The sequence below is a fragment of the Cricetulus griseus genome, chromosome X (genome assembly GCF_003668045.3).
Source record: "Cricetulus griseus strain 17A/GY chromosome X, alternate assembly CriGri-PICRH-1.0, whole genome shotgun sequence".
In the NCBI taxonomy this organism is placed as follows: Eukaryota; Metazoa; Chordata; class Mammalia; order Rodentia; family Cricetidae; genus Cricetulus; species Cricetulus griseus.
The window spans coordinates 76,204,850-76,276,938 of record NC_048604.1 but is presented as its reverse complement, the minus strand read 5'-3'; the positions used below and the strand labels follow the sequence as shown (position 1 = coordinate 76,276,938).

Sequence of the window (72,089 nt, the reverse complement as noted above, 5' to 3'; positions counted from 1 at the left end):
CTGACTGAGTGGCTACCTTAATCTAGTTGTACAAAGTTTTTCTTTGTGAGTTCCCTACAAGAAAGTGATTTTTATCTTAAAATATAGTACAGGGTTTGCTTCTTACACACTGACCACCTGAGTAGAGTGAAACCTGTAGCTTGAGGTGTTTTCTGCTTCTAGAAGGGCAGGTAGACTAGGAAGAAAAGGGCCTCTCTTGAAATGACCCAATAGTTGCTAGGGGTTTTACATCACTGGAGTTCTCTTTTACTCAAAGATTTTTAACAATTATGTGTGTGTGTGAATGTCTCTGTGGAGAGGGTAGTATATTTATGTCAATGTTTGTGCTTGTGGAGGCCAGAGGCATTGGATCTCCCTGTCCAGTATGGGTGATGGCAACTGAACTCGTGTCCTCTGCAAGTGTAGCAGTGTGTCCTCTTAACCACGGAGCCATCTTTCTAGTCCCTAGAGTTCTCTTAAGCATAGGTACTATACTGTCAAGTGATACCATCCTGACTTGCGTGGCCAGGTTTTTGTTTTGGTTTGGCTTTTGGAGATAGGATTTCTCTGCGTAGTCCTGACTATCCTGGAACTCATTCTTAGACCAGACTGGATTAAAACTCAGAGATCTGCCTGCCTCTACCTCCGAGTGATGGAACTAAAGGCATGTGCTACCACACTGGCTTAAATTAACAGGTTCTTAATGGTCAACTTAAGTAACACTTGGTTGCAGTATCCATTTTTCTTCTTTAAATAGGCTAGCACTTTGTTTATTTGAGGAGTAATAAAAACAGTGTCTCTTTATGTTAGCAGTGCACATTCTAATTCATGGAGGGTGATAATGTATCCATTTGATCCTCCTAAATTCTATGAAGAAGACAGGGCTAGTTTTTTGTTTGCTGTTTCTTGTTTTCGAGACAGGGTTTCTCTGTGTAGTCCTGCTGTCTGGGAACTCGATCTGTAGACCAGGCTGACCTCGAACTCAAGAGATCCTCCTGCCTCTGCATCCCAAGTGCTGGGTATTTTTAGTACATGTTATGAAGTACTATTTCTCAAATTATGGTCCCTGTACTTGTGGCATTAGAATTACCTAGAAGCTCATTAAAAATGCAAATGCAGGCCCCATCTCAAACCTACAAAATTTGGTTTCGGATCTGTCATGGGACTAATAATTTTCATTTCTAAAACATTCCCTAGCAGTGATTCTGATGTTATCACTACTGGTCTCGGACCACACTTGGATAAAAACCATGGTTAGAAACAAAAGGCAAAGATTCAGAAGCACAAGACTTGTCTTAAGTGGATTCTTCCTTAGTTCCTTTTCTGCTATACTTGCTGCATCTCTGCTCCCCACCCTACATTCTTCAAAAGTCAGCTCCATTGCTTATGAACTTTGAGACCCTAAGCAATTACTCTAAGTTGCAATTTCCTTACTTATAAAATGGAGATAATAATAGGATCTGCTTTGTGTTCTTATGAAGATTAAGGAAGATCTAAGTGAAGTACTTGGCACTGCACCTGTGCTTAATAAATACTAGTGATTTTATGTCTTACTAATATTAGACATGGCCTTTCACTAGAACAAATACCTTTGCAAGTTCTTTCCTTTGAACATGTGTTTTCAGAATGCCCCTCTTAAAGGGATGTTCTAGGACAATGTAAACACTAAGCCACATCATTCTGTGGTTTTTCTCAGATTGTCATAGGCACTTGGATGAGAGCAGTGTGCTTAGGAAAAGGGACTTGGAACTGATAAAATCAGAGTATAGGTCCTAACTATAGGGATAACTGTACTGAAGAACAAATGACAGCGAGACTGGCTGAGGGAGGAAGAGAAGGCAGTTAGACTTGAGAGGCAGACTGTCAAAGACTGACCTACCTCCTTCAAAGTTCCTATTGTAGCAGCCCCAGGGATAGACTCCAGGGTTACAATGGGCCTTAGGCATCTGCCAGAATTCCTGTTTTATGTAGTTCAGAAGGTGAACACTCAGATACGTCAGTGAATTCCCTGAGATGCTCTCAGAGGCAGCTGGCAATTGGCCCAGTGGTTTGGGGCTTTAAAGTGGCTCTGTCTTCAGAGTGACTCCTATTTAGTAAATATTCTGACTACAATTGCATTATACACTCATGCCAAGGACATGGTTCTCTATAGCTATGCTTTTTCGCCAGGCGTCTGGGGCACCTCAGGAAACAGCTTTATCTTATCTAGGAAGTGCAGGGACTCCTTACCAGGCGCGGACAGAGACCTTCCTTCACAAGTGAATTAAATACAAAAAACAAAAGCAGCAAGTTCAGGCCCCGTGGGTACAGCAGGCCAGCCAATGGGCCCCGGCCTCTCCCAGGTGGAGTGGTACTATGATGACAGTAACCAACCAGAGCGCTCCATGCAAATGAGGATACTGTATCCGTACCAGAAGCTCCAGCGCTGTCTGGTTGTTATAGTGATAAACTGAGGCCCTGCCTCTGGGCTTCTCCGAGAAAGAAAGGGGTGGTGTGTGTGTGTGTCTGTGTGTGTGTGTGTGTGTGGGGTAACCTTTTTACTTCCCCCCAGGGAAGACAAAAAGAAGGGAAGAAGAAGGGGGATGGGTAGGGAAGAGAAAAATACGTGACAAAGAAAACATTCTCTGCCTGGGAGGAGACTCCCAGAGGGTGTAGAGCTGGAGGGAGCATTCACTGGCCATGCCAGTACTTACCACTGATGCTGAGTCAGAAACAGGTATCCCAAAATCCCTTTCCAATGAGCCTCCCTCAGAAACCATGGAGGAAATAGAGCACACATGCCCACAGCCTCGACTGGTAAGTAAAGACAAAGGATGGAAATGTATGCGTGGCTATGGCACAAAAGAGTTCCTTCTGTGCCCGCAGCCGGCGAGAAAAAAAAAAAAAACAAAAAAAAAAAACAAAAAAAAACGATGCTTTCAGGATTTTCATGTAAATGAGAATGGAGCGGCAGCCTAATCCTTCTCAGCTGTTTATACTTAGCTCCTATACCGGACACAGTTCTCAGCTTACAAAGCATTATTGTATTGGCTGGGTAGGAAACGGGCTTCTTGGGATATGGAGTGTTTTTGTGCTTTGGGAGGAGAAAGAATGATCTTTTACCCCCTTTTAGATGCATTGTCATCTAGAGGTAAAAATGCTACAGTACAGTTTTTAAAATGGTTTTCTTCTTCACAAACCTTGGACTGCTTCCCTGGCGAAGTTCTAAATTCTAGCTCCGGAATGATCTGTCCTCAACCGTCTTTCTTTCTTTCTTTCTTTCTTTCTTTCTTTCTTTCTTTCTTTCTTTCTTTCTTTCTTTCCTTTTTATATCTAACGCCTGTTTTGGACAAAACGAAAAGGCCATGAAAGCAAAACTCCCTCATTCCTTTGATATTTTCAAAATAAATAAATAAAAAGTCCTTCGAGGATGCATATAGAAATAATGTACATTTAAAATGAAGCATGAACCTTTCCGGAGGGTACTGGAAGTTTCTAATCAGGCAATGGCAATCTGGAGACACTACATATTATTTAGAATGGGGATGCATGCCTTTAAGAATGAAAGGATAGAAACAGGGTACTGGAGCTTCCTTCTCAGTGACCGCAGCTCCATTGATCAGCTTCTCTGCCATAGGTTCTGATCTCTCAGATAAATGGGGAAGTTTCTTCTCAAACACTTCAGCAAAGTAGCCTCAAGGAATTAAAAGCATGTCAAATGGATTATGGGTTGACTGTGGTTTGGAGTCCTATAGAACTTGGGGAAACTGCTCTTTGAACCCCCAAATTCAGGACACACACTGGAGTTATCCTTTCTTGGGTGATTCTCCCAAGTTAAAATGTAAAGTGTTGTGATTGGCTGTGGAGTTCGACACTAGAGAGATGGTTTTTTAAAAGGATTTTTTGTTGTTGTTGTTGTTGTAGAATTTTCTGTGAGCTCCCACATAATCTGGATTTACAGATTTCAATGTTAGTCGATTATGGAAGTGTTATTTCTTAATAAGGGTTTGAAGGCAGGCTTGGATCAACTTTCTGAAATCAGAAAAGGAGGGGAAGTTATATTAGAGCAGTTTCTATATTAAAGCATGTTTTTAGGGTAGTTTAATATTAACTCTTCTTACCCCTTTATCCAGTGACTGAATGACAAACTTCATGCAGCATCTGTGCACTTATGTTATGTCAATTGTTCTGATAAGCTGGTTACTAAAGGATTCCTCCCAACCACTAAACAATTCACACTTAGCTGTGGGAACAAATTAATCACTAAAGGTGTGTTACAAAATTATACATACATATATATATACACATATATATATTATAATACAATATAATACACAAACTTGAAACCATATATGTTTGGATAAAGAGAGGGCAGCAGAGAGAAAGGTCAGTATCCAGCCCCAGTTTTAGTTTTATTACCTCTTTTCTTTCCCTTTAATCTTTTAGCCACTATGCTCCTTGGTCTGTTGGCCTGAGAGAGGTGTGCACAGATAATCAAGTTCAGTTTGCTATTTTTGCTTTCAGTTTTGACAGCTTCTCTCAGGTGCCACACTTTCACCTTCAGAGAAAATAAGTAACTTCCCTTTGACACAATGAAGGGTCATGGCTAGGCACTAAGTCCAGAACAATATACCTGAAAAGTACAAGCTCATTCCTGTAGAACATACTCTTCAAGGGAGATATAGTCTCTTCTATCTTTTTGGAGGGGATGGTGATGCAAGCACAGTAGAGGTATGAGAGGTATGTACCAAAAGTGAACTGTTGAAATAACTGTTTTGATCTACTTTGATAAAAAGTTTCCATAGGCTGCTGAAATTGGCTGTTTAAATACTAGCTTAAACTAAATTTTATGAAGATTCTTTTTTTAGGAGCAAACTTGGATCGTTGTAGAGTTGGTTATGTTCTAAATTTTGATTTAATTATCACAGCTAACTTTCCTTTGCCTGGGATTTTACTACAGTAACTAATGCACATATTAGCTACTTAATGAAGTTGGGGGGTTTTTGATGAAGAGAAGGAGTGGCACAGAAAACGTGAAATTATCATTCGGTGTTTTTCAGTTCTTTCTGTTGATCATGAAACATTGTTAATAATTCTATCATTCAAATGCTATAAAGTCTGTGTTTCTCTATTTACCCAAGCTAATCACCCCTAGTCATATGTGGGTCACTCATGATATCCATCAACAGTGCATGGATATCGAGTTGCATAAATAACTTTGGAAAGTGCGTGAAGGATTTGAGAGAGGCCTGCTTAGGAATAAAACTCCATACTCAAATTCCTCTTCAGATATAAGATCTTTTCTCCCAGTCATTGAAAGGAAGACAGAAGTTGACATTTCCTGAATAAACAAGGCTTTAAATCATCTATATTTTAGGTGTAAATCTATAATGATATTGATGCTATTGAATCATATTTCAAGGTGATTTTTATAGTCTTCCCAGTTGTTTTATTCTACATTGCATAAAATTTCAAAAGGAGGGTACTAAATAGAATAAACTAGCACTTCTGAAGAAATTAAAAAAGTAATCAGCAAAAATATTTCATTTTATGGTTGTTTATATTTTAGGAGTATACCTTTGTTGCCTTTATTACTATGCTATCCATTTGGAGAAGTTTCTGGGAACTTTTCATCATTATGATACTGACTCTTGACTAGTTTTCTGTTCCATAATATTTCCTGCTTAAATATAATGCAAGGTGACTCAGAAGCTTGAATGTGAAGAAGAAAAAGTGAGTGGCCTTTTGTGATATGATGTAACAACCCTCCTTGGAAACCTAACTCCTGAGGGAGGAGCACTCCTTTCAGGCATGAATGTCCTCAAATCTCCCCAGCCCTCTGACTATGCCTAGACAAATCCTCTGGGACCAGCAGGGGCTCTATAAACCCTTCCTAACAAGGACCAGCTGTCCTAAAAGCTGTCTGCTTGAGGATTTAGTTAATGACCTTGGTCAAGTTCTTCTAAGGGTACATTCTGTTGTCAGAAGGAAGCTGTAACTCTATCCTACAATAGTCACTTCCATGAAGATGGATGTGGCGCTGATCAACTTAGAAAGCCTTGGAAATAAGAAAAAAGGGCAGGTTCAATATGCCACCTTAGCAGGAGTTCATTTGGGGTTTTACTTCAAAGTGGAGTAGTGCCAAGAGACTGCTGTCTTGCAGAAGGTGCATTATGCCAGTCGGGATGTAGATACTTAGCCACTGGTACTCAAAAAGAGGACTGGATTTCCAGCCATCAGTCCATTTATTTTACTAGTACCATCATCTATTTAGCCACTTAGAGCAGCATGCATTTTAAAAGCAAGATGCTTTTAATGTTCTGTATTGGTGCAAATAAATGAACATAAGCTTCCTTGGTTATTTACTGTGGCCAATTGGAATTCTGCCCAAGGTTATTGTTAGACATCTTCCTGCTGATCCCTGTCCAAATGCAACATCCATTTCTTACAGATTGATAATAGTCAGGTGTATTGCCCATGGAATCAATGAATTTATTCCTCTTACTATTCTTCCAAGCACCCATTTGCCTAATGGTAAACTCCTTATGGGAAAAAAGCTTAAGTCAAATAAAAGATCAGTAATTTGCTTTATTTTGGTGTTTGGGCATATAGAAATCACAAGGATGCATAGGTCATCATTCAGACAGTTCGGATGATTTAAACATGCAAATGATACAGGACTTTAGAAAGTGATCGAAAACTCAGACTGGTACCAAGTAGATACACAGCCAGCCAAGGGGTGACAACTTCTAAATACACCAATATACCAGGTGATGTTGAGAGAAATAAAAGAAGAGACTCCACATTCCCCACCTTTAAAGATCATTTCCACTTAACAGAAGACAGTAGTCTGGTATGTGGATGTGTGCCAGGATTCGGAAATCCCTTAAGAGAACCTTTTTGTAAGTGTGACTTTCATATATTGGGCTTTCTTAAAAGCCGTATTTTATCCATTGAACAGAAGTACTTTCCAGCAGGGAAGACTCTGTTAACCTTATCCCCAAATTAAGAAAAGTCCCACCATTTGAAGGAAAGATTCTATTTTCTGACTCCATTTTCTAAGCCTTAACTATATTTTGGGACAAGAAAAGCATCAGTCTGGAGCTAAGGAAATGATTCCGTTGGTAAAGAGCTTGTCTTGCAAACATGAAGACCTGAGTTTGATATCTAGCACCCAAGTAAAAGCTGGGCATGGTAGCACACACCCATAATCCCAGCACTGAGAAGGTGGAGGCAGGAGGATCCCCCAGACTTGCTGGATAACCAATCTAGCTGAATTGGTGATATTCAGATTCAGTGAGACTTTGTTTCAAAATATAATGTGGAGGGCAATTGGGAAGGACACCCAATGCCAGTCTTTGGCCTCCAAACCTATACATGTGTACCCTCACATGTGCAAACAGACACATAAATACACACACACACACACACACACACACACACACAGAGAGAGAGAGAGAGAGAGAGAGAGAGAGAGAGAGAGAGAGAGAGGATCAGTCTATTTTTAGGGTCTCTTAAAGACCTGTTATGAGTGACACATTCTAGCCTTTAGAGCAGTGCTCTCCAATGGAAATACAATTCAAGCCATATATGTAATTTGAAGTTATCTAGGAGCCACAGTTTAAAAAGTAAAAAAATTTTAATAATGTATCTTATTATTTAATGTCATATGACAATTATGCCAATATGCCATCCATATAAAATTAGTATTTTTATATATTTGTGTGCATATGATATGTGTGTACATGATTGTTTGTGAGGGTGAGATAAGATGGCACATGGGATTACATGGCCATCAGGCTCGGGTGACAAGTCCTCTTACCCAATGAACCATTTTCTACTGTTTTATTCATACAAAGTCTAAAATCCAGTACATAGAAGTTACACTTAAAATACATCTCAATTCAGAATAGACTTTCAAGTGCTCAGTGGCCATATATGGCTTTAGAGGAAACTCAGACACATTTATGCCTAGTCCAGTTCATGATGAGCTCTGAGGATTCACAATAATAAGTACTTTTTATAGTGTACAGTTCATGTAGGTTTGAGACTGTAACTCACTGATAGACCATTTGCCTAGCATCCATGAAGACCTAGGTCCAACCCCCAGTACTGCCAAAAAAGTGGAAGCTTCAGTGTTTGATGCACACATACTTACATGCAGTCATAAGAAAGTTGAACACCACCTCCCATTTTGTACTTTTGTATGTTCTATGTAAATCTATTCTGTTTCAGTTAGTAGGCTATTGTACTAGTCTAGATGAGAGTTAATGAATTTGAGGTTATGGGGTAAGTGGGGAGAGAGAACTGGACAGAATTGGGAGATATTAAAGAGAAAAATGCATGAGGACTTGATAATTTAGTCTGAGAGTAGGGCAAGGGCAAGGAAGACTAGTTTTCCTAGCTCCAGCAAGTGGGCACCATCACTGCAAGTGATCATCAGGAAGGAAGAGTATTTGGGTGATTCGGAAGACACCATGGGGATTTCCATTTCTATTATCTATTAGTGTTTGTGGAACTCAGGGGAGACTTTTAAACTCAAGTTAGAGATTGTAGAACAGCATAGAAGAGATGGACATCAAATTGATGACAGTGAAAGTGGGTCACCTTCTGGATACAGAAGGAAGTGAAATGACATAATTATCAGGAAAGATGCCTCAGGATAATACTAATGGAGGGTGACTCACTCCTGTAATACCAGCACTTGGAGGCTAAGGTGGTGTCCTGGCTAGATTTATGACAACCTGACACAAGCTAGAGTTATTTGGGGAGAGGGACTCTCAGTTGAGAAATGCCTCCAAAAGATTTGCCTTGGACTGGGCTTGGTGGTTCATGCTTTTAAACCCCAGCACTTGGAAGGCAGAGGAAGGTAGATATGTTTTTGAGGCCAGCCTGGTCTACATTAGCAAGTTATAGGACAGCCAGGGTTATAGAGAGACCGTGTCTCAAAACAAAACAAAAACAAACAACAAAAACTCCAAAGATTTGCCTATAAGCAAGTCGGTCTATAATGCATTTTATCATTTGATGATTGATATGGAAGGGATGTGGCTCATAGTGTGTGGTGATATCACTGGGCTGGAAGTTCTGGGTTGTCTAAGAAAGCAGGCTAAGCAAGCCAATAAGTAGCATTCCTCCATGGCCTCTGCATCAGCTCCTGCTCATGGCGTTTTATCACAGCAATAGTAACCCTAATTATGAGATGGGAATATAAACAAGTATGAATCTAGTCTGTACGATGTAGCAAGACTTTATTTCAAAAACTCACATAAAATAAACAAAATCAGCCGGGTGTTGGTGGCGCACGCCTTTAATCCCAGCACTCAGGAGGCAGAGGCAGGAGGATCTCTGTGAGTTCGAGACCAGCCTGGTATACAAGAGCTAGTTACAGGACAGCCTCCAAAGCTACAGAGAAACCCTGCCTCAAAAAAACAAAAAGAAAACAAAATCAGCTAGGCATGGTGGTGCACACCTTTAATCCCAGCACTTTGGAGGCAGAGGCAGTCAGATCTCTGTGAGTTCAAGGCCAGACTGGTATAGAGTAAGTTCCAGTACAGCTAGGGCTGTTACACAGAGAACCCTGTCTTGGAAAAAAACAACAAAAACCAACCAAAAAAATAAAAAAAATCCTCTGGGCACTAGTGGCACACGCCTTTAATCCCAGCACTCAGGAGGCAGAGGCAGGCAGATCTCTGTGAGTTCGAGGCCAGCTTGGTCTCCAGAGCGAGTGCCAGGATAGGCTCCAAAGCTACACAGAGAAACCCTGTCTCGACCCCCCCCCCGAAAATTAAAAGAATCCAACCCAAATCAATCATAGGTCACCCCAGACAACCCTGGGACAAGCCTAACTCTAGGAATCTGTCTTAGTCAGGGCTACTATTGATGTGATGAAACCCCCTGACCACAGGCAAGTTGGGGAGGAAAGGGTTGATTTGGCTTACATATCCCAAGTCACAGTCTGTTGAGGGAAGCCAAAGCAGGACCCCAGAGGCAGGAGCTGATGCAGAGGCCATGGAAGAATGCTCCTTATTCGCTTGCTTCCTTATAGAACCCAGGACCACCAGCCTAGGAGTGTCCCAACCCACAATGGGATGAACCTCCCTGTTGTTGGATTTTCTTCCTGCCAGGTCCCTCTGCCCTTGAGCCCCAAATAAACACATGGACACTTTATTAATTATAAAACGGTTGGCCGATGGCTAGGGCTTCTTACTGGCTATTATTAACCCATTTCTTCTAATCTAAGTATTTCCACATGGTCTTGAGTTACTGGAGAATTCCCGGGCCTGTTTCTCCTTTGGCAGCTACATGGTGTTCTTTTTTCAGCACTTCTCTTCCTACCCTTCCCAGAATTCTCCTTGTCTCTTCATCCTGTCTATCTTCCTGTCTCTACTGGCTATTGACCAAACTGTGTTTTATTCATCAACCAATAAGAGAAACACATATACAGAAGGGCATCCCCCATTACCTCCCCCAATCAATCACTAATTAAGAAAACAAACTAGGCCCCTCCACATCAATCAAGAAAATAACCCACAGACTTGCCCACAGCCTAGTCTTCTGGAAGTATTTTCTCAATTAAGGTTTCCGCCTCTCAGATGACTCAAAAGTCAGGGCTCTGGCACTCCTCGTATCTGTTTCATTTTATCCATTTGGGGCCAAGTTGGGTTGAATGATCCTATGGTAAGACACACTGGATAAATATGTGTAAGAAATGTTCACAAGGTACTTTGAAATTTTACATTAATCTTGTACAAACCACTTCTGACTTCTGCTTTTTGTCTCAGATACCACCTCAAAAGATTGAATGTATTCCAAATTGTATTTGTTATATTCTATTCATTGTTTAAAGAAAGCTATATTGAATCTTCTCTTCATGTGAACAATACCCTCCTAATTCACCTGTTTCATAATACTGAAGTTTCAAACATTGGCTTTCTTCGAGGCTTGGCAGTATCACATTGAATTAGAAGAGTTTTCTTAACAGAGGCTGTCCATCTAAGTTCAGTGTTTGGGGTTAAAACCCAGCAATGGGAAAAGCAATAGTCTTGAAGCTCCTGTCTTTAGCTAATGCCTGAGCAAAGCTTCTCAGTGACTTTTAGGGAAATAAACATAGAAAAAGAATTATTTCATGGGATCATAGGGGGCATGATGGAAAGGAGAAAAGAAGGAAGGTAGGAATGAACTAAGGCATTGCAAGCCAGGCCTATTTTCTTCCAATAATCTCCCAGGTAACAGCGTCTACCTTGCTAGGGTCTGATTACCCGTTGCTGGCCTCAGACCATAGTATTATTGTTTTAACATTCCTACCTTCCTCTTTATCCCAGCATGAACTGGGTTATAAGGGAGGCTGGAGAAGCTGACCCTGCTTGGGGAAAGACAGTTTACCACTCAATGATCTTGAAGGCAGACTTGAAAACACAGTGATTAGAAAATAAAGCATCGAGCCCTGGTAGTGTAAGCCTATGTAATAATGTGCAGAGCCACACAGGGCTAGCCTATTGAGCAGGATTCATTTTCATATAATCTCCTCCCTCCAGCCAAAGTCTTTGACTTGGTGTTTTTGTTTTCCACTCCGTAATTCATGCATGCTGAACCTGACATCAGTGTAAAAGGACGCTGAGGGTTATTTAAATGGGCATTTAAGAAAAATAACAACAGCAATAATAGGTTAATAGAAACATCATGAATGATGTGTAGAGCTTATTGCCAAATGAATGATGTTGAAAGACCATTCCTAGGACACACAGGTTTCTATGCTTCATCTCTAGTATGCCTAATAGTGACTGTAGGCACAGTCACATAATAATAAATTGTATTGTAGCTCCAAATTGTTTAGTTATAAGGTAATTGTTCTATACTGGTTCCAGGCTGGAGGTCTTACTCATTTTTCTCTGTAGGTGATGGAGAAATGGTACAGTCATTCATAGTCACACTGTATTGGGCACTGTGTTGAATGCCCTATATATGTTAAACACATTTAAACAGGCCACAGACTCATGAAATAAGAACTGCCATTCCCCACATTATAAGAAAATAAAAAAATCCAAACACTAGATACTAACCAATTAAGCAGAGATTTCAAATTAGACCTATCTAACTTCTAAACTAAATACATGTCTCAAACCAGTGAGCCACGAGTTACCTGCTCAAGCCCCCAGGGAATTCAGAAACCATATGTGTGTGGATGTAGTTTGAAGAATGCTGTATTTAGCCCTCCCATGGAACATTTGTAATTTTCAGGACTGGAGCTGGAAAACGAAATTGATATCTAGACTTTTGTAGTAAAATTAGAAATTCAAGTAAGTACTATTTTTTGCAGTGTTGGGGAATGAACTCTGACCTTTTCATGTTAGGTGTAGGTCTATCACTGAGCTACATCCCAGTCTCAAAGCAAAGACTTTTGACCCAGTAATTCCTCTCCAAAGAAACTTGTACGTATGACCCCCCCCCCCGACACACACACAAACTGCCTAGTATGTTTTATCCAGATGCTCAGGATAAGAGAACTGGGTAAATAAGTTCTGGTATATCTATATGGCAATGAGAATGAAGAACAAACAACCACCACCAAGAATGTAGCTAAATCTCACAAGCCAGACATGAATATGTACCACATAGTCCCCTTTCCATAAAATACAAAATAAGATAGACATAGCTCACCAATGATGTTAGAAGTTGGCATAGTGGGAGGTGCATGGGATGGATGATAGCAAAGTCTATGACTTGATCTGGACACCCTGGATACCCAGGTTATTAGAGTGGAAAACAAAAGAGCTGTTGTTAAGGCTATCTAATCCCCACTTCATATCTACCTATCTCCACAAGAATTCTGGTTAAATTAGTCTTCTTCACCCCCCAAATCTCCCAGGACAGAACTCTGGGAGGAACATTTTGAGGGCTAGTGGAAGAAGATTCCAATAAGGAAGACAGAATGATATTCCTCAAATAGGTGGGAGGTCAGGAGTCCAAGGACAACACCATCACCTCATTGATAATTCCATTGTTTCCCCATCAAATAATAAATTAATTTTGGCCAAAGAAGTCATATATTTTGCAGAGTATATCTTCTTTGGAGCATGTTTGTCCACTGCTTAGAAAAACATTTTTATTATTAAAATCCAATCTTGCATGTACTTCAAGCTGAGACTTGTTAGAAATAGCTGTACTCAATCTGACTGCATAGCAAACCTCCCACACTACATAATTTGTTCTAATGCTTGTTTCTTTCAATCCTCAGCAATGTTTTCTATATGTCTTCTAAACATATTTTCTGACAAAAGAATGCATTTTAGTTTGACATCGGGATTTTTTTCCCTCCTACATGTTAGAGTTACTTGTTTCACTGTGGCAAGAAGAGATTTTTTTCTCATTTAAGCTACAAGAAACTAAAAAAATACTTCTAAATATTTATCATCACACATCACAGTATTTTTAAAGGTTAGGTGAGTATCCCATGACTTGAAAAATGAAACTTAAAAGAATCATTTGTCTTCATGTTCTGAATGCTTCATTTTAGAGTATTGTGATAATTACAATAGCTTTATATTGCCTCCATTAGCAGATATCTTGAGGTATGATATATGCTCAAACTGGAATGTCTTGGCATTTCTAATAGTCTCCTGTATAATAATTTTCATTGCAGCTGTCTTCTTGTTAGATGAGATTAAGTCGTCATTGGTTGTGCCTGATCATGTGGCTGATGCAGAACTCGTACAGGGCACAAAAGAGTCAATTCTGTCATTCTTCCATTTCTTCTTCCTCTTCCATGGCTCATTATTTATTGTTTATTTTGTTTTGTTTCATTTTGTTTTGTTTTAAGACAGGGTCCAAAACTGACTTCCAACTTGCTATATAGCCAAGGATGACCTTGGACTTCGGACCCTCCTGCCTGTACCTACCCAATCTGGAGATTATAGGCATGTGACACCAAGCCTGGTTTTGTGTGGTTCTGGGGATCAAATTCATGGCTTTGTATATGCTAGGCAAATACTCTGCCAACTGTGCTACATACCCAATCCAAGGTCTGCGTTTTTGTTGTTTACCTGTGCTATTATCCTTACTTCCCTATTTTGTTGTAAGAAATGTTTTTTGAAAAACTCATTATTTTTTAATTATGTGTATGTGTATATTCTGGGAGTATAGACACATGAGTGTGGATGCCTTCAGAGGTCAGAGGCATGGGATCTTCCTGGAGCTGGAGATATAGGCAGTTGTGAGCTACCTGGATGTGGGTGCTAGGAAACAAATTCAAGTCCTCTGCAAGAGCAGTATAAAATCTTAACCACAGAGCCCTTCTTATGGGCTCTTAACCATGAGCCATCTCTCCAGCCCTTCAATGCAGGAAATGTTTTAAGCCGCTAGATGCTCTTGTGAGTATCTGTCTAGTTAAAATTAGATAACACAGTCTACAAAAGCATTGATCAAAGCCTAGGTGAACTATAAGTCAGTCCACCCAATTTGGACTCTCCTTTTAGGACACTAACTTAGTTAGGGTTTCTATTACTGTGAAAAGACACCACGACCATGGTGGCAAATCTTATAAAGGAAAACATTTAATTGAAGGGGCTGCTTACAGTTCAGAGGCTTTAGTCCATTGTCATCATGGCAGGAAGCAAGGCAGCATGCAGGTAGACTGGAAGCTAAGAGTTCTTACATATTGGCCTGCAGGCAACAGGAAACAGTGTCACACTGAGCAAAGCTTGAGCAGAGGAGACCTCAAAGCCCACCCCCACAGTGACACACTTCCTCCAACAAGTACACACCTACTTCAACAAAGCCACAACTTCTAATAACACCACCCCCAGTGAGCTTACGGGGCCCAGTGACATACAAACTACCACAGACACCATGTATACTTTACCATGACAGGGATGGAGTGTCAGTGTAAAGCCATATGTTAGAATTAGGTATAAGTAATGCTGCCTTTCTTGAATACTGAGATGAAAAGTAAGTATAAATATAAGTGCAAGAGTCACTGTCCACTGCATTGTGTTCTTTTTGCATAAGTAACCAATAATCTACACATTCCAATTCTTGCCCTTGGGTGCTATTATAATGGGGGGGGGGATCTGCATTTGTAGACTGTGTGTTTTGTCCCTTATAGAAATGCTCTTCCCAGATTTTTTTTTTTGTGTGTGTGTGTGTAGGGGGGCAGGTTCTGGGGCTCTTCCTTGCATGGAGAGTGCTATGGAGGCAAACCTTCAAAACAAAACTGTCTTCATCTAGGGGCTATTATTGAACTTGTAGGGACTATGATGACATCATGCAATATATCTTTTTTTTTTGGTTAGGTTTTTTTTGAGACAGGGTTTCTCTTTGTAGCTTTGGAGCCTGTCCTGGAACTCACTTTGTAGAGCAGGCTGGACTTGAACCACAGAAATCCGCCTGCCTCTGCCTCCTGAGTTCTGGGATTAAGGGTGTGCGCCACCAGCACCTGGTTGCAACATATGTTTTAAGGTAGTACAATGCAGGAGATTTCTTCCAGAACTTGCCACCAGAAATTCTGGGCTTTTCTCAATGGCTTTTTTCCCCTTAAACATAACCAACAATGATGCTACCTGGTACCTTTATTCTCCTCGTTGCTGGACTGCTTATAGTTAAAGCCATCCTTTGTAGTCCACCTCTGTAAAATGCTGACAACGACAGCTCGCATGCCTGCATGCCCTCTTGATCTTATCTTCTGATGTTTAGAGCTAGTACCCGCAGACTAGCACATGCCAGGTAAGCATTCTATCACTGAGCTTCGCTTCCGGCCCTTACCCAGAATCTATTAAAAACTTATCTATTTATCTTTCCTTATTTTCCCAAATAAAGCAAGTTTTAAACTGCCAATTTTTACTCTTTTTAAGCCACTTGAAGATTTTGAGGGGAGGAAGTGGGATAAGAATACAATATGTGAGTGATGCTCATCATAGCTCCTTAAAGCTCAACTGCCTAAGAAAGCATAACTTAGAATAAGGAATTTCTTGCCTTCAGGTAAAGATTCTTTTCTTAGTACCAGTGTCTATTAATGGCAGGAATTGGAGGTTTGTTAACTGTGAGCTGCACTTCCATTTCAGAGCTGTCACATGTGAAACAACAGGCAACACTGATTATAAGGCAAGATTTATTGGGAGACACCTCCTAATCTTGAACCCATTAAAATGTGAGGGAAGGAAATGGACATTTTATAATCAGTGAAATGTGATTTCAGGTTTAGTTCCAGGCTTCTTCATGCTATTTGAAAGTCACTGTTGTGTGTTCCAAAGGGAGCCACATGGGAGGGCCTTGCAGTTTATGGGTGGCCATTGTCTTTAGAAGGCCCACATCCCAGGGCATAGTACAGCTTCTCCAGAGGCCAGTGATTAATAGTCCAACTCAGATGCAGGTGCTTAGATACTCTTTTTTGTTTTGTTTTTAATTTGTGTTTATGTTTTGTTTTGGGGATGAGGTCTTACTCTGTATCCTTGACTATCCTGGAACTCTCTATGTAACCCAGGATGGCCTCAGAATCACAGATGGACACCTGCTTCTGCCTCTCAAGCTGGGATTAAAGTCATGCGCCATCACACACAACTGGCCTAATTTTATGTTTTTATAAACTATCAAACCCACCCCCATTAGCCATTCCCTCTTCTCCAATGCCTCCCATATCCCCTTCAGTATGTTTCCCTCTGAACTTCATGTGCTTTTTTTATTTTTAAGCCCACCGAGTCCAGTTAGTACTGCCTGTATGGACACAGGTGTGGAATCATTTGCTGGAGCATGAATAGGCTCTCAGGTGCTGCATCCCTGAAGAAAACTGATTCCCCATCTCCCAGCAGCCATTAACTGTCAATAGCTCCTCAGATAGTGGAGGTACTTTGGGACTCCCTCCCTGATCCAGTTCATGCTTGGACTTTATCTGGCTTGATTTTGTTCAGCTCTGTGCACGAACATACAGTCATTGCATGTTCAGAACTACAGCAGCCCTCACACGCCCAGATGACTGCAATGAAGTAGTTGTGTGGGCTTTTTACCTTAATGGAGTTCTTACAAGGCAAATCTAAATAAAGTTGCAAATGCATTTTAAAAAGATATTTCAGGTAACTTTTAACTGTGCTACATTGTTTTGCTTTTAAACAGCTTCAACCTACTTATTCCCCACAACAGAAAAGTGGGCAAAGGACAGGGTATTCTCAGAAGAAAATACAAATGGCTAATAAACATTTGAAAATGTTCAATCTTTCTTGTAATCAAAATAATGCAAATTGAAACAGCATGATGCCATTTTTGGTCTATAAAATTGACAAAGATAACGCTTAATGCCAGTGAGATGGCATTTTCATACACTGTAATGTGAGTGTAAATGATTCAGCTTTTGTAGAAGGCAATTTACCAATATATGTTAAAACATTCTTCAAATGTTTACCTTTAAAATGTTTACACCCCTGATCTAAGTAATTTAGCTCCTAGGCATCTATCCAAAGAAAATAATCAGAGATTCACAATTATGTTTAGAATGTTACTTAAATTAAGAAAACATTTTAAAATTAACCCTCAACAATAGGGAACCATTTATGACTTTCCTTTTGCAAAGGTTTATTTGATTTTTAATTATGTGTATATATGTGTGTGTGTGTTTATGGATATGTGCATGTGTGTGCTCAGGTGTCCATAGAATCCAGAAGAGGATGTCCAATTCCCTGCAGCTGGAGCTACAGGCTGTGTGTATTGCCTGGTGTGGGTGCTAGCAACTGAACTTGGGTCCTCTGCAAGAGCAATATGCAGTTTTAAACACCGAGCCATCTCTTTGGCTCTATTTATGATTTTCCTATTCAGTGTGATATTTTATTGCCTTCCAAATTATGAGATTGAAAACTATCTAAATGATATGATAAAATAGTCATGATGTGTGGGGTGATTAAAAGGCCTTATACAGTGAAATTCTTAAGTTATTACTATGCATACATGCAAACCAGAAAGGCCGGAACTAAACCTCAAAAGTATTAGCTATGGTTGACTCAGAAAAACAGAATTGTTGGAGATTTGCTTGCTCCTCTTAACTTTCCCTAGTTTTCTAAAATATATACTGTGATGATAAGACATGTATAGCATACTGTTACTATGTGCACTTTGTTCCTGAGTTTAATGCCTATTTCTGTCTTTATCAGTAATCACCTTTTCCAGTAACTGTTCAACAAGTATTTCTTTTATTTCTTTTTACGTAATTCTTTATTGATTCTTTGAGAATTTCACATCATACATCCAAATCCCTCTTACCTTCCAGTCCCTCCATATCCGCCTCTCACCCTTGCAGCATGTGTCCCCAAACAAACCACCCCACTCCTCCATCTTGCCAGGACCTCTTCATCCATCCTAGTGGCATCGGGAGCTGTGATGTGTCACACAGTATAATACACTTTAGTCCAATCAGCCCCACCTGTAAAATGTTCATTGCAGTGAGTCATTGTTCTAGTTCAAGGCCTCTGGCAAACCATCATCACTGGACCCTCACCGAAACTCCTCTTGTATATCCTGCAGGACCAGTCCCTTCATGAGCTCCAGCAGTCACAGATGGGGTAGATGCTGGGGTGGGCAAACCCAAGGCCCAGGATGTGAATCTGGGTAGCAGCTCAGCTGGTCAGTCTGGGCCACTGGGACTGTCCCCTCAGGTAAGGGGTAGAACCAGCTCTCCTAGGCCCATGCCATCAGGGCCAACTCTCCCATGCCTGTGGTGAGGGGCCGGGCCATCTCTCCTGAGTGCCTGCTGCAGTGTCTAGTAAGGGGCAGGGCCAGCTATCCCGGGGACAATGGGGTGGGGGTGCAGCTCAGCACAGCCCTTGAATTTCAACACACATGTCAACAAGTATTTCTCAAGGACCTGCTCTATGTCAGGTACTGCACGAAAGTAGAGCTAAGCAACAAAGATGGCAGACCAAGTCCTTGCTTTCTTGGAGTTTCCATATTGGTGGGAAAAGACTGGCTACAAATTTAGTGTCTCCTCATTTGCCAACTTGGACCCCTCTTCTGCCTGCATTCATGCTTTTAAATGTTATGATGTAAATGTATTGCAATTGCTTTAAATGTCACTTATATTCATTCATCTTCCAGACTCCTATTGCCAACTTAGTTCTCTCTCCCAAACTTCAGACTTGTACATACAGGCTTGACCTTCCTACTTGGAGATGTAACACGAATGTTAGAGTGAGGAAGAATAGAACCCCAAATCATCACGTCCGTCCTACCACAGATTTCCTCTTCTAGTACCTTTGCCATCCAGAGAATGGTAACCCAGGTGGTCCAGCTCTTCTGACCAGCTACTTTGCAATTATCCTAGCTCCATACTCTTTCATACTTTGTATCCAATTAATTCCAAATTTTATTTATCCAAAGTCTATGTAAAATCTGATTTCTTATTATGTCTACTGCAGTGGTTTTGTTTCTAACTTACATTTCTTTCTTTCTTTCTTTCTTTCTTTCTTTCTTTCTTTCTTTCTTTTTCTTTCTTTCTTTTTTTTTGTTTTTTCAAGACAGGGTTTCTCTGTGGCTTTGGAGCCTATCCTGGAACTAGCTCTTGTAGACCAGGCTGGTATCGAACTCACAGAGATTCACCTGCCTCTGCCTCCCGAGTGCTGGGATTAAAGGCATGCGCCACCAACGCCCGGCTTCTACCTTACATTTCTTAGCATGTTTTCTCAACATATCCACTAAGGTTCTGTTAAAGCACACTCAAAGTCAGGTGTGGTGCTGCATGCCTGTAATCCCAGCACAGGAGAAGCTAAGGAAAGAGAATCAAGAATTCAGTCACCAGATAAATCGTGAGTTCAAGACTAGTCTGAGGTACATAAGACCTTGTCTCAAAAGGAGAACCAAAACCAAAAACTAGACAAATGACTCATTGAGAAAGAGTGCTTGCTGCACAAGCATGAGAACTTGAGTTTTGATTCCAGCACCCATGTTAAAAACAAAAAGATGTAGTCACATGCATGCATATAGCCCAGTGTCGCAGTGAGGAAAAATAGGAGGATTACTAGGGCTTAGTAACTGCCAGCTTGGCTTCAGTTTCAGCGAGAGACCCTGTCTAAAAGAAAAAAACGCAAAGTGCTACAGGACACCTGACATCTTCCTTTGGCCTCCAGACACACACACACACACACACACACACACACACACACACACACACACACAAAGATCAGATCATACTTGTTTGCTTGCTTCCCACTTCTTTCTCCTCCTTTTCTACTGGCAAGCTTGAATCTAAGCTCTTGCCCATTCTAGGCATACACTACCATTGAGGTATATCCCAAGCCTCTTCTTACTTTTGTTTGGAGACAAGGTTCCACTAAATGGCCCAGGGTAGCCTTGAAGTCACTCTGTAGCCCAGGCAGGTCTTGAACTTCAGTCTCCTGAGTAGATGAAATTACAGACCTTTCCATTTTCTATCTCGTTTACTTTTGCGATTTCCTTAATTTTTACATAGCATGTAAATCACTATGTCATACACTACATATTTTACATTCTTTTTGTTGCTCATTGTTACCATTTAGTGTTATGAGGACAGAACATTTTTTGTCTGTTATGAACTCCAATGTGACCTCGGAATCTACAACAGTACCTAGCACACACTAAGTAAGTACTACTCAAGTGGAATAAAATGTTGGACAAATGGAGAATGGGTAGATATTTTGACAGTGATTTAAATCCTTACAAAGCACAAATTAGTTCTAAAACTTCCCCATACAGATGAGTTACATCAGCTAGTTTATAGATAATAGATGAATAGCTCCTCTTTCCTTTAAGACCTGCCATCCATATTAAGGATAACTGACCGTTATTTAAATTTTCGGCAACTCTGAAATCACAGAAGATAAAATAAATTTATTTTTACACTTTGTAAATTACATGAGTATGTTCTCATCATAAGAACAAAGCATATCTTCTCTCTAAAGAGGCAGTTAAGTGTATGATTTTTATTTTTCTAGGCTAAGTAGTACTTTCTATGATGACAAGAATGTTCTCCATCTACACTGTCCAATAAACCTATTGACCATATGTGGTTATTGAATACTTCAATGTGTCTAGCATGACTAAGGTTATGTTTTAAATTTTGTTTCATTTTAAATATCATACTAGTTTAAATAGCCACATGTGAACAATGGCTATCCTGCCAGCATAATTTTTATGTATTTCTATATCACTCTACTCCCCTTTTCAAAGCATAAGTGGTGTTACACGGTATTAACATGCATGCATACTGTTTAGGGATTTTCATTTTGCATTCAGTGAAATATCTTAGGAATGATTCCTTGTTGGTATATCAGACCCATTCTTTTAATGATGCCTATTACTTCTTAATATGTACACACTACAACAAAATGATAAAATGGATACTTCTTGGTGTTGAGCCATATTCTGGGCCTCATTATCCTCCAATCCATGGAATCCTGCTGGTAAGGTTTTCATATCAGCTGCCTGATGTGGGATTTTACATAATCAATGACTCAATGACTCAATTCAAGTATCTAGTGACTTGTGTATGTCAGACCTATGGTCAACTGTTAGATGTTTTGTGTTTCTTTCTATTTTATCTTCAAAAAGACCAAACTGTTGTAACGCTAAATTAAATCTGGATTTAAAATTATGTTCAGATATGAGAAAAGAGAATTTTTATGATGTCTTTTTTTTTTTAATTCTCATTTTGTGGTTCTCAATCTGATCGGTCCAGTTGTTGTCAGTTGGTGACGCACAGTGCATAAGTACAGGTGCTATGTGTCATTTTTTGCACTTGAGTAATAATTGTATCATATACTTTATATACATAATAGCTCTGTCTGTATGCCTGTGCATGCATGTGTATATGTGTGTATGTGTATGTATGTGTGTGTGCCTGTGCACACAATTGCATATACATGTTCATGCACATGTACTTGCAAAAGTCTTGATTGTAGCCCTAGCTGCCCTTGAACTCCTATTTGACCTAATCTGGCTGGGAACTCATGAGCCTCCTGCCTCAGTCTCTTGAGTACTCTCTTCCTTACCAGTCTATCTAACCGCTTTTATTTCAGGTAAATACTTGACAAGCCTCAGTCAAAGAGATTCTACAAAAGCAATGTCCAATAAACAATGCCCTTCCCTTTACAGAGGCTTTTGGGAGTATGGCTTTCTTATGGCACTGTGGCACAGTTTCCATAACTGGAGCACATGTGACAAATGGGAAGCGTTTTCCAAGCAATGTTTAGATGTTCTGAGATCTTACATTGAGCAGGAAGAACTTTTACTGTGGCCTAGCACCAACTCTATGGTTTTGCAAGGTTCTTGTACATGTGAGGTTCAGGGCACTGGGCCAGAGCTTCTTATCCCTTGAAAGTCCTCACTCAATGCTGAACAACAATCTCCTGTGCTTCTCCAAATTTTAATTTGGCCTATGGTTCTCCAGAGAGGTGTGCTCTATGGTTCTGATGACCCCCACTATTCTAGTCACTTAATTTCTATGATTTGTGTGTTGAAAAGAAAGGGACTTTGGTTACAAATATGAAATGACTGGAAATTGTGCATGCCTTTTGAACTACTAACTTCTATTGTTCTAAAAGGGCCACTCTTCACTTTGGTACATTGCTGTGCCAGAGTCACTTTTCTTTCCTGCCTTTCTTATTTGTTCCTTTATTTGCCTACCTTCCAGAATCTAACATCACTTAACTGTGTAGCTTGTGTCAATAAACATTAGAAAACTGTGATCTGGGTGTCTTTGAGTCAGTCCAAGCCGAGGCTTGCAGTGACTACATGTGAGACATCTGACATGCTTCTCTAAGTTGGGGTAAAAATATTGGCCACATGCTTTTACTTCTTCAGTTAATTGTTGGGGTTTGCCCTTCCTGGTTATCAGGAGTTTCAGTATTTTCTTTCTGAGGTCTCCTCGTCTTGCAAGAATCTTGAGCATTTCCTTAGTTCAGAGGGAGCCTAAAAGGCAACTGAGTCTAAAAGATTTACCACTGCTTTGCTTCTTCTTATCAATTGATATCAGTATTGAAGACAGGTCCTGTATAGAGTTGTTGCACAAACTAAATGAGCAAATATATTTGACATTTTATATATATCACTATGTGTATAATCAAAGAATTAGTTGTTTTGCTATGTTATTGGGCCCCATTTTTGTGTCTTACAAAAAGCCTATGTCCAGAATACATCAGAGTATTGTAGTAAACATTTGGGCTTTGGTAAATAGCGAGGAATAGGTAGGGACTTTGATTCCTTATAGATATCTAGATAGTTCAAAGGCCAGGTTGGCCCCATCCTCTCTCCTAGAAGACTCCAGGTGTCTCATTTCCTATCGTTCTGAGGTTGGTCCATTGTTTATATGTGGAGAAAACAGAACCCAATGAGCATAGATTCCTTAGTAGTCAAGTGATTTGTTCTGCTCTTGAAAAGGGATTTCTTTTTAATTGTAGTATAAAGTGTTCACACTGAAAAAAATATTACTTCAAGTCACAGGAGGTAGTTGGTATTTGCCAGGTTCTCACTAAGACTTGGTGAATATAGAATTTAATTACTTTTAATCTAAAATTTATCATTATTAGTAGTAGTAATTTGTGGGTATAGAGGTCATACTTGTAGAGGTCGGAGGACAACTCTGTGGAGTCAGTTCTTTCTGTCTACCTGGGAACTGAACGCAGGTTTCCAGGCTTGCATGGAAAGCACCTTTACCCAGTGAGCCATCTCATTGCTCCAATATAGTATTTAATTCTCAACTCAAAAGCTATTCTGGCAGGGCAGTGGTGGCACACTCCTTTAATACCAGCATTCGGGAGGCAGAGGCAGGCAGATCTCTGTGAGTTCGAGACCAGCCTGGTCTACAAGAACTAGTTCCAGGACAGCCTCCAAAGCCACAGAGAAACCCTGTCTCGAAAAACCCGGGGGTGGGGGTGGGGGTGGGGGAAAGCTATACTGTGTCACTCTGAAAGGAAATTTGCTGGAAGGCAGGGCTGTCACTTGTTTATTTTTACATTGTCCCTGTTCCAAGCATAGTTGTCTTGTATATTACAGAAAATAACCCTTTCCATGACAACTGCTATTAGATCACCTGTGTGCATGCTGCATACTTTGGGATTCTGTCTGTCTTCCGTCTCTTCAGTTTTCTCATTTCTCTACTTCCGGGTCATGAGAATTAACAGCAAAATGCACAGTACACATAAACTCTGTCTTCAGCTTTCAGTAAATATTGCTATTTAAAAATTTTCTCTCTGTTTTAAATGCCACACCCATTTAATGCACCTTCCTTATGAAATGACAACAGTTTGTCTGGTAAGTTTTGTGACTAGTACATAAAATACTTCTAAAGTTATTTATTTTAGATCATTTGCTAAAGAGTCACTGTTCGTATACACACATAAATGAAATGGCTCTGTGTGGTGGCACACATATCTAATCCACACATTTAAAGAGGTTTAAGAGTTCCAGGGTAGCCTGGGCTATATAGCAACTTAGAGCTAACATAGGCTGGCATGATAGTAAGACTCTATCTTTAAAAATCCCCACAACAACAACAACAAAACAGAAATAGGTAGTGATCCTTAATAGAAGATATTTCCAGGTGGGTCTGGAGAGATGGCCCGGCAGTTAAGAGCACTTGCTGCTCTCCCAGGAGACCTAGGTTTGGTTTGCAGTACCCTTGTCAGATGGCTCACAACTGCCTGTTAATTCCAGTTGGGGGATTGGCTGCCCTCTTCTGGCTTCTTTGGGTACCCACATGCATGTGGCTTATTCACACACAGATATGTGTGTGAGCACATGCACACGCACGTAAAGACACTCTCATTTGTAACCACTTGACTAATTTGGATTGTGTTGTCAAAATGCACTTATAAGTCCTCTTATTTGTACAGACAACAACATTATCTATCATTGGATACAAAGCTGTAGTGTTAGGTGTCATACAATGAGTAAGGAGAGTAATTGTAGGTGCAGTTGATTGGGTACCAGGTAGAGTGTACATATGACCTCTGCTTCTCACAACAGTCATGCAAGATAGCTACCCCTTTCACATATGAGGCTGAATTAGATAAGTTAAATAACTTGCTTTTAGGAATACACAAAGTCAAATAACTTTCTCGCCATATGTATAGGTAGTTCCTACCAAAGAGGTAACATTGGGCCACCCATGACTTTCCCTGCCACAACTGTTGGACTCAAGAATACACCTGTCACAACTCCAGGCAATTCTGGTTGTGTCCTGATTTGAAAATATGAGCTTAGCCAGACAGATTCTGCTTCATGACATTTTTCAATGCTACTGGGGATAGTATCCAGGGCCATTTGTGTATTAGGCCATCTACTACTGTGCCTCTGTGGCAAGACCTTGTCTCAGTACAAACAAACAAGCAAATAAACAAAACTGCTATAGGGGAAGCTTGTGAAGGGAGACTGAGAAAGCCATCTCTAAGCTGAAGTTCTGGGGAATGGAAGGCAAGCAGAGTCTTGACTGTGGTAGAAGGATGCAGGAGCATGGGGATGGAGCAGAAGGAATCACATGCTATAACAGCCAGGTTGGTGCAGCATTCTTGGCATGCTGAGGCCACACTGCCCATTTCCTCTTTCCACTTTCTGTGCCTTAAAATAGATCTCCCATCCCTTGAGCTAACTTTAGTGTTTTTAACCAGAAGAGCCTAATTAAAGTGTGTACTCAGTAAGTGCTACAAAGGATATTTGAACACTAGTCTTACAAACACAGATGGAACTCCTTTGCCACATTATACGTGTTTCTCTGGTGCTTTAGAGCCCACAAAGTCACCTCAATGTATCTGGGGGGGAAAAAACAAAACAAAAGATGGAGTCACATTTCCCAATTCTTTTTCCCAAGTTTTGGTTTGCTTCCTGAGTCCTGAGGGAAGGGTGGGAGTTACAAAAGTCTCAGGCAGCTAACTAGGAGGTCTCCCAACAAAATGACAGCAGGATTCCTGCTTCAGAGTGGAAGGTGTTGAATGGGGTTACAGGATAGCGCCAGGACAGGGTTCCGTTTTTTGTCAGTGTAGAGAACATGGTGTCTTGGAGAACATGGTCTCATCAAGAGCAGGGACTAACTTCCAGACATGATGGTACATGCCTGCTAGCCCTGCACTTGGGAAGATGAGGCACGAGGATTCTGGGTTATTCAACTTGGCTTGGGTTATACAACAAGCCCCCATCTTTAAAAAGAAACATTTAAAAAGCCAAGGACTGGGCTAGTCTTATCTCTACATCTAGCCTCAGATTTTAGTATGATGGCACTTTACATATTTGATGGATGAATGAGTGATTGAAGAGATATGAATAAATGAATGGCAGAAGTAAATCACATCCCCTGTTCAAATGTGTAGATACTTCCTCGGTTAAATCTTCCCAAGTTAAGGAATAGCACCTGTCTCCATCTCTAATAAGCAATTCATGCAGCACTGTGAGTAATGTTTACAGTGACTAGTGAACCTTAGCTTTAAAAAAACAACAACAACGGAGGATGATGTAGTGGTGGCTGTGGTAATGACATAGCTCGAAGACTGCAAATGGACAACCCTGGATTGCCCTGTTTACAAAAACACCACCCGCTTTGTCTTCCTCTGTCTGGAGAGAGTGAGGTTTTCATTTTAAGAGGCTGACTAAAAAATGCAGGGCCACTTCCTGGGCAGGCTTCCAAGTGACTACATCTTTCTCACAGCGTTCCCCAGAGCGGCAGCCCAAGCTGCCTGGGGCGGGGCCTCTAGCCATTGGTAGCTGGGGAAGCTACCACAGGAGCAGTTATCTGCAGCCCGCCAGAATTACTGTGCTTTTAGGCTCTCCGGGTGCAGATATCAGCCTTGGCCTTTGCACTGAAGAGACATCAGCATTTGTGATTGGACAGGCTGGTGTGTGTGTGTGTGTGTGTGTGTGTGTGTGTGTGTGTGTGTGTGTATTACAGGAGATGTCGTGCCACGCTTCCGAATATGAGGGTCCTTTCAGCCGAGTGTCCCGAGTGTGGGTGAGTCTAAATATCTGAAGACTGCCCTTGTTGGTTGGGAAATGCTCAAAGCTGGGCATTAATGATTTTCCAAGGGCATGACTTAGCATATTTCTTAATCCTACTGAGCCTCGGTTGCCTTTTCTGTGAAATAGGCATAGGATGACTGCATCCTATGGAAAGATAGGAATATGTATGCAGCATAGTGTGCTGGGAAGCCAGAAAGAGGTGACAGCTCCAGAACATTTCATGTAGCACCCGGCATATGGTAGGCACTGTGCAGCTCTGTTATTTCTTCTTTTGAATGTTATTTGTTCTTCTGTGTTAAGACATGGCCTTGAACTTTCCATCATCCTGCCTCAGCCTGAGGGTTGAGATTGTGTCTGTGAGCCACCATGCCTGACGTGCTCTTAATTTTCCTGATGCATCAGTTAAAGAGGAGGGGGAAGGGATGGTGACAACGCTTTATTTCCAGAAGTATACTGTCGCTCTGGCAGGCCCATCACATATATTCTATTTCATCCCCATCCCCTTGGGTCTCACTCTTTGAAGCCCAAACCGTTGTGGAACATTGAGGAACTCCTCCATAGCTCAGGCTGGCCCTGGAACTCATTGTGATCTCCCTGCCTTGGCTTGTTGAGTTGAACACTGGGACTACAGGTATGAACCATCAAGGCCTGCTATATTATTCTTAGTAGTACCTATCTACCAAACAGGAAACTTCAAGGAAGGTTGATGGTGAAGAAATGTTGATCAGAATGTATTCATTCCCCTTCTCTGTTTTCCCTTCTAGACCCTGACTGCACCAGCCCCATTTGCAGATGAATCCAGCTGCCAGTGCCAAGCACCTCATGAAAAACTGACCATTGCCCAGGCCCGCTTAGGAACACCAGGTAAGGCTGTTGTTCTCGTTTCTCAAATGGACTTTGTCTTGCCACTTGCAGGATCACAAAGCATTATGTGAGCAATGCTCACTTCCACAGCAGAATTTTGTGATTGTAGCATAGTGCAAGAAGGGTGAACATTAATGTTGAGAACTAGTTGGGTATGGTAGCTTGCAACTGTAGTCTCAGCACTGAGGAGGCTGAAGCAGGAGAACTACTATGAATTTGAGGCCAGCATGGGTTACATAGGATGTATTCCAGGACAGCCTGGGTTGCAAAGTGAGACCCTACTAAAAAAAAAAAAAAAAAAAAAAAAAAAAAAAAAAAAAAAAAAAAAGCAGTGGGAAAGAGATGTAAAAGGAACTATAAAGTGCCATTTCTGCTTCCCAAGGGCTTTCACAATAATCAAAGAGACTAGACAGACATGAAGGAAAAGCTACAGGCACGTGTATGAATGTCCAACACTGATGATAAGTGGCAGTTCAAAAAATGACACATTCATATGGCCTGGAGAGGTCAGGCAAGACTTCAGGGAGGGAGCAGAAACTAGCTGTTTCTTTTGGGAGATGTTTTGGACCATGTCTACAGAACATACAAGTTCTTCTGGGAGGGTAGAATAGGAGCAGTGCAGGAAAGCACAGAGATAGAGAGTTGTCTGAGAGGAAGTGTGGATCATTCCAGTTGGTTAGGATGGAGTGCAAAATAAGACTAGAGTGGGTTAAGCTTTGAGACATAGGATGGCATAACAGAGTAATCTCCTACTGCCACTGCAAAACCCAACCAACCCAAGCTTAAAGGAATCTGTGAGGCAAGGGGCAGTTTATTTCCTAATAGTAATAGGCATTTATTTGTTTATTTATTTATTAAAGATTTATTTAGTTTTATTATATATGCAGTGCTCTGTCTGCATGTATCCCTGCAGGCCAGAACGGGGCACCAGATCTTATTACAGATGGTTGTGAGCCACCATGTGGTTGCTGGGAATTGAACTCAGGACCTCTAGAAGAGCAGCCAGTGCTCTTAACCTCTGAGCCATCCCTCCAGCTCTGTAGTAAGCATTTATTAAACGTGTACAAGGTGCTGGTCTTTATGTGTCTCCTGCCATTTTCCTCTCACAACTCAACATGGTCAGTACTTTCAGGATTCCACACATAAGGAAAAGAAGGCTTAGAGAGTTTGCAAACTGTGCACGGTCTTTCAGTTGGTAAGTGGCAGGGCTTCTCACACTGGAGCCTGCATCACCATCACCAGGAAGACTTGCGGACATACAGATGGCCCGGACTCCCCACTGGAGTATCTAATTCTGTTTACATGGGGTGGGATCCAAGAAGCTGAAACTCTGACAACTTCCCAGGGAATGCTGCTGCTCTGGGAACACCTGTTGAGCAGAAAAGCTGGGGTCTTGGCTCCAAAATACTGTAGAGCTTGAGCCTCTGAACCTCTACACTCAGCTTCTTCTTTAAGGACACCCCTCAGAAGTGTTGAGGTCGTTGATCCATTTTTATACTTAAGTGTGTAAGAATCAAGTATGTAAAGAATCACATGGAGGGACTGGAGAGATGGCTCAGTAGTTAAGAGCATCTGTTACTCTTCCAGAGGACCCAGGTGCAATTCCCAGCACCCGCGTGGCAGCTCACAGCTGGCTGTAACTCCACTTCCAGGGGATCTGACGCTGTCTTCTGGCCTCCATGGGTACCTGCATGTACATGGTACACATACAGACAAGCAGGCACACACACATATAACTTCAATAAAAATAAGTATTAAAAAAATCCTTTTGGGAGGCAGAGGCAGGTAGATCTCTGTGAGTTCGAGGCCAGCCTGGTCTCCAGAGCGAGTGCCAGGACAGGCTCCAAAGCTACACAAAGAAACCCTGTCTCGAAAAACCAAAAAAAAAAAAAAATCCTTAAAGAAAGAGATTAGTCTCTCCATTCCACGGCCATCAGATGAGGAATGGAGGATGGCCATCTGCATTTTTTTTTTTTTTTGGTTTTTTCAAAACAGGGTTTTCTCTGTATTGCTTTGAAGCCTGTCCTGGAAGTCACTCTGTAGACCAGGCTGGCCTCAAACTCACAGAGATCCACTTGCCTCTGCCTGCTGAGTGATGGGACTAAGGTGTGAGCCACCAACACCTGGTCTGGATAATCTGTAAATTGGTGGTTAGGGACCACATACTGAGAAATACTGGCCCAAAAATAAAGTCAAGAGCTTTCTAAATGAAAATTCAGGTGTCTATTAGTAACCTTTCTATCACTCTGATAAAATACCTGAGGGGGAGTTAGGAAGAGGAAAGATTTAGTTAGGCCTCACCTCCTTGTTTCCACCATCTCCCAACAGAACTGTGTCCTGGGAACCAAACCTTCAATACACGAGTTATGTGGCAGTGGGGTGCAGATGGGGGCAGCAGGGGTGAGATCAATATCTAAATGAAAACAAGGTGGTTATTTGGAAAACAGAATTGAGCTGAAGTTAAAGGATAAGCTTCAGATCTGACCAGAAAAGGACCTAAGGTCTGTGGACGTTAATAAGCAGCTACTCCGTAGGCTGTCCTGTCCCCATTTCATTTAATCTTTGAAAAATCCCTGAAGACTAAAGAACTGGTGTCATAACTGGGTAGACCTAAGACTTCAAATCCCTTTCACCTCAAACTGCTACTTTATGCAGCACAAGGGCCTTCCCTGTGAAGAGCTGTCCTCAGCTACCCTTAGGGCTAAGTGAAGACATGCTCAGGCCCTGAACTGGAGGGTGGAAGGTGTGTGAATACAGCAGAGAAATAATATTTCATTGTAGCAATTTGCTCTGTGTTTGCAACTTCTGTCAATCCGCACAGTCTCTCTCCCTCTCTCTCTTCCCTTCCACACTCCTTCCTTCCGCCTCTGCCCCCTCCTTTCTTTCTCCTTCTCCCCCCATTGAAGAGACCAGGAAACCAGGTTCCTCTCTTTGCTTTAGGCCCGGTAGGAGTTTCCAAGTCTGGAAATTGCTGACACATTACAATTTTAAAACGTGATCTGACTGCTAAATCAACTATGCAGATAGTCTTTAAATTTACTAAATGGCCCTTTCCCCAGTAATTATGCCATCTTTCTTTACTTTTCTTCCTCTCTGCTTCCTGAATTCATTTATACTGATCACCTCTGAATCATTAACAAAAACTTTCACAGAACTACCATCTGCTTTCTTGTGGGATTTATATCTTAAAACAAATTTTCCTCAATTGAATTGCAATTGAATAAGAGCATTGAAATCCAAGATCCCTCATTAGAGAGTTTGTTATTTCAGAGCATTTTCTGTTTACTGCGACTTATTTAGAATACAGTATAATCCTGTGAAAGCAATTCTGTTTGTTCAAAATAGTATATAATTGAATACAGTTGAAGTTCTCAATCTGACATAAAAATCTTCATATTTTTTATTGGAGAAATTTAATTTATTAGCAACATTGTTCCATCTGAATCTATTAATGTAATATTTCTTTATGTTCTAAATTAATGAGGTTGGCTTACATCATTAAATAATCACAATTTTAAATATAAATCCTAAATCATTTAATAGAAGTTTTCAATTCACAATTTTTTTGGTTTGATGCTGACTTTGGAACTCTGGCCCTTGTGCATGCTGAGAAGGCACTCTACCATGAGGCCATAACCCACCCCTAAATATTTCATTTTATAGCATTAATATAATACATGCATCTATTTTTAAGAGTCAGCAGGATTCTTAGGTTTATACAGAAAATCAGCATGCTGGTGAGATGATTCAGTAGATGAAAATATTTGCTGCACTATCATGATGACCTACTTTGATCTGTAAAACCCAATAGGAGTGAACAGCTCTGAAGTTATGCTCTGACTTCCATATGCATACTCTGCATGCATACATGTTCTCTCTCTGTCTCTCTGTCTCTGTCTCTCTGTCTCTGTCTCTGTCTCTCTTCTCCTCCTCCTTGGCTTTCAGAATGGAGATACCAAAGAACAACAACCCTCTTCCTCCATTTGTGCCCACTTTATACACTACATTGGTAAAATCCAACCACTCAGCATTCCCTTCTGATTAGAAGGAAATGGATTTCTGACCTGGCTCAGCAATAGCATCCTGCGGGACTAGAAAGGACAAGTGTACTGATTGGATGTTTCTAACCCAGAGCACCAACATTATATACAAAATTGATTCATTGACTGCCTTCTCTTGTAGGCCCCATGTCGACTCTCTCTTATACCATGTACAATGCTATGCTGGGAAACATGTTGCCTTCCAAGATGAAATAAGCCTTGCTTTGTAACATTTGCACATGTCTGGGGTGAAAACATCCTCATCACAGTTCACTTTGACCACCAATGAACTTCGGAATTAGGAAGAAAAATGAGCAGCAATCTGAGCACCGAGTAGACACCAAAGCCGCACTGTCTTTGAGAACAGGACTCAAGGCTTTCTTCAAGCTCTTCCACTCCTGAGGCCTTGATGTTCCCACCAATTATGTGATAAAGTGTAGGAACTTTAAGAGCTGTATCAAAATAAACATGGCTGTATGTGGTGGTTCACACCTTTATCTCAGCACTTGGGAGGCAAAGACAGGCACATTTCTTTGAGTTCAAGGACAGTGTGGTCTACATAGTGAGTTCCAAACCAACCAAGGCTATATAGAAAGATACTGACTTAAAAAAATAACACAAAAAGAGAGTCTGTAGAGGAAGATTAGAAGCCTGTTCTTAACCTGCCATTGCCATCATCTAAGGAACAGAGCCTGTAATGAAACAAAGCCTCAGATATAAATGCGAGGGGAGAAAACCTCAAAAAGACCATATGCCACATAACTGGATGCTTTTAGGTCTCTATTCCGTTCACTAGCTCACTTCCATTCTTTTTTCCACCCACTTGTTTTTGAGACAGGGTTTCTCTGTGGATTTGGAGGCTGTGCTAGAACTTGCTCTAGGCTGGCTTTGAACTCACAGAGGTCTTTCCTTCCTTCCTTCCTTCCTTCCTTCCTTCCTTCCTTCCTTCCTTCCTTCCTTCCTTCCTTCCTTTCTTTCTTTGGTCCTGGCACTCCCTCTGTAGACCAGGCTGGCCTCGAACTCAGAGATCCACCTGCCTCTGCCTCCTAAGTGCTGGGATTAAAGGTGTACCCCGCCACCACCTGGACCCTCACTTCCATTCTTGAGGATGATTTTTCCTCTCTTAATAATCATCTATTTCTAGTTCCTGCCTCACTTAAAAGGCATGACTATGTCTCCATCCATCTTCCTGGTGGTTGCCAGGATTTCCCCCTAAACTCTACGTTGTCCTCAGGTATCTTTCTGAGTCCATTTCTAAAATCTTTAATTAACAAGATGAAGAGCTTTAAAAGGGAACCTCAGTTTTCCCAGTAACAGGTACACACTACTGGTTCAGACATCTAGATTCTATCTGGGGTGAAGAGAACTCCCAGTGCTCTATATTGTCTTCCTTGTTAGGTAACACTGTGTGTTGTGTAGTTGAAATTTTTTGTTGTTGTATTTTGATACCTTTACACGAGTCTATTTTTTTTTTAAAATCAGTTTCATGCACTAATGTTAAACTGATAACATGTGGATATTGTTTTTCTGTAGGTAAACTTACGGCTCTGTAATGATGGAAGGTAATGGTGCTTCCTTATTCTGCCGTTGTGTTAACTGTGTCTCTTTCTTCCACAGTTGACAGGCCTGTTAGAGTGTATGCAGATGGAATATTTGACCTCTTCCACTCAGGTCATGCAAGGGCACTTATGCAAGCAAAAACACTGTTTCCCAACAGCTACTTGTTGGTAGGAGGTAAGAAGTGCATTTTCTTTGTCCAGAAACTCTTATAATATGCTCCTGAAAAATATTCCTTTCAGATGTCTATCAATAAAATCTGACATTGTTAATGTTTCCAGTTCAGCCTATACCACCTCACTTGTTCACTACCTGGAATTTAAAATGACATTTAAAACCATAGGAGAAATTACATTATGAGATTGTGTACCATTGTACCAGAGATGGGGGGTGGGGAGAGAGACAGATTAATGATACCACCGAGGGTAGCCACCTCATATTTTCCATTAATGCTTTTCTCCTGGTATTTGTGACATGATCTAATTTATGTTCCTAAAATTTTCTAGAGGATCAAGGAAAATGCAATATTACTCTGATTTCAAATCTTGGAGAACTAAAGGGGTTTAGGAGGATTGGTGGTGCACCAGGTCGTTATCTATTTTATTTGTGTGTGACCTGTAGCACTTAGGATGGTGTTATGCTAATAAGATAGGCCTAATCATTTATATAACCAAGTACTGTGTGATAAAGAAACAGAGAATTATAATCTAGGCCCTCTTGGTTCATAATGAAGGAACTGACTTATTTCCTAAGAGTATAGAAAGAGACACATGGTTTGGTGTAGACTGATGTTTCATCCTCCACAAGGCTCACCTATTCCAATTTTGGCGAGAGTGTAGTACTTGACTGTGGAGACGTGCATGTCACTTCTGTAGCACTGGAAGCAGTATATCCATTCATTGTGATTAGTTTCATATCTATCCACTGCCATCCGTGCGTGCTACATTGAACTAGGCACTATAAATCTTGAGATCTCTAAGAGGGAAAAATGCACAGCCAGGACATTCCAGTATCTAATATCATGTTATATTATGCAAGTATTTTTTTAAAAGCCCTTTCTGGAAATTTCAGAGGGAAAACTTGCAGATTTTGCTAAGGGTACTAACCATGTGACTACTGAATAGAGTTCTTTGAGAATGACAAGATGATAAAAGCAATGGCTATTAGGCAAGTTATATGAAGGGACCCAAAGGAGAAACTATTTCGTGCTCACTTCCTTTTATCCTGTCTCCAGAGTGAGTACAGCCACCTGGAGTCTTCTGGGCTACTGGAGACCTGGGAAGACCTCTGCAGCATGTGGGCTTAAGTCAGTTAGGTGATCTGAGCTCAGAGGTGGTTTGGTATGGGCGGGTCACAATTAACTATGTGAGCCAGAATTTTAAACTCTCACATGAGCCCACATGAGCCTGGGCAAGTTGTCACTTTACATTTTGCTGCCACTGGTGCCTTCAGGGTTCTCCCTGTGGATTTCTGGTTCCCTTCCTCCATTCCTCTCTCCTTCCCTCTTCCTTTCCCTCTCTTCTCTTTCTGTCTCTCCCCACCTTCCTTTCTCTTCCTCCCTTTAAGTAGCAGTTTGCCCTCTGTCTTCATTTTTCCGATAAATCTATGAAAGCATGCTGGGTTTTCAGTTGTTTCTTACTTTTTACTTTTTACAATGGTATAGGGACATTTAAGCTCTTTAACATGCCACACCAGAAGCCAGAAGTATAACACTGAAACTTTAAAACAAAATTATACCCAGATATGCTGGCACATAACTGTAATACCAGAACTGGGGAGGTTAAGTTAGGAGAATCATGAGTTTCAGTCTATCCTGGGCTATGTAGCAAGTTCCAGACCAGTTTGAACTACACAATAAACCTTGCATATCCAAAACCAATTAAATTAGTTAACTCAGTTAAATAAAATTGTTTCTCAATCACTTAAATGCCTCCAGTGGCATCTAAAAACTTTGAAATGTGCCATTATACATTTACAGAATACAAAAAAACCTTTTAATTTTTGAATACTTTATACATTTCCCCTTTTCTCTTCAAATTTGTTCTTGCCTATAATTTTCCTAGTGTGATACTTCAGGACTTGTAAATCTTTTAGTTGCTTCTATCATAGTCTCTAAAAGAGAAATACATCTGTAAATCAGAACACAACCAAGTACCACATTATGCATTTTGATAAGTGATTGTTAAACATAAAGATAAATGTGATCAGCAAGTTCTCTTAATAAAATGACAAGGATGTTCCTATTTATGGGTGTGCCTGTGGGTGAATATAACATATTGCCAGATTAAAGCAAGGTATGACAATAATTTTGTTTATGTTTCCATTGTTATAGTGAGTAACTAAAATATTTGTTCACACAAATGTACAGGTGGGAAGAGAAGAAGTTAGTTAAAGTGATACCACTCAATTCCTTGAGTTCTTTCTGAATTATTTGCCCTAACTCACAAAACCAATTTATCATTGCCACTAAAGCACTCTTATTTGTTTGTCAGGTGGCACTTTGATAAGATCTTTCACACAGAATGGATTAAAAATGGTCTGACCTGCAAAGAGATTTATTATAAGCTTTTTAGAATCATTTGTTCTTTCCCTTTCTGGGAAATTATAACAAAAGGTTTTATCAAGAGTTATCAAATGGGTCTTAATTATCACCCTTGCTTCTTTACTTGAAAGCAACTTATTCAAGCAGATACATGCAAAATGAGAAAAGAAATGGAAGTATTGGTAATTGCATTACACCATTGCCAATCCAACGATTTCTGAAAAAAATGTTTTTGGCATTTACTTTTAAAACATTTTTTTAAACAAAGTGTTGGGGCTGGAATTTTATCCTACTGGATTTGCAGAACATGCCTTCTAATTTAATTAGCAAAATGAGTCCTGCAGATGGATTTTTCTTTGTGCTGCCAGATCACAAATAATGATGTGGAGACTTACTATTAATTATGAAAGCTTGGCCTTAGCATAGGCTTTCCCCCAACTAGCTCTTATAATTTAATTAACACATATTTTTTAATCTACATTTTGCCTCATGTTTTGGTTACCTCTGATCTGCACCATCTGAATTCCTTAGAGTCTCATTGGCATTTTTCTGCCTCTCTTCTTCCCAGAGTGCTCTCTGTCCCAGGAAATCCTGCCTAACCTCTTCCTGCCTACCTATTGGTCATTCATCTCTTTATTAAGCCAATCACAACAATATATCTTCACAAAGTGTACAAATACCCCACAACCGAATACCTATTGTCAGATTTACTAATACCTGGAAACAACAAAAAAAAAGGCTTTTAATGCAACTATGTTAATACAATTCCAGGAAGCTTTATGAAAAATACTAAGAAATGATTATAAAACATGTTATATAAAATAGAATCATCCAAGATTAAAATAATAAAATGCAACAAATGTTAAAAGCAAGACAATGAGCCAGTATCCTAAATTGGTTGCAATGTGGTACAATTCACAGATAAGATTATAAGGCATTTATAAGAAGAGAAATATAGATTTTCTTTTTTAAGAAATAGTTTCCTATTTTTAATAATGTGTCCGCGTGTGTGGAGGGGAGGTCTGTGCATGTGAGTGCAGGCACCTGTGGAAGCCAAAGGTAATGTGTATCGCTAGAGCTGATATCACATGTATTTGTGAACCAGGATGTAAGCCACCTGATGAGGGTGTTGGGAACCAAACTCAGGTCCTCTACAAGAGCAGTACTTGATCTTAACTGCTAAGCCATCTCGCCATCCTGCCCCCCACCCCAACTTGAGACAATCTCACAAGAGAAAAAAATTGGTTTTGGTTTTGACTTTTGGAGGCAGAGTTTCTCTGTGTATAGTCCTAGCTATCCTGGTACTCACTCTGTACACCAGGCAAGCCTCAGCGATCCACCTGCCTCTGCCTTCCAAGTGCTGGAATTAAAGGCATGTGCCACCATCGCCCAGTGAGAAATATGTTGTTTTAAAGGCATATTATTCTGAGCTAGGCATGATGGCACATACCTTCAATCCCAGCACTTGGTAGGCAGGTGAGTCTCTGATTTCGAGGCCAGTCTGGTCTACAGAATGAGTTTTAGGACTGCCAGAGCTTGTTGCACAGAGAAACCCTATCTCAAAATAAATAAATAAATCAAAATAAAATAAAAGGCATGCTATTCATTCTTTAAATAGTGTGCGTGTGTGTATATATGTGTGTGTGATTGTAATGTATGGCTTTCAGGAATAATTGCAGAAAATCAAATATAAAAATCATAAATAACTCAATTATCTTTCATAGTACCATGATTAAAAGTTTCCCATGTATTTAAAGAGAGAAAGAGGCATATTACTAAAAATCAATTGTAGGTAATTTTATTTTTTATCATGAGGAGATAGAAAACAAACATTTTAGAAGATGAAATTAGATATGGTATATCTGTAAATGAAATATTTTATGATGGAATTTATAAAATAAGTTCTCATCTTCCATTAAAATAATGCATGTAAAATATGATGCAATGCATATAAAAATAATGTGAATGTTTTACCCAGGCTTTTATTGCAGTGTATCTTAAAAATTTTATAATTCTGGAAAACATTCCAGATATATTTTTGAGATGCAGCAGTACCAGCCTATACAGCTTTGGCTTATTAAAGTGATTTTGAAGTGAATAGCTAGAAAAAAAATGCTTACTCTTAACTACAAGAGAAAAGCCATTTTTAGGATTCAATATGAGTGTTGAGAATAGCTGGAAAAATGCTTACCCTTAACTACATGAAAAAGCTATTTTTCACATTCAATATTTCTTTCTAGTGCTGCTTTTGCTTTGAATTCCTGGACCTTGGCCCTCAAGATCCATGTGTTCTTTGATAATACATGAGAGAAGCAGAAACAAAATTGTTAGGCCAAAATTTGCATCATTCTCCATTATACTCTGTTTGGTGCCTAACGCCAGCTTTCACCTGTAACAGAATTGTGTGTGTGTGTTGGGGGGGGGACAAGGAGGCACTAGAGCAGTGGTTCTCAACCTGTGGGTTGCGACCCCTTTGTGAGTGGAAGGACCCATTCACAGGGATCGCATAGCAGATACCCTGCATATCAGATATTTACATTGTGATGCGTCACAGTAACAAAATTGCAGTTATGAATTAGCGATGAAAATAATTTTATGGTTGGGGTCACCACAGCATCAAGAACTGTATTAAAGGCTTGCAGCATTGGGAAGGTTGAGAACCACTGCCCTATAGGATCATGGTGCTCTATATGACCTTTAAGGTTTGTGTTTAAAGTGTTACCCCTCACCCTTTGCAATACTCCACAGTGAGGTTTGCATGGTGCCTCTTTTGGAAACTGTGATGAGGGAAGTTTCAGATATAAAGGCTTTCTCTGGCATGTCAAGTTTAAGGAATTATACTGCTAGAAGTTGAGGCTCTGGACATTGGGTTGTTTTTTAAAGCTCCCTGTTCTCAAGTACCCTGCCACCTCTGCATGCCCTTGGGGCTATGTGGACCAAGTACAAGGAGACTTTTGTCTTAGATTATCTTTTCAGAGTGTCAAAAACTAACTTAATAGCAGACAGCTTATATGTGAACAAATAAAAATGCTTGTGCTGAACTGAATGAAGGGTGTGTCATACAAATTACGTCTACAGGTAGAGTCATTGTAGGAATTCCTCTGGATGATGCTAAGCTAAGTTTTCATTCATAAAGACACTGTTGTTTGTCCAAATTCATGGACAGGTTCTTGGTGGAAGTCTTTGGTGTTCAGCAGAAATTATTCATTTAGTGTGTGTGTACATGTGTGTGTGTGTGCAAGTGTGGGCATGTGTGTGCCCTGGCACATGTGTGGAGGTCAGAGAACTCTTGTAGGAGATGGTTCTCTCCTTCTACCATATACCTCTCAGGAATCGAACTCAGGTTGTCAGGCTTGGCTGCAAGTGCTTTTACCTGCTGAGCTATTTCACTGGCCTCCATAAAATTCATTAAGGGACCCGAAACTGTGGTTTACTTTTAAACTTTAGTAACAGACACATCCATATTTCCATTACAATTACAATTACAATACTTGCATGTATGATTTTAAAGCATGCAACCAGTAATGATTTGAAATTTTTTCCTGTACAATCTTACCCTGTTGGCAGCATTTTAATGAACTGAGAATATCTACTTACAAAGTACTTTTTATCCATCTTAATATTAAGGTGCAGTTCAATAAATTGAAATTTTACAGCAGAAAGAATTTTTTAAGCCTAAACATTTTTCTCTTTATGTATTTTTATTTTATGTGCATTGGTGTTTTGCTTATATGTATCTATGTTTGAGGGTGTCAAATCACCTGGAACTGGATCTCTGTGAGTTCGAGACCAGCCTGGTCTACAAGAGCGAGTCACAGGACAGCCTCCAAAGCCACAGAGAAACCCTGTCTGGAAAAAAAAATCACCTGGAACTGAAGTTACACACAGATGTTAACTGCAATATGGGTGCTAGGAATTGAACCTGGGTCCTCTGGAAGAGTAGTTGGTGCTCTTAATCACAGAGCCATCTCTCCAGCCCAAAGCCCATTTTTTTACAGGATAAGTCCCACCAACACCTACCTCTACCTCAAACAAAGGGAACAAAATAAAACAACAAATATAGTACTATTACTACTATGATGGTAACTTATAGTACACTAGATGTAAATATTACTTCACAAACTTGGGTTTATGCTTTATTGTATTTTATTAATTAAAATTAAGTACTCCTCTATAGCTGAGGGTATGGATCTATGGTAGACCAGTAGTCTAATATACAGGAGGCTCCAGATTTGAACTCCCCTTGTCAATGAAAATATAAGCAACAGTGAAAACAGTTCTTTAAAACAAAAGTATTCTTCTAAGATTCCACTTTGCATGGCAGATGGGAAATCCATCTCTGTCCTTATTACTTCATTCTGTAGTCAAGTGTCTGAAACGTCTGTAAAAACAGGAGAGGCAGTTCCTACGCCTCCTTTTCTCCACTGTCCTCTTCATCCAGTGACATATAATTGCTAGCAGAGAGTGACGTCACTGTACCTTTGTCAGCTGAGGGACTTGAGGTCTGCACCCAGATGTGAACACCAATTACTAGAGACATTCATTCCTCATCTCTCATTTAAGGTTCTGCCACTAGTCTTGCTTCCTGTGGTTTCCATAGACATTTGGCCTTTTGCCCACTGCTTGAAGGAATCTTCTCTTTTGTTATCTTCTCCTTTATACAAGTTTCCCAAGGAGCTCTAGCCAGGAAGCAAACTGTCTACCAGCATCTTGAACATTAACACTTCTACAAAGGAGTTTGTAGCAAGAACCCTGGATAAGCAACTGGAGTTAGGGTAAGGGAAAGACAGCACAAAGCCCAAAGGAGTATTTCCACCAATGCTCCTATATTATTACTAGTATTAATAAATGGCTAATATTTTAAAGCATTACTCTTTATTCATGTGGCTCATCAAGTTGAATTCTTAAAATTTCACCCTATTTTAAAGACCAGACAATTAAAACAGCTTTCTCAGTAAAAGAGGAGCAGTGCTGGTATTAGAATCTGAGTCTTTGGGGTCCAAAAATTCAAGTCCTATGCTATTTTTCTTTCCTATAGGGTGCTTCACTTTGAGCACAGTGAGCTGCCAGGATAGGTTAGCTGCAGCACGAGCTCCCAGAGAGTGCAATGAATTCATCCATGGAATGCCACTGCTTGGAGTTCTCCATCTGGTTGTCAGAGTGCATTTGCCAAGACTCAAGAACAACAATGCTGCTTTGGGCGTAATTAATGTTTAGACAATGTGGGGCAGCATGGTCAGCTACTTCTTGAGGTCACTCCTGAGTATGAACGGAGCTGTGTGTTGCCGTAAACAGGATGTTTGTTTTCTCTCTGGTCTATCAGGAGGCCATTATGTCGGTCATGTAAAAGTCATATGAAACTGCTCAGGTGAAGATTCAGAAAGGGGAAGCATATAGGCTGGACTTAGTTTTGTGCTCTCTGAAATATAGAACTGACATATCTGAAATCCATTTCTACTCAGTATGATTCCTGATGTAGTACCATAATAAAGTTCTGATAGACCATCTACAAACTCCTCGATCTGTTTTTAAAAAGAATAGTGTGGCCCATAAATGGCTCCTATTTATGGAATCAAAAGTTGACACAATCAGTGAATCAATGCATAGTCATTATGGCCCTACTACCTGCCCTGCCTCTGACCATGATGGATGATTTAGAGACAAGTAGAGGTCTCTTTACTCAAGCTGTTCATATTATGCCTCAGGAGACTTGCAAATGTTATAAGCATCAGAATCACCATGAAGCTTGTCAAAGACAGAGCTGTGTGGACCTCACCAGAGACCCACTGAATCAAAACCTCAAGGAGCAGCAAACACACACACACACACACACACACACACACACAGAGAGAGAGAGAGAGAGAGAGAGAGAGAGAGAGAGAGAGAGAGAGAGAGAGAGAGCAGAGACAGAGACAGAGACACAGAGACAGACCAACACCGACACATACACGTGCACACATACAGATTTTTTTTTAAAAAATTCATTATATTTATTTAACTACTTTAAAGGTGCTCCCTCTAGGTAATGCTGGCCAGATAAACATTCCATGACATATGCAACTATGGCAAGATACTACAACAGATAGCCATTATAGGCCAGTTTTCACTCCAGGTGAAATTTATCAGGAATAAGGATGAGTTTTTTTTTTTAACTAAAAACATTGATAACATGCAAATTGTTTCCCCCTTTGATTTAAAGGGCTATCAAATTCCACACACTGACAAAGGAAGCAATGTAGTCACATAGGTAACACTTCTGCTAACTGCTTCTACTTTACTTCCTCTGCTGCACACTTGGCTATACAATTTTCTAGATTGCACCATGGTTTTGATGCCAGCCTACTGTAAGTGACTAAAACGAAGTGGTTTTGGTAAAGCTGACATTGACTCCTGTGTGATCCTAACAATAGAGAGAAATGACTATAGGAGCCATTGTGAGTTAATGTGAAAGAAATAAGTCATCACACACCTTTTTTTTTTTTTCTTTTGAGACGGGGTCTCACTATGCAGCCCTAGCTAGACTAAAACTCACTATGTATTCCAGGCTGGCCTGGAACTCATAGAGATGCCCCTGCCTCCAGAGGGCTGGGCCTAAAGGTGTGCACCACCATATGTGATTCAAATATCTTTCTATTTAATAAGCTCCTTGGGTGATTCAGGTATGCAGTTGATATTTTGATAATTTAAACTGCTACAATAGAAAGCATCTCAGGAAGTATTTACTGAGGATATAAATATAGGGCTGGAGAGATGGCTCAGAGGTTAAGAGCACTGACTGCTCTTCCAGAGGTCCTGAGTTCAATTCCCAGCAACCACATGGTGGCTCACAACCATCTACAATGAGATCTGGTGCCCTCTTCTGTTGTGAAGGCATGCATGCAGGCAGAATACCGTATACATAATAAGTAAAATCTTTTTTTTTTTTTTTTGGTTTTTTGAGACAAGGTTTCTCTGTGGCTTTGGAAGCTGTCCTGGAACTAGCTCTTGTAGACCAGGCTGGTCTTGAACTCACAGAGATCCACCTGCCTCTGCCTCCTGAGTGCTGGGATGAAAGGTGTGTGCCACCAATGCCCGGCAAAATCTTTTTTAAAGGAAAATAAAAATATACAGGAGCTATATAGGTTTTTTGTGTGTGTACCTACATATTCATTAGTCTCATGTGCATATGTGTTGTCAGTGTACCTGCTGATAATTTATTAGTTTAAAATAATAATTAACATTTATTGAGCATCTTTATGCATCAGACACCATTAATTCACTCAACAAATCTTTGTTAAGAACCTACTATGGGGGGGCTGGAAAGATGGCTCAGTGGTTAAGAGCATTGACTGCTTTTCAGGAGGACTCGGATTCAATTCCCAGCTCACAAATGTCTGTAACTCCAGTTCCAGGGGATCTGACACCAATGCACATAAAATTAAAAAAATAAATTAATAAAAAAGAATCTACTATGGTCAGGTACTATTCATCAGAAAATGAAAACAGCCATACTGGTCATGGTGGTGCACACCTGTAATCCCCAAACTTGGAAAAATGAGGCAAGCAGATCTCAAGTTAAAAGTCAGCCTGAGCTATACATTGAGTCCCCACCCCACAAAATATAGTCTATACAATTATATGCACTGCATAATACTTGGTAATGATAGGAAACAACTATCTTATTGGCTTAACTATTTATTATACTATACTTTTTGTGTTTGAGGCAGGGTTTTGTTATGTATCCTAGGCTGGCCTCAAATTCATGATCCTCCTGCCTCAGCCTCCCTGGTCCTGGGATTGTAGGTATGTACCACCAAACCCTTGTTATACTCTATTTTCCATTGTTAATTTAGGATATACCTACTTATTTAAATAGCTTACTATAAAACATTATTCATTCTTACATGGGTAGCAGCCCTGTGTATCTTATACTTACTAGGCCTCTTGGTTGTATCAAAAGGTAACATCTAGTTATGGACCTGTACCATCTAAGTTTGTATAAATGCATGCTTCACTGTTTGCACAGTCATGAAATCAACTAGCAATGAACTTCTCAGAACTTTCCCTTGTTACTAAGTGACACATGACTATTATTGACATAATATTTGTGTATATTTATTAACTACAATTCGATGTTTTGATCTATATATACATGATAGAAATCAAGGTAATTATATAGTAATTATATCCATATGATAACATATCCACCACCTTACAGATTTCACTTTTGTTGTTGTTGTTGTTGTTGTTGTTGGGAGAGTATTTAGAATCTGTTTTAGCACTTTTAAAAGTAGACCAAGCTTTATCATTAAGTGGTCACCATGTAATACACTAGACCACTAAAGTGTATTCCTCCAGTCTAACTGAAACTTTGTAGCTTTTGATCAAGAGCACCAAAGCCAATGGAATCTTTCCATAAATGATAACTTGGTTATTAGATTGTGAAGGAGCTCTAAAGGCAAGTTTTCTGGATGCTGAGCATGTCAGTTGGCTACACTTACTCTGTGGCAAGATTTGGTTCAGGGGATAGAACATAATTTAGTTCCAGAAAAAAAGAGTATAGTCTTGTCTGTAAATGCTACCTTCTGCCCTTAAGATCAGAGAGTTTACTATGTGTACATAATACTTCAAAAGGATGGGGAAATCTTATTGCAAGAAAGTGGCAAGGGCAGCTCTGACCAGGTTCAGCAAGATGCTCAGCAGGACCTGGGTAAATAAACACTGTAAATATAGGGACCTTTCTTCCTGGCACACAGGGAACACTAGGAAATCTGCCTTAGCCAACCAAAATGTAGGTGAGTAAGTATGATTTTTGCTTAGTTCATTTTAGAACACTTTTAAGTAAATCTTCAAAAAATAAAAAGCTCACTCCTTTCTAAGGTTGAAGGTAAAGGAAATTACTATTCCTATCTGGGGCTTTAGAAACTGAGATCTTGACAGGACAGGACAGGACATTATGGGAAGGTTGAACCCTGTTAGATCAGATCTTCTATTGTATAACTGTCACCTCCTTGTTGTGTGGCCTAATGTGTAATAACTGGATCGGTATCCAGGAAATAGATCTCTCTCTCTCTCCCCCCTTTCCCTCTCTACCTTCTCGTGTGTGTGTGTGTGTGTGTGTGTGTGTGTGTGTGTGTGTGCGCGCGTGCGTGTGTATGTGTGTGTCCTAACTGGGTTACTAAGTACAATAATTTTGTGAAAGAATTGGAATTGAAATTGATTGGTCCAGCCTTGTACAGTGCAGGCAGGCCTCTTGGCTTCTCTTCTCTCTTTCTGTTGTCCCTTTATCTGATTTTATCTGGTCATTTCACTTTTGAATAACATTTACCAAAGAGTGAGCCAGGAGGATGAAAAGATAGGAAAGTCACATTAGATAGTGTGCAGAATAATTTTGATAAAAGCCTCAGAAGAGAATGCAGCTATAATTAACAGTAAAATGAAACTCCGAATTCCTGGTGGATTTAGGTTTGCTCTCCTCTCATAATCCTTTGTTCCTGGGGAAAAAAAAAAAAAACCCGAGCTAAATGATGCCAAACATCTAGTGAAAGCATACTCCTTTTGTTTTGCCAAAGAAACCAGGTCCACGGGTGGGTGGCAACAGTATCTAATACCTTTGCCCGTTTCAGTTTGCAGCGATGACCTGACTCACAAATTCAAAGGTTTTACTGTGATGAATGAGGCAGAGAGATATGAAGCTCTCAGACACTGCCGCTACGTGGACGAAGTCATCAGAGATGCACCATGGACTCTCACGCCAGAGTTCCTGGAAAAACACAAGGTAATTGTCTTTCTCCCACATTTTTCCTGTAACAGGATTAGGACTCTGGCTCTGTAGCTGAGACTGCAAGAAACCAAGAGACTCTCCCTGTTTCTTAAAGGGGAAGCTTTAGGGGCCAACATGTAGCATCACTAGAGGTAACACCTCTATTTTGCCCAAAACTAAGGACTGTCATCATTTCCTTGCCTTGAGTGCAGGTATTAGAGCTGGGCTAGCCAGATCCAATGCTGCCTCCATCTTTCTTTAGCTAGAGAACCATGAGCAAGGTTCTTAATTACACTGGACTCAGTTACTTCACCATAGAACTGGATGAGACTGCTGTCCTCCTTGTGGGACCATTTTTAAGGAGCTAATGAAAGAATCCAAGTAAAATACTTGGAAAGCTGGCTGGCCCGTGACAGGAGCTCCAAGGATGCCATTGTTCCTGTCATCACCAGCATCATTGTTGGTCCTCACAGACTCACAGGCATCCTTAGGCATGGAACTAATGAACACACATCTTATCTGGGAGGTCAGGGGTGAGGCTTTAAGGAAAGAACTTTATAGCTATGATTTTGTGACTCTGAGATTCCTACTGACATAAGATTTTTATTAGTTGAAAACATGAGACATTCTTTTGATCTGCATCAAATTATGCTCTTTGTATCTGCCTACCAGCCCCACACTAGGAGCTATTCTTTCCTTTTATAAGCAGTACAAAAAAATAAGATTAAGCTGTTCTAAGAATTTTCTTTTCTATTTTTAAATTCGCAATGCAGAAGAGAATAGAGAACACTGATAAATGTGCATGGGTAATAGCAGAGGAGACAATTTCCTGGTGAGAATGAAAAGAAAAGAAGAAAAACTACAATATGATTTACTACCAGTAATCATACTTTTTTACTTAGCATATATTGTATATTCAACATACGACAGGCATTTTAGAGGATACTAATAATGACCATGATGGATGCCATTTATTATTTACCATATGCCCAGCACTGTGCAAAGGACTTTGCTATTATATAAAGTGAGTTCAGTGTCATGGCTACCCTGAGTTGTTATTATTATGCATTGAAGAGGGGGAACTAAGCTTGAGTACTGAGGACAGCTTTAGTAACAACAATAATGAAATATATATTGAGTATTTACCATGTATCAGTTTCTATTTTTTAAGCAGTTACATATCATTAATCCAGACATTCTTCCTTGAATTTTCACCCCAAAAGGCATTGTCTGGAAACATTGCTAGGGAGTGCCACTGACATCTAGTGGGTGGAGGTATGAGGTGCTGTTCAGTGTCTTCCAATGTACAGGACACCTAGACACACATACCCAAGATTACCCAGCCACTACTGTCACTGGTATTGAGGCTGAGGAATCCTGATCAAATTATTCCTTCCAGTTTATGAGTTTTATAACTTGTAAATGCTAGGTAGCAATGATACACTGGCAAATTAAACTGCTAATCTAAACGGCCTCATGGGGTGGAATAAAGGCTGACTGTAAAGGCCTTTAAAAGCTCTGCAGAGGATGTTTACCTGGTGTAGTAGGAAACAGGGGTGAAGATAAGCAGGCATGCAGAGCAGAGGAAAATTGTTCAAGAAGGCATATATGCTAGTTACTTGTCTCATTGTTGCCACAAAATACTTCAGCAAAGCAATGGGAGGGAGGGAGGGAGGGAGGGAGGGGGAGGGAGGGAGGGAGGGATGGGAGGGAGGGAGGGAGGGAGATTTGTAAACCCGCCCCTCCATGCCAGTGGTAATGTCCTTTGTCTCTTTCTCCAACAGATTGACTTTGTGGCTCATGATGACATTCCATATTCCTCCGCTGGCTCTGATGATGTTTATAAGCATATAAAGGAAGCAGGTGAGGCATTTTCCTGTCCCCCCACAGCACACAGCCAAGCAGAAGACAATAGCTGCTCTAGGCCTACTGCGTGTATAAACAAAGTGTTGGAATGCTCACTATCACTGAAGCAGCCAGGTCTGTACGGTCCTCTTTGCAAGAGCTCGCTCAGGACTCAGGAGGATTTGGTAAGAACTGGGGGCCCGACACATTTCAGTCACAACCTTGCTTTTAAGGAGTTCAAAGGAAAGAAGCTGCGGAGAAGCTGAGCAACACTGTGCAGAGGGGAATGAGAATAAACCCTGTTGGTGCATGAGTTATATCATGATGGGTCATGGCATGGGGGATGAATACCTTCTTAAGTTCAGAGCTGCCGGCGAATCTATTTTCAGATTCGTGAAAATAGCAGCAGAGACATAGACCAGGATCAGCTAAGAGACCCCAAGGTTAACTGCATTACTGGTCAAGAATTCCTTAGCTACCTTGGACATCTGGTAGTAGTTTCCTCCCTGGGTGAGTAGTCTCTAGTAAAGGAGGAATAACAAAATGACTCCCAAGGTAGTGATTTTAAAAGGCTGATTTTGCTCATGACTTCTGTGGAGCAGGGTCTTAATGGGGGCCTTGTCTGAGTGTTTTCTTTTATTTATTTTTTTTTGTAACAGACTCTTACTCTGTAGCTCTGGCTGGCCTAGAAATTACTATGTATATTTGGCTGGCCTGGAACTCCCAGAGATGGCCTACTCCTGCTCCCCAAGAGCTGGGATTAAAGGCATTTGCCACCATGCCTGTTGTGTGTTTGTTTCTTTTAATGCAGTACTGAGAATAAAACCTACAGCTTCTCATGTACTGGACAAGCCCTCTATCATAAGGCTGAGCTTCTTGCTTGACTCTTTGGAACTGCTCTAGCTAGATGCTGATAGGCACTGCCGTCATCTAACTGTAAGGTAGGAGCTCAGCTGTGTTTGGCTTCTCCCAGCATGAAAGCTGGGAGCACCTATCTACAGAGCAGGCACATTTAACAGGTTCCACAAGGCTTCCTGGGGCCTACCTTGGAAGTCACACACCATCATCTATATAATGTTTAAGTATAAGCAAGTCACTGAGGCTAACCCAAATTCAAGGGAAAGGTAGTGTGGGCCTCTTTGAAAAGTTCTTTTTCTCTATTCTTATTTTTTGTATGTGTGTGTATATAACTCTTTGTAAAACATTTGCTTTTTAAATTTATTCCTTGAGAGTTTCATACATGTATACAGTGTATCTTGATCATGGCCAACTCAAATACTCTCCACAGCCTTCCAGCCCCCCCCCCCCCCCCCCGCCACACACACCAATACCCTCATCTTCTACCTGCATGGCCTCTTTTTTAAAAAACTGCAATCCACTGGGTCCAATTACTGCTGCCCATGGGGCCATGCAATGGAACATAGGCAACTTACCAACGTAAGCCTTCACTACAGTTCACTCTCTAAAGTAAAGAGTCAGGTAGTGGTTTGTTTCCCTAGAAGTGCAGGCCTAAGACTAAAGGTATGTGACTTCATTTTCCCAGCGATCCTTCCTATGGTCCATGAATCTGCTCCACTAAGTCCTCACCAGGAGGAAGAGTCACTGTAAAGATGGAATTGGGATATACACAGAAAAGGCCATGGCGTGGCCACTGTGGAAGAGAAGTCTCAGAAGTCATCTGAGCACCCATCGGCAGCTTTTATACTCTGGTTTATTTGGAGAGTCAAAAATCACTTTAAACGAAGCCAAGATATCATGCATATAAATTAAACAGTGTGACACTGGGCTCTGTTTGTCAGAACTGAAGTGTCAAAATCCTCTAGCAAAGCTGGATGGAAAGATGGAGCTGAGATGAAATAGACTGTAAGGTCCACGTTACTCATTATCATTCTGATAGTGCCTACTACTGTTGAAAGTTGCTTTATTAACATGTGCTTTGCTGCTTCTTAAAATAGCTCCATAACCAAATGCTGCAATTCTGAAAAGCATGATAAAAAAGGTTCTCTGATCATGCTCATTACTGAATATTTTTAGCAGAGCAATAATTAGGATTTGGAGGAAGCTGGGTGCCTCATTATGTCAGCAGAGGGCTTGGCTTCTTTCAGAGACCTACCTCTCAAGCAGCCAAAGCAAATTCCCCCAGCTCCAAATCTGTTTTCAGACACTCAGCCATAGAGTCCCAAGTCTCTGACTTCAGACAGGGCAAGCTCATGTCCCCTGTGTCTAAGTGACTTGCTAAATTCAATTAGTAGCTAAAGAACCTTCACATTTCATCAATCTTAAAGAAGATATGATGGAGTTTTTCCCCGGTAAGTCTTCAACTGTTCCAATGAAGGTGAGGATGTTGTCCCAGACCTGCTGGCTTGTGGTCACATGAGAACCCATCACCTACCAAACCCCTGATCCCATACTTGGTCTAGTTGGAGTTCCCTTTGCATCCATGTGGTTAAATGTTTGCATTTTTTGTCATCCATTTCATTTTTATTCGTTTGGTTTCATCCTCCTAGAAGATGATCATAGTTTCCCACCTAGTGGCCAATGCCAACTCTGTCCTCTGATGCTGTCTCCAAGATCAGCAGTACTCTCATGCTGCTGACACTGTGAATGTGTAGGTGACATGTTTTTAAAGGTCCCAAAGGGACGCCTTGGGGCAGCAAGACAGAAACATTCAGAGAGAATTGGCTTTGGAAGGGGGTTCAGCATCAGTATTCATCTTGTCGTTCATTCAGCAGATATTCTGGTAGTGCCTGCATGTCACCTGCTTTGAGACTGTAGAAGCAAACAAGAAGGGTGTGGTTTTGTCCCTCATCCAGATCATAGGCCAGAAAGACAGTTGCTAATGGAAGTGTTCCATCAAAGTCCTTGCAGTATTTGAAGGAAAAGACCAGTGGGGCTGACAAACAGGAAGACTTGCTTTGGGAGTTGAGACTTAGTTTCCCTGACACTAAACCTGAAACCCAGTGGGTGACCAAGAGTTAAGCAGACAGAGATTTTGACAGAGAGGACAAGAGCTGATAGTTTTAGGACACTAAAGAAGCCCGGTGTGGCTAGGTACAGGCCCAACTTCATAGACTATGTCTTAGTTAGGGTTTCTACTGTTGTGAAGAGACACCATGACCATGGCAACTCTTAAAGGTGAAAACATTTAATTGGGGTGGCTTACATTTTCAGAGGTTTAGTCCATTATCATCATGGCAGGACATGGTGACCATCCAGGCAGACATGGTACTGGAGAAAGAGCTGAGAGTTCTACATCTTGATTTGCAAGCAACAGGAAGTAAACTGTGTTCCACACTGAGCATAGTTTGAGCAAAGATTTCAAAGCCCACAGTGAAATACTTCCTCCAACAAGGCCACACCTACTCCATACCTAGGCCACACCTCATAACAGTACCACTCCTTATGAGTTTATGGGGGGGATTACATTCAAACTACCACAGACTATAAACAAAACAATCCCAGCCCTTTGTACAGTACAGGATCCTCAGCTGAGAGTGTAAAGAGGAGAGGCTGGAGATGAGACTAAGACTAGAAGGAAGCACAGGAAGGGGACCGTGTAAACTGTGGTAGAACCAAGTTAAAGGCTTTATTCTAAACACGGTAGAAAGCCAATGAAGAAGAATAGGCCGGCATGCATGCAACTTAGCTGTTCATGTTTAAGTGGGCAAAAAAAACGACATCACTGGAGCTGGAGAGATGGCTCAGTGGTTAAGAGTGCCTACTGCTCTTGCCAAGGACCTGGGTTCAGTTCCTGCCATCCATGTCAGTCAGCTCTCAACTGCTTTTAATTCCAGCTCCAGGAATCTGATACTCTTGTTTAGCCTCACTGGGTACCTGTATTCATGAGCTTGCTCGCACACGCGTACACACACACGCGCACTCGTACACACACACGTGCACGCGCACACGCACACACGCGCACACACACGCACACACACACACACAGTGACATTGCTAAGGACTGATTTTGAGGCTCTTGATGTAATCTTTGAACAAGTTGGTTTAGGTTTGGCTAAAGAAGGAGAAAAGTGGTTGAATTAGGGAAGCATCTGAGGAACGAGTTTGTTATTATACATTGATTTGGATATGGTCAGTGGGGAAGAAAAGTGGCCCAGATTTATCTAGCTAACTTCTTAGTTGAGGGAAACTAAGGTCAAGTAACTTGCCTTCAGAGGTATAAGTGACTCGCCACAAACTGACAACACAGTGCCCTTGTCCTCAGGCTCTATCATGCTGCTGATATAGGACAGATCTAAGTGGTCGGAATGATATGGACTAGAAAGTTCTCAATTTTCAACACATGATTTTGGTTGACAACAGAATTTTGAGCATGAATTCAGTTCTTACTGTGTTGGCATCTGTGACCCTTGTGTAGCCTGTGTTGCTGGTAAACGCCAATATGTCTTTGACTCTCAGGACATCTAATAGAACCATCAGAACTTGGCCTCCTTGTGCTTGTTTATTTCCACTCTTCTCCACATATTGCAGATGAAAGTGTCTTGGAGTGGTGAAAGTGCCATGCAGGAGAGTATTCTTAGAGGAGATAAGATCATCTAGCACATCACTGACATACCCTTAGACAGAGACAACAAAAAACCCTTCTCCTGTGGGGATAATGTGACGCAGACTTCCAGAGGGAAGAAGATTCACTGTGATCTGACTCATTCATTGCCCCAGTTGTTATTATTCATTCACTTACGCATTCCCTTTGCATTTATTGAGCACTTTCCATGTGCACTGATCTGGACACTGACGATGTGAAGACAATCAAGGCATAACTACCTTCAAACTATCCACTTCTGTTTTTTTTAAAGAAACAAAAAATTTAAAAAATATTAAAACACACACACACACACACACACACACACACACACACACACACACACACACACACACACACACACACCCATTGCTGTACAGAGACAGGTATCAGACATTTGGTTTTGTTAACTGAAGATACCATTATGTCCAAAATGCTATGGGTTCTCGTGTTAATTTCAGGAAAGACTTCATGAAGCACAGCCTTAAAGGTGAACCATTGAGGGTGAGGAAGAACTCTGTGGATGACAGGGGTGGGAAATGGGTGCCTAGGGTAGAAATGAAGAGCTGAGCATGACCAAATGTCAGGAGTCAGATGAGTGGATGGTGACTCCTGGACCAAGCCTGGGATGATGCCTGTCAGCTGGGGCCAGAAAAGGAGGCTTCCCTGGCTCCCCAGAAGCTCCAACTTTATCCAGAAAAAAAAAAGGATCATTAAAGGAAAGAGGCTAACTAAGGTTATCCCATCTTTATCTTTTTATTCTTACTTGGACAGGCATGTTTGTTCCAACACAAAGAACAGAAGGCATCTCAACATCAGACATCATCACCAGAATTGTCCGTGACTATGACGTGTATGCCCGGCGCAATCTCCAGAGAGGATACACAGCTAAGGAACTCAACGTCAGCTTTATAAATGTAAGTGTGCCTTCCCATGTACTCTGAGGGCCACCACATTATATTATCATGAGTGTTATTTACTGTGCACTGTGTAGTGCCCTTAATGCTTTCCATTATTGTCTCATTTAATCCACATCAAAACCCCAATGGTGTGTTTTAGTTTTTAAGAGAGGGTCTCACTGTATTGCCCAGGCTGGCCCCCAAATCATAACTCTCTTGCTTCAGCTTCCCAAGTGCTAGATATACAGACATGTACCAAACACACCTGGCTCAGTAATGATATATATATTTACAACTGAGGAAACCAGTGTTCAAACATGAGTCAACCAAAGAGCATAGGCAGCTTCACATTTTATAATGGAGCTTCCTTGTTTCCCTCCCCTGCCCCCAAACCCCCTCTTTAGTTTTCAGATGTGGCAAAGGGTTTCTGGAACATCTGCCCCTTGGGGAAGGCAAGTGTTGTCTTCTCAAAGGAAAGGAAGGCGGGCGGAAGCAATGAGATGCTAAGCCCAGAGAAAATGCTTTCTTGTTTTAACGTTTTACAATTTTCATTTTATTAAGGCCTTACAGATGCTCATTAGAAACTTTAACAGCCGTTTTTTATTGTCCAGAGAAATTACAGCTGCTTAAATAAAGCCTGAAGCCTTTGGCTTCCTTTTGTATTTCTACCTTATTGTTCCCACAGAGCTGCTGTTAGTTTAATAATAGAGCGCTGTTAAAACAATCTTTAAAACAAGCAAAACAAGCTGTTACAAGGCAAAGAGAGTAGCTGGATGGTTGGGGGGTGATGTTAGTGAGTCTGGACCACTGAGGTTACCAGGCTTCCAAGGAGCCCATGATTTTGATCCAAACAAATGCTCTCCATGCATACAGAATTCCAGCCCCCAAATAGATACTGTATTCTCAAAGGGTGACTTGTCTGCAAAAGTAGGCATTTATAATTATGTGCAGCTCTAATTATCTAGCATCTTGCACAACTGATCATTGGTACCTTCAAAATGGGAGGGGCTCATTAATTGTAAGTCAGTGATTATTCATTGTCCCGATAAAGCAGGGAGTGTTGGGATCCAGGCCCCTCTAACTTCATACAAGCCAGGCAACAAAATGGAAAATGCCGGGTTCGAGTGGCACCCGAACACGTGGCTGAAAAGAATTCAGCTAACGTGATGATTTGGTATCTTAGAGAGAATAAAGCCCTGGTTATTTCAATAAATTAAACTGTCTGTTCTTTTAAATTGAATTCAGTCAACCATCCAAGCATAGCAAGCCATTTCCAAAAGTTATTGCTCACTCTCTTTAAATGGTCTTTAGATAAGCCACTTAGCTCAGGGAACCGTGAGGACAGTGGGGGTGTGCTTACTGCCTTTCTGTGACAACAAGTCTGGCTGCAGCTCAGCGAGGAAATTGAATGTGTTGGATGGGCGTGTAAATGAATCACGGAACCTCAGAAGTGGCAGAGACCTGATGAAGACCAGTCATCCAATCCATGTCCCTTGACTTTGAGATAAGGAAAACAGAGCCCAGAGAGTAGACAAGGCCAAGGGAGGGTGAGGGAGAGGTGGAGGTGGCAGTATACCTCCAAATCTTGTGACTCACAAGCCCAGTGCTCACTCTACTGTTATGTGCTGTCACTGAGTGCTAAACCAAATAGCCATTTCCAGTGTTGAACAAAATGTGGAAGAGCATGATCTGAAGACAACAGCTAACACTTATCCAGAGCCCATCACATGCCCATCTAAGTGTCTTGCCTGCATTATCTCCTTTAATACTTGTGATAAGCCTACTGGGGGCGTGTAATGACACTATTCAACTTATAGGGGGAAAACAGAAGCCAAGAAAGTTAAACAACTCACCTCAGACCACACTGTAAATGACAGAAGACAGTACCTTCCTGTAGCACATATGTATGTCTATATAGTGCACTAGCAACACACCTAGCTCCTACCCAGCCCCACCCTGAGGTTGCAATACAGTTTTGGAAGGTCTAAGTTGGAGAATCTTGACATAGTTTCCTAACATTTGAGGTATTTTACACAATTCTAAAGTACAAAATGAGATTGATTTCCAGTCAAGAAAAAAAAGTATCCTCTGATTCCTTTAGAGACAACATTGAGATTTCAAAAGAGAAGACCCTTTGTGTGATATTATTTTCATTGTTTAGATAACATGTTTATTAGGTAATGTAGATAAAAGTCTATGATGCTTTGTGACAACAGTGTAGCTAATATATGTGGAGCCAATGCCAGGCTTTGAGCTACACATTGGCATGCATGACCTTACCTGGTCGTCACAACAACCCTGTGAGGTAGGGACGATTATCATCACCGGTTTATTGATGAGAAAACTGTGGCTTAGAGGTGACTAGTGTTTTGGTTGACACAATATGGCTTCCTGGAACACAGGTAGACAACATTATTGTATAAAGTCTCTAAGCACAAATATCCAGAGAAGTGATCAAAATAAAAGCTTTCTTTATATCCAAGGAAACCAACGAAGTTTAATTAGCCTCATGAAAAATATGGTAATGAAAATTTTAGCATGAGACATGGGTCCTACGCTCAGTCAGTGGACAAGTCAATATAAACAGTATTGGTTTTAGCACTACATCAGTAAAAAAGAATTTTCAGGCAGACTCTGAGCAGCCATACTATACACAATGCATCATTTTATCTAAGTTCCAGAAGAATTGAGTAGGGTTATTTGCTCAGTAAAGAGTAGTTCTGTAGTTTTGTATTCTGTTCTCATATGGTTTCAACTCATAGATGTTGAACAGATTGGACATAGGTACATTTTTATTTTCCTTTATATATTCAAAGAGATTGATGTGCAAGACATGTGCTTTCCAATCAGTCTGGCCAGTGGGAAATAATGACATCTACTCTTTACATTAGGAGCACCCCAAGTTGATATAAATTAGAATCAATAGAGATGGACTTCTCTGCTGTTCTGTTGAACCAATGTATTCCATCGATTTTAACCAGGAGAAGAAGTACCGTTTCCAGAACCAAGTGGACAAGATGAAAGAAAAGGTCAAGAATGTGGAGGAAAGATCAAAGGAATTTGTTAACAGAGTAGAAGAAAAAAGTCACGACCTAATTCAAAAATGGGAAGAAAAATCAAGAGAATTCATCGGCAACTTCCTGGAACTATTTGGGCCAGATGGTGCATGGGTATGTAGTTATTTTAACTGGTGTTGAAATGGCAGGTATTTTCAGCTTATCTTCCTTTCATGGAACTACTCCAGGATGTCCTTTATCCAGTGGCCTCTCCTCGAACATCATTTCAAGTCACTCCAAGTCCATGTCCTTATTCAGTTACTGATTCATCCCTCGGTATGGTACCAAATGGCACATTAAGTAGGGTCCTCTCCGTTTCTGTTTCTTGGCTATGATGGAAGCCAGAAAGCCCCAGCAACCCTCCTGTCTCAGCCAATAAGAGTACTTGCTGCATAATCATGAGGACCTGGGTTTGAAGCACAGCACCTGTGTAACAAGCTAGCCATCCTGTACACAGCTGTGACCACACATCTAAGTGTGGAGAGATAAGACAGGTTGCTGGGGCTTTCTAGCCCCAAGCTAACTTTCTTTTTAAAAGACAAAGAAGTTATTCCATTTGCTTTCCTTATTTTTTTTTGTTTTTTTGTTTTTTTTTTTTTTTTTTGAGACAGGGTTTCTCTGTATTGCTTTGGAGCCTGTCCTGGAACTCCTTCTGTAGACCAGGCTGGCTTCGAACTCACTGAGACCCGCCTGCCTCTGCCTCCCAAGTGCTGGGATTAAGGCATGCTCCACCAACACCTGGCGCTTTCCTTGTTATGATATGAGGACTCTAAGGAATCTAATCCACTTAATGATTTTATTTTTGGGTTGTTAGTAGTGTCTTTGCTCGTTTGAGTTCATTTGTTATAGGATTGTCTAGAAGTAAAATACTCAGTTATTAATAGAGAAAGAACAATGTTCTGAGAGTTTGAAGAGATGCTTAAAGTCCATTGGCCTCTACCGTGTTATAGAAGGTTTTGTAAGCTACCTATATTCTATCTGTAGACTGAGTTTGAAAGGAAGGGCTAATTGAGCTATTAAGACCTCCCAGTGAGGACTGGCAGGAGAGCAGAAACCATGCACTGGGCTCTGTCTCACCTTTTTTGGTTCATTTTCAGTTCAGATGATTTAATTCATGGCTCATTTATTACTGTTCTTGTCTATGCATGACACTAGGGAAGAACACAAAGACAAAGTGAATACCCATTCTCTGATCATTAGTATATGAATTCTGAACTTGCCCTTTTGATCCAGGGTATTCCTTAGTACTTTGATTCTTCACAATTTTCTGACTCTGAAGAAACAATGAGTGGTTTTTAATGAAGCCACATAACAGTTCATTTGGTTACAGTGCTACGGCAGTGTGACTCTGTCAGAAGCCCCCAGATTGTAGCTCACTGGGTGGATAACTGGGTGGATACTTTCTACACCTGCAGTGAGCAAAGGCAGGCAAAGGATATCATTTCATCGCAACGTTATACCCCAGGCTTTTCAGGCTCCCAGCAAAGGTGAAAAGGCAGCTGGAATTGTTCTTAGGAAGTCTGGTGACAGCGAGCGGAGGTGAGTCTTAAGAAATGAATCCCAGCTTAGAGACTGGAGGTTTTTCTTTTAAAAACTTGCTATTAGTGTCAAAACTGTTATTAACATTAATTTACTGTATCAGCCAGACTTAGACATTACTTTTTTTCTGTTGACATTAAAAGTACAGGAATAGTTACAAGGATGTTAAACGCCAAGATAAGTAATTTGCTTTTCATGAATATGCTATTATTATAATAATTCTTTATTTGTGGATTTGTGACTGGAACTCATTTCTTAAAACAGGGGATCTGCATTACCTGCAGTACATGTACTGCAAGTACAGTACTGATATAAATAATGTAGACTTAGAAAGGCACAAAATAGAAAGATTTAAGGTCCAAAATTTGGTACCTCGGGATTGGTGCGCAGCTTTGCATGTGCTTTACAGTTGGTTCTGCACACAAATGGCTCTTCATTGAGTGCATGAAGGATGGATTATGAGGAGTACATATTCACACACCTGCCTCACATCTGCAAAAGACAGAGTGAGGCCCAGCTCTCCAGATACACAGTCTTCCTTTGCTTATGGCCTGGGTACAGTTTAGTGTTTGGGGGCTCACACCCAATAGCCAGAACTTTACAATCAATTCCACAGCAGCCTGTGCTATGTGAAGACCAGGCCAGTCTAGGCTACACAGTGAGAACCTGTCTCTAAAAACAACCAAAACAAAAGCAGACTGACTTGATTACTTGATTTTCTTGGTGTTTATATTTCTTGGAGGAAGAATTTGACTTGCTAAGTATCATGGTCATATCATTTTCATTGCTTCCTCTGCCTTCCCGAACCTGACACACATATTTATGCTGCTGAGGTGGGCCAAAGGAGTATTTGAAATTGCTTCTTATCTATAGTGGGAGAACACTACACAAAGATGTAAAGAGCAGGAATGGGGCCCTAGGAGGCTATTTTGGAGGCTGTCTGCCACAATGACAATTTTAAGAATTTAAAGCTAGCAAACTATTCACTGCTGTAATCGATTTTCCAATTCCTGCTTATTCAGTCTGACTGGTGGGATATCAGGGCCCAAATCATTATTTTTTTTTACTTACATCATTTTATGTATTTAACTACTATTAATTGATTCTTCTAAGTTGTCTTAAGACATACTCAGAAGGTGACCTATAATCCATCCCAAATGGCAAAGGGAAGCCTTCCATTAATGGTGTTAATAAGTTTTACATTACTGTAACAAAACACCTAAGGCTACTTAAGAAGACAAATTTATTTCATGCACACTACCGAGGTAAGTTTAATTTAATATAAATGAACATTTTAGCTAGTAGTTGTCTTTAACATGTGCACCATGTGTAACACATTCTTAGGATGTGTGTAGTAAATAAAGCTTTCCTTATGAGAGAGAGAACAAGAAAGAAAAAGAGAGGGAGAGGAACAGAAGACAATAGAAGTGTTTGGGAGGCTTTGGGGCTTGTGGTGTGGTGGGGCGCACATCATGGCAGAAGAGTGTGGGAGGAAGTTACTCACCTTGTGGCACCTAAAGGAAGGGAGAAAAAGGAAAGAAAAGGGGGGCAGCATTCACCAACAATGATGAGAAGACTCCTCATTTGGCCTCTCTTTTGAAAATTTCTGGCTAGCCTCCCAATAGAGCAGTCTGAAAGAACAAGCCCATAATATATGGGCACCTGGGCGGATGGTCCAGATCCAAACAGTAACACCTTTTAGACAGAGACTCAGTATTACCTCTCCGTGTGTGTATTGTCTCTGAATTACCCATTGTCTCAAAAGAAGAGCTCTAAATGAGCTTAACGTTGAAGCATGATTGCTTATGTTGGGGCTGATGCTGTTTGTCTCTGAAATGGCAGTTAGTGAAGGATGCTGGGTTAAGGGATGTTGGCCCAGCATGCACGGTTTGCTTTGGGTATTGGTCTTCTTAAGGCAGCTTCGTTATTTTTGTTTGAAGCATCTGAAATCACGGAGCAGACACATTCTATTTAAATATTAGCACCTCATTCACAGGCTGGTGTTATGATATCAGTTTAAATGATCTGCCACTATATTCCTTTATTCTCTAAAAACAAAGTTCTTTCCTGTTGTTTAGAATGAAATGAATCCATTTTATTTGACCAAACATGGACCCTTTCCTTTAATACCCAAAGACAAAGATCTCAAGTCCAATGGAAATTTTTAGTTCATTTTAGACCAGGTTTATTTAAACCAGTTTATCATCTTGCCCCAGACTAGTCCAACAGATCCCACGCCAACCAGACAGTCATGTGCCATTTGTTACATGCACTTGTTTTGTTTGTTTTTTCAAAAGACTGTGGAGGTGAATTGGGAATGGGGAATATATATAATACAAGGTCCACTGCTGTTTTTGTTAAATTGTGGCATATGCATTTATGTACATCATAAAATTTACCATTTTAACTCCCCCCCCCCGCCGCCCCCCCCCCTCCCCGCCAGACACGCTTTGTGAGTAGCCCTGCCTATGCCTGGAACTTACTTTGTACACCAGGCTGGCCTTAAACTCACAGAGATTCACCTGCCTCAGTCTCCCAAGTGCTGGGATTAAAGGTGTGCGCCACCACCACCCAGTTTAACTTTTTATTTTTATTTCAGGTCTGAATATCAAAACCTCATGCATGCTAGACAAGTGCTCTACCACTGAGCTACACCACCAGCCCTCATTTTAACTATGATCAAGCAAAGGGTAGTTTTAAGTACGTTCATACCAGCATGTTAAGTATCACCACCATCCATCTCCAGAATGTTTCCACCATATCAAACAGATACTGCTCCTTATAAGCACAAACTTCCTGCACACAAGCTGCTGGAAAACACCCTCCTACTTTCCCTCTGAATTTGACTGATTATTCGAGGTAGCTCATATAAGTCGAATCATACAGTATTTGACCCTGTGTCCTTGCATCTGACTTATTATACTTAATACATTCAAGGTTTACCAGTGTTGTTAGCATAGATCAATGTTGTAGAAGCTTTGAAAAGTGTGCACACCGTATCTGCTTTATCCATTCCTCTATTGGTGGACACTTGGGTTGTTGCCTGTGGTGATATCTTGTTTGTACAAATAAACTCTGTCTGAAGGTCAGAGAATGGAGCTTGCCACTACCCGTGGATTCCTTCCAGACTAAGGAAGGCCCTTCCAGATCAAGAAAGACCCCCTGAAGCAGTGTCCCAGGTTATCCATCATCCAAAACAACTAAAACCATACAGCCCCCACAGAATACTACAGCCAAGATTTGGCCAGGGTTCTGGGTTTTCTCAGGATCCCCTTGGGATTTAACAGCACCCCACATTGGGTGCCAAATTGTAACAGAAATTATTAATTGGTCTAAGTAATGAAAACCCAGAGTCAGACATAGAGAAAAATACTAAGAGATCAGAGAAAAGGAGCAAGCCGCCACCACACCTTACATCCTTAGCTTCTCAACAGACAAGAAAGCGGATTCCCGTCTCCTCTCGCCATCTCACTTCCTATCTGTCTGTACAGACCTCCAGACCTCTATGGTTAGCTAGTGGCAAACTCCATTCTCTGACCTTTAAACAGGGTTTATTTGTACAAAGCAAGATATCACCACAGTTGCCACTTTTGGCAGTTGTGAATAATTCTGCAATGAACATTTTGGTGTTCTGCACATAGCTGTTTGAGTTCCCACTTTCAGTTCTCTTGGGCATATACATAGAAACAAAAGTGCCGGATCTTATGGTGCCTCTGTTTAACGGTTTCAGGAACTCTCATACCCTTTTCCACAGGAGCTGTACTGTTTTACATCCCAACCCACCAACAATGCACAAGAGCTCTACTTTCTCCACATCCTTGCCAACATTTACTGTTTATAAAATAGTCATCTTCTTTTCAGGCACACTGCTAACATTGGGGATCAGTTTCATTTTGATAAAAGAGATAAAGTGAAGCCGGGCGTTGGTGGTGCACACCTTTAATCCCAGCACTCGGGAGGCAGAGGCAGGTGGATCTCTGTGAGTTCGTGGCCAGCCTGGTCTCCAGAGCGAGTGCCAGGATAGGTTCCAAAGCCACACAGAGAAACCCTGTCTTGAAAAACCAAAAAAATTATAAAGAAAAGATAAAGTGAAATTTGTGTCTCTGAACTAGATTTCACATTGGAACATTTTCCTTTTTGCAATGCTGGGGCAAGTGATTTACTGGTGAGTCACATTCCCAGCCTTTAAGACTCTTCGATAGTTCTAAAAAATGAATCTTCAATGTACAAATATACAAGTATAGACTGAGTAAACATAAAAGCCTTTAACTCTGAAAGAGCCTAATTCCAGCAGAGTTGGTCACAAGCATGGACTCATGTCTTAGCTGTGTGGCCTTGGGCAAGCTTTTTTTGTTGTTATTGTTGTTTCGAGAGGGGTTTCCTTTTTTGAGTTCTTTCTCTAAAGGTACATTCAGTGCCTTACACATGCTAGTCCAGTGCTCCACGACTGACAATAGCCCCAGCACTAGCCGGAGCACTAGCCCCAGCCCCAGCCCCAGCCCAGCCCAGACATAGCCCCAGATCCAGCCAGGCCCTGGGCCCAATCTTGGGCCCCACCCACCTTGACAAGTTCTTCTGCATCTCTACACCTCAGTCATATCACCTGTAAGGGAAAAGGAAGCTTTGTTGCCTCTTAGGTTTGTGCAGAGGATTAAATCAGTTCGTAACAATGTCCTCATAACAGATCCTGGCACCAAGACCACATCAGCCACAGGGAAGTGTTAGTCACTGTTGATGATGTTTATCGATTTGGCCAGAGTGGAAGCACCAACTCTTCTGTCTTCTTGGGTTTCATCTTCCTTACCAGAGCATACTAATTGCTCTTTCTTCACTTCATTTTAACTAATGTGCCAGGACATATAAGAAACACGAAAGCCTTTAAAGGCATTCATTAAGATATTCACAGCCTCACTAGATAGATGTTAAATACTTCTTAAAAGGGAAAACTTTGTAGGAGGGAAACAGAAAATTACTTTCACATGGACAGGATTATAAACGGGATTATTTTCTTGGGGAAAACTTTCTAAATGGAAACCTCTTAATACAATAAAAGATTGAATTTAAATACCTTTTCTCTTGGAAAATGTCATGCCATGGTCTTCATTATTTGTTATATTTCTAAGTGCTTTTCTTCCCAGGAAGCTCATTATGAACTGTCTCCTGATTGGATTCAATTCAGCTCCTTTGTAGGGGAACAACCCTGGAAAGTCCAGCAGAAACAGATCGGAGAACCTGCAAGTCCAGGCCCGGCTGCTTTTGCATAGGTAGCACATTTTGTGAAGTGTGACACCATTGTTTATCATTAAAGATTCAAATTCTTTCATCCCTTTAGGCAGAATATTCTCAAGTTATGAGCTTGATTCAAACTAGAGTAGACAAGATGTAGATTTCTTAGAAAGTCAGCTTCTAATGGAAATGCTGACAATCCATTAACAGCAGGAGGGCTAATGGCTGCCACTAAAAATATGCTGAAAGATTATAGTAATAAAAACACATATTTTAAAGTGCCTGCTACAAGTTCAAGGATTTTTTTTAATGTTACTGTTAATAATAGGCTACCCAATCCTTTTGGCATTTGATTTTGTCTCATAAATGGGCTTAATCTCAGGTAATGCTGTTGTACGGTACTATTTTTTTTTTCTGTTTGATTTCACGGTTGGCTGTCTTTTGGCAGAATTATCAGTGCTCTTAATGGAAGGTAAATAATTGCTGTATTTGTAGACAGGTGGAGTTTTCAATCTGGGAGGAATCTCAGTGATCAGCAAGGTTTCTCTATTATAGTTTCCAGAGGAAACTTTAGGCTCTACAAAGTGATAGACTAGGGCTTAGGAAGGAAAATGAGTGATGGAGGAGTTAATGACGTGTTTCAGGTCTTAATGTTTCCCTAGCTATGTCACTGTTGAAATGCCTGCCTGATCTCCCTAGCCAGCCTATTTGAGTTTCTTTCTTCCCATCATAATATGTTTTAAGAAGGCAAAAGCAACATGCAGCAGGAATGGCTTTGTATTTGTTGGGGATTGGTCTAGGGCTTCCTTCAGATACCAAAACCTGTGGCTGATCAAGCCCCTTATAGAAAATGGCATGGTGTTGGCAGAAAAAATACACACACACCCCTATATACTTTAAAGGATCTTGATGACCTATAATAGCTAACATGATGTAAATGCATTAGGCATTATGCTATTTTGTTCAGGGAACGATTGTTAGGAAAAGTCTGTCCACATTCATTGTAAATGCCATGTTTGATCTGCAGACAGTTGAAGCCACAGATGTGGAACTATCACACCTGAAAGACTGAGTGTATTCATTACAGAACTTTTAGAATGTAATGACTAGACAGGCCTGGAGGCAAGTACTATAATCCCAGCTATGTGAGAGAGCAAGGTAGAGGATCACAAGTTTCAGGGCAGCCTGGGCAGATTAGAGAGACCCTGTCCCCAAAAGTAAAATTAAAAAGCCAGGTGCAGTGGCACACTTCTTTAATACCAGCACTTTGGAGGCAGAGACAGATGGATCTCTGTGAGTTTGAGGCCAGCCTGGCCTACATACCAAGTTCCAGGACAGGGTTACATAGAAAGACCCTGTCTAAAAAAATAAGGGGTTATAAATTAATGGCAGTGCACTTGTCTCACATGTGTGGGGCTCTGGGTTCAATTCCCAGCACCACACACACACACACACACACACACACACACACACACACACACACACACACACACACACAGACAAAAAACTCACTTGCATTCCTATTGCACAGATCTCCAACAACACTATATCCATTTCTTCTATAACACTGAAATCATGCAACCATATGATCCTAAAATTATTTTGAATTTTCAAGAGCATTTTTCATGTTATTCAGTATTCTTTAAGAAACTGACTTTCTTGACTGGGAAGGTATCTCAAAAGTTAAGAGCACTTGTTGCTTTAACAGAGTACTCAGGTTTGATTCCCAGCACCTACATGGCAGCTCAAAATTAACTCCAGTTTCAGTGCATCTGAAGCCCTCTTCTGACCTCTGAGGGCACCAGGCAGTCATGTGGGACACACACATACATACAGAGAAACACATTAAATAAAATGAGCATTTTTTTTTTAAAAAGGGCCTCTTTTTTGTCAGCTGCTTAATATATCTTCTTGAAGTTACACAGTATTTCTCTAACTTATTTAGGAAGTTTCCCTTTTATCTTTTCCCTTTTATTGTATGATACTACAATATCTATACTCATAAATATTTACTTACTTCTCTAATTCCTCAGGGAAAAGGAAGCTTTTGCTCGTGCTGTCAAATGACCTCTCAGGAAGGTGTTGTGTGTTATCGTACTCCCAGCAGTAGCAGTAGTGTGGCTCTTTCTCGTGCCCTCATCCATATTCATCCTCACAAATTAAGGAAACTTTTGCAATCTGATATAGTAAAAAACGTTTCTTCTCGGGCTGCTTAGCTCAGGTATTAGAGCATGATGCCGATACACAGCGCCTCATGCTGATCATTTGATTACTAGTGAGGTTGGCCATTTTTAGTTCATTTTATTTGTACACTATCCCTTTTTAGATCTTCTTTTCTCCTACCCTTTCCACCCCCTTTCCCCTTCTTCTCTATCCCTTCTCCCTTTCTTTTTTCTTTTTATGAGACAAGGTCTCCCTCAGTATTCCAGAAAAAAAATACAACGGTCACCTGATGTCTCAAGGACTGGAAAAGCACACACCTATAATTTCGGGCCATGGGTGGCCAAGGCAGAAAGCTCGGAAGTCCAAGGCCAGCTTCAGTTAGTGAGTTTGAGGCCAGCCTGGGCTACATGAGACTCAGCCTCAAAAATCAAAACACCCTCCCACAAAACAGAAAAAGTCTGATTTTACCACCAAACCCCCCTTTTATCACACAGTCTTCCTCATCCAGCAAATGGCATCACCACTTTCCAGTTTCACCAGCCAGAAACTAGAGTCACTTGATATATTTTCCTCCTATGTGCCACGTCCCATCTGTCAGCCAGTCCTGTTGTTTCTACAGCCAGACCACATGTTCTAGGTTTCTATTTAAATGCCATTGTGATAAACGTAAAAACTTAAGGGTCAGAAAACAGTTCTGTGTTGAGACTCTGGGACAAAAGGTGATAACAAAGAGCCATGAGAGCTTGGGGGAGCTGATGAAGTCTCCTATGCCTAGAGTGTACTGGTAGTCACAAAACTATGACTACTTGTCAAAACTCATACAAGTGCACACAAAAAGGACGGTTTATTAGAACTTTGTAAGCATGAGCTTTCTGGCCCATCAGGATCCCACCGCCCTTGAGCCCTAAATAAACACACAGATGCTATATTAATTATGAAATTGTTGGCCGATGACTAGGGCTTCTTATTGGCCACCTCTGTCTTAATTATTAACCCATTTCTATTAATCTAAGTATTCCCACGTGGTCTTATCGGAGAACACCTGGTGTGTCCTACCTTCCCAGTCTCCCATGGCATCTGCTGTCTGCCTACACTTCCCAGAATTCTCCTTATCTCCTAGCCCTGCCTATACTTCCTGCCTCATTGGCCACAGTGTTTCATTCATCAATAAGAGAAACATATATACAGAAGACATCCCCCATCAGACCTTAATTTAAATGTGGGGGGGAAATGCTGGCCATTTCTTCCTCATCATCTTCATAGCCATCTTTCTGAGCCAGGTGCCACCATAATCTTAGACTCTTGCTATAATGGGTTCCTCATTAATCTCCCTGTCCCCACACTCTTCCCAGCAGTTTCTTCCCAGCACAGTAGCTAGAGAGATGACTGGAAAAGACAAAAGCAAATTGTGTTATTCTTTTGCTTACAACTCTCTGGAAGTTTCTCTTCCCCTCAGAGAATGTCCTGTGTGAATCAGTCCACCACACCATTTCCCTGGCCTTATCTCCCCCAGGCCACCCACTCTCCCCTCCTCGTGCCTTCCCCTGTCCCTTTAAACATGCCTGAGTGGTTCTCCACAAACAGAAAGACAGACTTCCCACAATAGCTGCCAAGAGCCTCAATGACAGCCCTCTGCTACTTCTGCAGTGAACTGCAAGTAACTTTTCCTCATGTTCTCCAGGCAGCAGACCCCACTCCAGCCTGTGACTTGCTGTCTTGGGGGGGGGCTGCCTGTCTGGCCCTGGCTTCCCAATGATTTCCACTGGTGGAGAGGTTCCTCCCTCATCTCCAGCAGGTCTTAGCCCAGATAGCGTTTCCTCAGCCAGGCCTTCCATGGGAAACCCATTAGCAATTGATGTCTAGTGCCCCAATGTGTAACTTTGCTTTTTGAGATAGTCTCTTGTATCTCTAGGCTTGTCTCAAATTCCTCCTGCCTTAGCCTCCCAAGTTCTGGCATGCAGGTGTGAGCCGCCAGGCCTGGTTTGGTATCTTCTGCCTTGTTTTTCTCATGGATCACATTTCCATCTGCTATACCACATACTTTGCTTATTGTGTGATTTCTCTGAATATCCACGAGGACAAAAGTTTTCGACTTATCCACAAGACCCTACCATTACTTAGGACATTGCTACTTTGCCTGGCAGTTAAATTGTACAGATGAAAGAAGAGGAAAGTCCCATCCATAAGCAGGGATTGTAACCTTATGGATAGACTTCTTACTGGCCCCAGATTTCACTCATCTCCCCCTATTTATAGCCACTGACAACATGGAATATCATACAAGTCTCTGGGTGCAGGTGTTTTGCTGAAGCCTTCCTCCATCCTGCTCTTCCTTTCTCTATTACTGCACTCACAACTGTGTTAACAGATATCTTTTCTCAATCTTTCCTCTAGAAGCAGATGTTCCAGGAGAGGAGTAGCCGGATGCTACAGGCCTTATCTCCGAAGCAGAGTCCTGTGAGCAGCCCAACCCGGAGCCGGTCCCCTTCCCGCTCCCCATCCCCCACCTTCTCATGGCTCCCAAACAAGAGCTCTCCCCCCTCCTCACCCAAAGCAGCCTCAGCCTCCATCAGCAGCATGAGTGAGGGGGATGAGGATGAGAAGTAAAGGTGCCTGGCCAACAAGAGCCACACCACACAGGATAGGAGGGGGTCCCGGGATGCCTGGGTGGTGGTAAGAGCTGCAGCTCAGCGGGGAGATGGGAGTTCTGCCATGGGAAGGTACTGGGGCCAGCTCCTTTTCCTTCTCTGGACAGCCTGGCCGGGGCTCAGCATGGAGGTTCCCAACCTGAAAGCCCATACAAACCTTCTTAGCCTCATAGAATCAGCCCACTTTAGCCCTGCTATGGAAAGGTGCAGAGCACTCCATGAAGTGGGGTGGGTTCTGCGTTGGTCCACATGTCCATCCATATCAAATAAGCCACCGCAGAAGTGGCTGCTGCCTCACCCTGCTCTCTCCAGCCCTCTAAGAGCCTTGCACGTTGCCTCCTATCTCCCATGCTCTCCCAGAATGAATACCCTTCCAACTGACGTGGCTAAGTACTTCCGAAATGGGCAAGTGAAAGACAGTCCTGCCTTTCAGTTAAGCCACTAAGGCCTGATGATGCAATTGTCAACTCTTTCCCGTTCCAGGACCATGACTCAGACCCAGCTTTGCTTTGTCCAGATAGAAAAATGTGAACCTTAACTTCTCATTCAAAGGACAGTTTTGTCAAGGTGAACTCTACCTAAGGCCTGACATGCTTCTGGCTGTACTTTTCATCACTGGCATGATGACACCGTTTTTCCAGAAATTACCCGAATCGATGGGACTCACAAGGAAACCTGTCTTGTCTAAACAGAAATAACCAAACCAACCAGGAGCTGCTTTGCTTTGGCTCCATGTATGGAAGATAAAAATATCTCTTGGAGCTTCTTAAAGGAATGGCTCTTTCCATTTCTGATCACTTCACAGTTCATAGTCCTCGAGTAACAGTTTGATGTAACATTTAGTATACCGATAGGGGGTGCTACCTGCACGTATCTGTTCTATGTATCCTCCAAATATGCCACCCCAGGGTGTATACCATATGCAACAGGAATATATGGTGGTGGTATTTGACTATATACTCCTCTCCTGCTCTCCCCGATACCCTGCTGAAGCGCTTGGTCTATAGAATCACCTGTCCTCATGACTTGGGCACTTTGTCAAAAGCTCAAATGTTAGATTCCTGGAGAAATGTTTTGTCCCAGAAAATTCCTGTTGTTCTTCACCTGTGAGACATTTTGGGGAAAGGGAAGCTCCGAAGAGTCTTGCAAATATTGAAGGCTCAGTCCTTCAAATGGTCTAAGAGACGCTGAAGGTATTTCTGGCCCTACCTTCTCTGACTGGGGTGGAGACTCTCAGATTGCTGTAGAACTGTTTGGAGCTACTGTCCCCTAACTACGTGCAGGGAATGAGCAGGTGCAGGGAAGGTTTAGAGCCAATCTGTTAGGTACAAATGAAGTTCCTGATTTTCCTAGTAAAGTCCGGCAGTACTGGGACTTGACAGAATGAAGCCTGAAACCTGGAACTGGTAGGCAAAGCCCATCACCTCTGGTGGCAGAAGCATCCCTTTGTTCAGAGGCTTTGGAGAAAAGCCTTCTGGGTGGCAATCAGTGGAGAAAGCACCCTGTCTTTCCCCTTGGTGTTGGGGTTGAACTACCTGAAGATCAGTGGTGACTGTTGCAAAACGAAACTGTGAGACTCAACCAATTTGGAGCCTCCTTGTTCCTGGCACTTCTTCCAGAATTCTGTAAAGTGCCCATGAAAGACAGGGAGTTGGTGGGAACGTGGCTCGAGAGAAAAAAAGTTCTTTTCATAGTCAAGGCCCTCTCAGAGTGTCACTCTTCAGAAGAAAGGGCTTACACTCTTCCATCGTGTCTGTTTGATTGCCTTCCATCATGCACCCAGGACAAACCGTGCATGTATGCCTTCCATTTCAGCCAGATGACACTTGTGGCAGTGAAAGGACAAGATGAACCGAGCAAATGAAGCCAGTGAGGACAAGAGAAGAGGAGAAGAGAGGATCCTAGAGAGAGGAAAGAAAGATACAAGAAAATCTGCTATCTTAGGGCACTTCAGGTTGTATGTGGGGAACTCTCTTTGATGAGGCCTTTTTAAAATGCCCTGACTCCATGGCCCAGGGTAGAGAAATCCACTTTTACCTAAGTTTTGCTCTGAGGCCGACAGTATAGGATATATCAGGTGACTATAATTTTGCAGGCCCTAAACAGCATCTTGAAAAGTACCACACACATGGCTCATCAAAGGCCCATTGTAGCTATGAATGATGGGAAATGACCAACCCCAGACTCATTCCAGCTACAGGCCCAAATAACTCAGAAGTGGGTTTAAAACTCCTTCTCATTTCCACCAGCACCCCCTCATTTTCCTAACGTCACAGCCTTCCACAAACAAATGGAGCATTCTGCTATCCAACCTTTAGCCCTTCTTGGCCATCTCTCAGTCCTTCTCAGCCCCTCCTCTGCCTAGCCTCTCTCCCACCTAGCAGGAGCTGGGATTGAATCATTCAGTCATTGCTCATGACCAACAGTGAGGGAAGGATGTAATGAGAGCATAAAGTATGCTACAAGCTTAGAGAAGTAAGCAGAAACGATAAAAAAAGGAAAAAAGGTTCTTTTTGCTCCAGAAAGAGAAAGAAGTAACTTAGGGAATTCGATAGGTTGGGAATGGGAAGATGGAAAAAAATGAGACTAAGTTGGTGAGTATGGGAAGATTTGTACTTCTGCTTTCCTTCCAAGTATCACTAGGCCCCTAACCGAGTGAAGGAGGAAGCCTTCCTATTATATATACTTCCATGGTTAGTGGATCCCCATGCAGCAGGCGGGGTCCTGGCCTCTCCAGCCTCTTTGGCATATTAGCATATCCCCTGCCCCCTGAAACCAAGTGCTAACCCCCTTCATGTAAACAATAGGGGTGGAGTTATAATGTGATAGTCACACTGAATGGCCCATTTCTGTCAAGAAACTTCACTGTCAGGATGTCTCAGAGGCAGAGATGACAGCCGTGGTGTGGCTTGTGACCTGCTGTGGGTTCAGGAGACTCGCCACTCTACGACCTAGACTACAAGATATTACAGTTGCACTGATGGCTTGCAGCTACAGGAAGAACACAGTTGATTTTGCCTCCAGCTTCAGGACTTACGTTCATGCTCAGTCCTACCCCACAGATGAGCTTGTTATTCAGGCCATCTGCTCAGCACCAGTCCTGTCCTGACCATCTGATAAGGAAGGAAGGAAGGAAGGAAGGAAGGAAGGAAGGAAGGAAGGAAGGAAGGAAGGAAGGAAGGAAGATGAGTGAGCTCAGCAGGCATATTTTTACTTCTCCTCTTCTCTAGTTTTCTGTTGTGTCACTGCAGTGTGTCTGGGGACAAAGCCATAAGAACAGCATATCTACTTAAAATTCTGCTGTACATATATATAAGACGATGATGACTCATCTGGATTCAAGAATGACCTTATGCCCAAGCATTTGCTCTGGTGCTGAATAGTGCAAACTACTGGAATCACCCTGCCCCCACCAGCAAAACTCCTAAACCCTCTTCCCTGCGCCCAAATGGATCACAGTATTCCCAACTTGTTTATAAATAAAGGGACGCAGAGTCACACTTCTGTTGCTGTGTTTATTGTGTGTTGCTGTGTTCCTATCTAGGAGCTCCAATTGAATGTGGCTTGTAGCAGTTGTCCTGGGCTACTGGCTGCCCAGCTGTGGCTTCAGCACTTGGAAGGCTCTTGTCTTGCTTTCTGCTAAATGGAGCCAAGTTTTGGAATTGGCAAATGGCTCGCATCTTTACTTACAACCTAGGCCCAGACCCACCTGAGAGGAGGTCAGGACTGAATTATAGCTGTCACCACTCACTTGCTTTGTGACCTTGATCACACCACTTCACTTCTCCAGTCTCAGTGTCTGTTCTCATCAAATAAGGGAGTTTGAGGCAATAGCTTCTGAGGTCTCCTTTGCCAATAAAGCACTACGGATCTGTGAGGTAGTCTACATTGTCCCCCAGCTTTTCTAAACTCCCACGCTGGTCAGGAAGAAGGGATTACTCCCCACAAAGTAGAAAGCTCCCTGGGACTTCCACAGACAGAGCATTGGTGATCTTGCTTCAACATTTGTAGCATAACGATAAAAAAGACTCTCAGGTTCCACCTACCTTGCTATTTTCTTTAATTTTTAACATTAGCATAAGATGGATTTCATTATAGCATTTCTTATTTTGTGTGTATGTGTGTGAATGTTCATTTGTATGTAGGTGCACATGCCCATTTGTGTGCATACATGTGGATGCCTCAGGTTAACATTGGTGTTGTTCCTCAGATGCCATCCATATTGTTTTTAGAGGCAGGGTCTCTCACTGCTCTGAATCACAGCCATAAGCTAGACTGGCTGTCTTCACCTCTCCAGTGCTAGGATTACATGTGTGCACCACATCTGGTTTTCGTTGTTGTTTAACGTGGATTCTGGGGGAATCAAACTCTATTGTGCTATCTCCCCAGCTCCTCATTATAGCAATTCTATACATATTTGTAATTATACGTTGTCCTCATTTGTCCCCTTCCCGTTCTCCTATTTTCCCTCTCACTTGTATTATTTCTTTTCTTTCCAACTATTCTGCTCTTATGTTT

The 72,089-nt window shown here is 41.3% G+C and overlaps 1 protein-coding gene across 2 annotated transcripts; it reads left to right on the top strand.

Moving 5' to 3' along the window:
- The first annotated feature begins 26,647 nt into the window (after positions 1-26,647).
- On the top strand, positions 26,648-71,071 carry Pcyt1b (phosphate cytidylyltransferase 1, choline, beta). Of its 2 annotated transcripts, XM_035450076.1 has the most exons (9): positions 26,648-26,902; positions 27,675-27,774; positions 33,432-33,548; positions 45,519-45,670; positions 47,440-47,518; positions 52,815-52,957; positions 55,921-56,109; positions 67,318-67,380; positions 68,055-71,071. In XM_035450076.1, the coding sequence occupies exons 1-9, from the start codon at positions 26,846-26,848 to the stop codon at positions 68,100-68,102; spliced, it is 948 nt and encodes a 315-aa protein (XP_035305967.1). In that variant the 5' UTR covers positions 26,648-26,845; the 3' UTR covers positions 68,103-71,071. The 2 variants fall into 2 exon arrangements, with proteins under 2 accessions (XP_035305967.1, XP_027287669.1); XM_027431868.2 differs by having other exon boundaries at positions 67,318-71,071.
- Positions 71,072-72,089: the final 1,018 nt, after the last annotated feature.

Excerpts from the sequence above, each read along its gene's own strand:
- Pcyt1b (XM_027431868.2), top strand. The coding sequence starts at position 26,846 with ATGTCGTGCCACGCTTCCGAATATGAGGGTCCTTTCAGCCGAGTGTCC. Across the intron at positions 26,903-27,674 it reads GCCGAGTGTCCCGAGTGTGG|ACCCTGACTGCACCAGCCCC; the intron begins GTGAGTCTAAAT and ends TTTCCCTTCTAG. Across the intron at positions 27,775-33,431 it reads GGCCCGCTTAGGAACACCAG|TTGACAGGCCTGTTAGAGTG; the intron begins GTAAGGCTGTTG and ends TTTCTTCCACAG.